General features: G+C 41.1%; 1 protein-coding gene and 1 pseudogene across 1 annotated transcript; both read left to right on the forward strand.

Moving 5' to 3' along the window:
* The first annotated feature begins 28012 nt into the window (after positions 1-28012).
* LOC139625737 (serine/threonine-protein kinase H1-like) lies at positions 28013-39202 on the forward strand. Its single transcript, XM_071485915.1, has 3 exons — positions 28013-28278; positions 29728-30442; positions 38365-39202. Exons 1-3 carry the CDS (start codon positions 28013-28015, stop codon positions 38680-38682), a joined length of 1299 nt encoding a protein of 432 aa, XP_071342016.1. The 3' UTR covers positions 38683-39202.
* A 106-nt stretch (positions 39203-39308) lies between these two features.
* Positions 39309-48300, forward strand: LOC139625054 (integrin beta-1-like; annotated as a pseudogene).
* The last annotated feature ends 6838 nt before the right edge of the window (positions 48301-55138 follow it).

A 55138-nucleotide genomic window follows, 5' to 3' on the forward strand; every position in this document is an offset into this window, starting at 1 on the left:
TGAATATAATATGGGAGGAGAAAAAAACGACCCTCTTTTGGATTCTTTCAGAGAAATTTTTATAAGATTACTTGTAGCAACTCACACATTCACACTTCATGAAGAATTTCCTGGAGCTGCATTTTGGACCAACTCTGCAGGTCCAGGTACTTTCAGAAAGTTGTAGCATTGCTATCGATCCCTAAGCACATTCGTTCACAACAGGGAGGAGGAGGTTTCCTACTGAGCAGTGTTGGCAATCAGGAGACTTTAAAAGCCATTTAGCTACGTTTTTTCATAAAAGCTGATAGCGACATATCTGGAGACTTTCTGAACCGACTTTATCTCCTTTCCTTCTCAGTGAAGAAGCTCTGATGTGACTCTGGACTATGGCGGTGTTCAGTGGGTGGGACAGAGCAAGAGCACATTCAGTCGACCAATCAACAGCCAGACAAAGATGTGAAGGAGCTGTGAATGGGTGTACCTAATGACCAATCACAGATTCCTACTGAAATGTCATAGCAGATCATCTATTGGTTGTTTAAGCAGTAGGGAGGCGCATTTTCAGACATTGCTGTGGAATTATTTTTATCAGCCCTCGGGGGCCCCCTAATAGCCTGGGACCCCAAGCAGCTGTCTGTCTGTCTGTCTGCCTCTGGGAACACTGGACATCAGTGAACCTTGTACCAAAGCCTCACAAGGCCTTAAAAAGTTGTTGTGCCTTATTAAGCTCCCGTAATGGAAAAGCTTCATTTAAAATCTGTTGTCACAAAAGACCAATTTAGTTCTCCTCCCAGATGTCCAAAGAGCGATCTTCCACCCAAAGAGAAAGACTGTTTCCTACACTGCATGCTAATTTATTTTGACAGAGTAATATTGAAAAAGAATTGTCCAAACTGGTTACTAATGCATCACAGCTGCAGGGTAGGAAGCCTCTTCTCAAGTTGTTCACCGCTGCCATTAAGCTCTGTGTAAATTACCATCTTAGCATGTAATTGTTTAACCAAGATTGATGTCTAAATTTACCTGGCAGTGGAACAGAACACTCCAAATGGAGCCTTTCTCACTCGTCCATGTCAGGTGTGTTTTTTTTTTCACCTAAAAAAAACATGAAAAACAAAGCTTAAACCTAGCATCTGGCTACAGAGACGGTTTGGCAGTTTCTCTGCGAGGTGGTAAGTGGTGACTTTAATGAAGATGCATCACGCCTGTTGCAGATTTATCTCCTATCGTATGGCCCAGCAGATGCTAATGTAGTGTACAACCTCCACGGCAGAAGCCCCTCATTTCTACACACTGCTGCATCCTCATCAAGGCTAATACACTCTAGATCCAAGCAGCAGGTCTAGCAGCCCTCCAAGCCCTCACGGGGAGCTCACTGTAGACACAGGGCTTAGCCAAGGAAAAATTTGCGTGTGTCTTATTTTCTTATTTTCCAGGGATTCAAGGGCATATGATTATTTTTCTTATAAGGATTAAAGCACTTAAATCATCTTGTTATTTTCAACAGTAAAGTCAGATGGTAGAAGCAGGCAGAAGAGTTCCCCAGGAACATATACTGTACGTAGATGTTAGGTAGATATGCCTTCTACGAGGGCAGGCATAGATGAAGACACTGATCAAATCTGATCTTCTTCTAACCTTCCAATATGTTTTCTCTGCATTTATGCAGTACATCATTGACAAATGCATGTTGGTTTGAGCAACATGCACGCAAGTGATGTGAGATGTCAGATATATTCTTTGCAAGAGCTGATATATTTGTCTCCCTTTTCATGTTAAGGCCGACAAGAAAAAAATCAGTTCTGATCTGATTCCTTATTTGTGTAAACATAAAAAAAAAAAAAAAAAAAAAATCAGACAGTTATGTCACAGAAATAATGAAGTGCACAGGTGGTGTAAGAAAACTGGAGGGGCTTATTATAAAAACTGCTTCCATGCTCTGGCGTATGTGACAATGACACATTCTAAACAAGTGCACATGAGCTCAGAAGAGCAGAACTGACAAAAAAATGCCAATCAGTGACGAATAATTCCTATATGAAGCCTTACATGAAGCAGTAAATGACAGTTGAAAGTGATTACAGAGAAAATGGATTGCCAGCAGTCTGACCACATGGGATGCACCGTAATGGATTTCTTGGCTGTCTTGCATCCTGATTCGTTGATGGTAATAAGAGGTGGAAAATATTGTCTCCCTTCCTTGCATATATTGCTGTATTGTTTTTGCAAAATGCACATGCAAAATATGGCTGTAATGTTATCCACTGTGCAAAGTAACTACCCACATCCTCAAGTACAGTTCTGAGGTATGTGGACTTTACTGGAGTATTTCAATTTGATGTTACTTTGTACATATATTCTATTATGTTATATTAAATATGGGCCTGTATCCCTGTTTTTATGTTCATTCTACATGTATTTTCATGTGAAGAACCTCCTGCATGTAATTTCATTATTGTAAAGCATTTTAACTTTAAATGTATAGCACTTTTAAAAAAGTGTTATACATGTCAAAATTATTATTATTATTATTATTATTATTATTATTATTATTATTATTATTATTATTATTAAAAAGTAAAAATTGTAGGTTTTAGGGGTTTTTTTCATTTGTTTTCTAAACAAAGAAACTAGTTTATAAAACATCATACATTGTTACTGATTAAATGTATAAAGCAGTGAAAATTAGCTCTACCTCTACCAGTTACTCTACCGGTTCCACTGTGTCCCGAGGGAATATCTGGCTCTCTAGTTGCTAGATGCTCATTAGCTAGGCGCTTGATGCTGTGCAGGTAATGAGAGTTCAGGGGGTTCATTAGGGCATTTTCAATAAAAACTTGAATGAGGTTGATGAGCGCGGTGAGAGTGATTAAAATCAAAACAATGAGCTGAAAGACAGTAACATGTTCCGTAGTGCTGAGGGGAGCTGCAGTTTCACAGCAAAATATTGATTAATGGAGCTTTAAGTACAGTCTGAATACTTTTTCCTCACTGGCAGCTACATCTTTTCATGACTTGTTGTAGTACATGTTTAGCCAGTTTTGCGGTGATGAAAACGCATCAGTTATAGTTGTCTGCTTCACAGCATTTAAGCCTTCTGAGCTTGAATTTTCCCTTTGGTAAACTCCCACAGCCCCACAGTACAACATGCTTGAGCTGTATCAGAGAGGAACGAGTGGCATCCCTCCTTGTAGGATAAAATGCATTAAGCACATGGCCTGTGTTCAACTCATTTCTGAGTCAGTCAGCAATGAATGCACAGATATTCCAACAAGTCCACAAGAGCCTGATTGTATCCCACGCTTGATTTCAGTGCTAATTCAAGCCTCACACCCAGTATCATTTGGCAGGAATGCAAAGGTAAAGCAGTGGCAGTCTCAAAGGGATCCTTCACTCCTCACTTCCATATGCTCTGCTTTGAGCCAATTTATATTTAGTGTTCTCTTTAACCTCTGTGTTATCTGGAATTCACAGGCATGAAGGACAGAGGATGAAACGAAATGTTTATTGAGTTGTAAATATTGTAAATGGAATCATGATGTTGCGCCCCCTCCTTGTGAGGCGTTTCCAATTATGGAAGGGTAATAAGGCTCCTTTGTCAGGTCAAATCCGGCACGTCTGGCTGTATGATTGCTCCAGTGCTCGGTTAAAGACTGGTGTAAGGGCTGTGCTCAGGAGATGCGGTGCGGTTGCAGGGAGGACTAGTCAGGATAGCTGCTCTCCTGAGCATGCAGATGAAGCCATTCCTGTTGAGAAAATATGCTCATTACAGTCAAAACAGGTCGTTGAGTCTTTATTAGAAGTATCCTTGTGATGTCCTCATTTGTCTCACTGGTCATTATAGTTTAATTCAGCCCCAGTGCAACAGCTTTCCATCCTGTTAAATATGCTTAATATTAATGGAGACTGTGTTTTGCACACACTCGAGCAGCTTTACAGCAGCGGCAGAATGCAAGTGTGAATACCGGAGATCACATAGTGACACGCATTTAATTATTGATGAAAAGACATGCATATAAGCCTGTGCATGTGTGGAGACGCTCACATGTTGCCTGGCTGCTCAGCAGGTGCGTTTGAGTCTGTGTGCTGATGCACAGAGAGTGGGCGTGTTTGTGCAAGAGAACACACAAACAGACATTTATGAGCTTTGAGTAAGAATGAGTGTTTAGGTGAGTGACGCACATTTGTTGGAACAAAACACTTTTCAATTAAAGTCCATAAACAGACCACTTTTAATCTCAAAGTAACTAATGAATGGGTCTCTTAAAATTTGAAACCATTAGATTTTTACCTCAATGTAACTGATTTACTTTAAAACAATTATTTGGCAAATTAAATCCATCTTGACTAAAAGCAGCAGCACTCTGTGTGTGTTCAGACACCTAACAAAGGGCCTTCACACAATTTGACCTTGAAAAAAAAAAAGTTCAGCAGCAAACAAAGTGATTCACATTTAGAATCAGTTCTCATCCCCCATAATACTAAATCATAGGCGATACAAAAGTCTAATCTTGTATATTTTTCTGGTGGAAAAGCACAGCTGTACAATTTGTTGTAACTCAACAAAAATACATTGATTACATTGGTTAGCCAGTGCAATTATTATGCTAAAATTTTTTCATACAAAAAATAAAAACACATATGATCTGATGATATGAAGTACAGAATTAAATTGTGACCACAAAAATAAAACATTTAAATATTTAAAAAGGAAAACCATTGATAAAATGCACAAGATTAAAAGTGTAACGCCATGCTAATGGCTCTGGAAGGCTGTATTTATGCACAGTGCTTTGAGTTAAATGCGAATGTCAGCATGCTAACAAGCTCAGGCTAACAGTGGTAACATGCTGGTGTTAAGTAGATATGATGTTTACCATGGACATCATCTTAGTTTACCGTGTCAGCATGCTAACGTTTGTTAATCAGCACCGTGGTGCAGTCCACATATAGCACCCACTTCAAGTTCTGGTTTTGTCTCTCCATAATAAACCACACAGTTCAAGTTCTGTCTGCTGAAACTCTCCGTTAAAGTCCAACTCACAAACCTGCCACAGGTGAGTGACTGAAGCCTGCTGACAAAAAGACAACACATGTTTGCGTGTGCATTTGTGAAACTTTTTGTGAAGTGCGTGTTATGGACGGACTGGGAACTCAACACTTGCTGGCTGAGCGTGGAGAAAATGAATGGGTGGTCAACATATCATGTCCCTTCTGAGGCTTGAGAAAGACATTGGATATGAGTGCCAGACTGTGACTGGATTCTTCAGTCAACACAATGTCAACACCAATGCTCTAAGCAGGAGTCCGAATGTGGCTGGATGTGTGTTGGGGAAACTGCAGCGGTTGTTGATAGGTGGTAATGATATGATACATGACATCTGCATGCAGTAAAATGCAGTTGTTGGTTATTAGATGCTATATAGAACATTTTTTCTGCTCTGAAAACAACAAGTGCAACCATCTAACAACTCCGATGCAAATTTCAATTTTTATTGTAGGCATTTAGCTGCATGGGCGACTTGCAGTGATTGAGCACACGCTGTACTGAGTTCACTGTTTTTCTCTGAGACACTTTGACAGGAAACATGGTTGTTTATGCATGTTGTGGCTGTTTGGAGGGAACAAACTCGTGGCTCTCTGCTTATGAAACAACCTCTTGATCTGCTCAGCCACCCTACCACCAAACACCACCAGCTAATATCAAACTATATCTAACCCTAACCCCTGCTTTCATCTGAGAAACATTTTAGCGTCAAAGTAAATCAGTCCAACGAGGGTAATGTTATTCACTGGGTTGCTGATAATGAAATATGATTTGAATGAGATTCATAAGATAAAGGCTGAGAGTCTGGTTAATACATGGATGTGGCTTCACTGTCCTAGTTGCAACTGATTTGCAGCTGATTTTAAGTCCCAGAGCAGCACTGTCCCAAACAGCTAAAAACACTGTACACTGCCCCGACAGTAACAGCAGAGATGGCTGGATATGAGGAGCTAACAGTGTGGTGAGGGACATGAATCATTATTATTATTATTATTATTATTATTATTATTATTGTCTCTTTTTTTTTCTTTTATTCCAAAAAGCACAGTCTTCTGTTGCGTGAAAATGCAGCTTTCCTCATTTTTCACTAGGCATTGTTTCCCAAAATAAGCAGACAGTGTGTTTATTTTTTTAGTTAATTAGTTAAGCTACCCGACAGGTCATACAAAAGTCTGTTTGAGTTGTGTTGTTATTTTTGTCCACTTCATTTGTTCATTAAGTTCCTGAGAAAAGAGGTGTTGATAAGCAGTGAGCGATTACAGGTACTGAAACTGTTCTGCTCTTATTAAATGACATTCGACTGAAGTTGATGTACTCACCGGTGTTCAGGCGCAGCCATAGGTACATTTTGAAATCATCATCAAGATCATTTCTAGATGAGGCTGAGAGAAAAAAAAACAAAAACATTGACATGTAACATTTAGATGCAATCTGTATCTGGATTTTCTATCTGGAGAATGTTGTTAATAGTGTAACCATGACAACAAAGATCAGCTAATGTTGAGGAAGTGCTAATTTACCATGTGTTGACTATAACAATCCTGGCAACGAAGGTAAGTGCGCCGCTCTCAGTACAGTCCGCGTCCGTGTTTATTATTTCAGGAGACACTCCTGTGGGTCATATGAGAGGGTTGGAAAAAAAGGACTTAAATGGCTGTTCAGGTTTATTTAAAAAAGGTCCCAGACTAACCCTGTTGATCCAGATACAGATCACAGGTGTAAATGAGGCCTGAAGGCTCAGTCCCTGGTGTGTCTCCTAATCCTATGGGCAGATCCATAAGTTTAATTCTTGTTTTTTTAATTCATTATTCATGCTAATTCAGCCAAGAGAGCTCTCATGTCCAAAGTTCGTCTGCCACCTACATGTTGGATGAATTAGCTCTTAATGTGAAATGGTGTAAACAAATCCAACTTTAAACACTTCTTCATCTTTGTGCAAATGTGGTCGTTGTTACGTCATATTTTAGGATTTCATTTTGCAGAAGCAGACACTGGATGTGCGTGAACTGTTGTGCCCCATGGTTTACTCACTACAGTTAGATGTTTTGTTCTCTCGCCGACTGTAAATATGCTTTTTTCATCTGAAGAAGAAGACCCGGCAGGCATTCACAACACTAAACTCGTCCACGGCAAAAAAGGTCCCAGACTGAATGAGATCACCAGCAGAGGAGACACTTACTTCTATTTTTGTCAGGGAAAAAGCAGACATTTTAACTCGCCCTGCCTCATAGTATATAATATGGGTGGGGAGGGGGTCAGAAGACACTGAGTTGTACTTAGTGAGAGATGTATGAGCATGTCTCGACAGACAAGAGCCCCAGGGAGAGAAATGTAAAGTGGGAGGAAAATCATTAGCTTTGTTTGCATGTTCTCTCTCAATTACGTGTCTCTCAAGTCTGGCAGAGCAGTGAAAAAAGAAAAGATCTGCCGCTTGGATAACAATTTATCACTCGCTTTTGTATCTCACACGCATGCGACTTCAAAAAGCATCCTCAGCTATTGCTGCCTGAATTACAGCTCTCTGCTCAGCCCCTGCCCAGGCCCAATCACAAAGCCACATTTCATGGCGAGGGGGGATGTGGGCACCTCCGCATTGTGACAAAACTATTGCTCATTTCACCTCTCAGTATTTATCATAGTACAATTTCCCCCCACCGCTTCGCTCTCGAGGGCATGATTTATGACACGCTCGCCCTCAGCCTCATCACAACAGCGACGCGTTCATCACAGGGACTTTTCACAGGCATCGGTTTTGTTTAATCCATGGGCGGGAGAGGAGAGGAAGAAGAGAAAGGGGTGGCAGACAGAGAGGTGGAGATGGATGGAAATGGGGGGAACTGACTGGAGAGAGAGTGAAGCGGACTAACAGAAAGAGAGAAAGAAGCTGGCATCCACTTATCTATACATCAAAGAGGTGACACTGCCTTGCAAATTTGCTAAAGCTCATTTGTAATGTTTTCCGCTTGTCACTGGCCTTAATGCGCACAGCTCATGGGAGTCGCAGCCTGCCACATGATCAATGGGAAGAGAGGGAAGTTACATCTCACCATTAAACGCTTTTGACTCGCAATATGCAAAGCGCGGCTGCTGTGAGTGATGCTTTTTTTTTTTTTTTTTTTGCAGCGGCTGGAGGGAAGTTGTCAGATAGATTATAAATTGCACTTTTGGTGCACAAGCGAAGGCGCGCTCCCCTGCATGTAAAGGCTACGGCTTTTGTTGAGCGCTCTTTCAAAGTCACCCTCGGCCTCCAAAGCCTGTGAAGCAGCCCGCGCTGTGGGGGCTGCTGCTGGGACTCAGGCCAGCTATAATGGGAGAGGAATCAGAGCTTGTTATTTGTCCGCTTTGCTTCACACATACTTTAACGATTTCGCAGTGATTATTACGTTTCTTGGGGTCAAGAGGTCTCGGCTTTAAATCATGGTCTAATTGGCCAAGCCGGTCATTTATGGATTAAGAATACAGAAATTGCTTTGTACTTACAGGAGCTGTGAAGTACTTTCTCCATCAACTTTTATTTTTGCTTTCAGTCCTTTGTCACTGTGTTCAGTTTGCTTCCTCCTGAGACCAGCCAAATTGAGTCAAACACAGTTAACATGCCATTCATCATCATTATTAAACTTTCATTGACTCTTTCTGGGAATTCCCATTCCATAATGGTGCATTATTAAAAACAGCTCAATCCACAAGGTAATTAAAGTCTATCAAAGCATAATCATCAATTATAGATATGTCATGATCTATTTTTGGCTTCCACTAATCACCTTGAGTGTTTAAAAAATTCCTAGCTAACCAAGGAATGGTATTTGACACCCAACAGACTATAGCAGACTCTGGCGAAAAGAAAAGGTCTTTTATTTGTAGATTTGCAGCGATCAGTTGGAAATAACCTGATTAGTGGGGGGGGCTGTCAAGTCAGGAGAGGAGACCACGTCTCATTAAAGCTGCATTTCCAAATGGATGGGGGCTTCCAACACGTGTCCTTCTTCTCTCCCATAAGTTTATTTATAAGTATATCAGAAAAGAAATTCTATTTGGAAAACCTGAGGACACTCAGGTGGGAAGAGGAATCCAGTCATCAGTCTGAGGGAGAAAACTGCAAACTGGCACTCTGCTTCACCATTAGCGGAGCATTAAGAGCACCTGTCAGCTCTCGGGGCTAATTCGCTCATCCAAATTATAACCTGCTCCTAAAAAAAAAAACAAACCTTTCTGCTGATCTGTGTGCTTCAGCTCTGACTCCTGCTGCTGGATTAGCAGAAGTAGATGTCACATAAACATAACCACACGCGATACTTTTATGGTTGACTCCATTACAGGTAGAATATATTCACAGTTTGTCATAAAACTTTCCACTTGAATCAACCAATCCAAACACAGCGTAGACCCCAGAGGTAATTTTAGCTTGATTTGGCCTGATATTTCCTCCTGTCACAAACATTTCACTGAATATATCCATTCAATTTCCTCAAGCCTGTGAAATCCATTTACTTAGGACCGACTTGCCTCACCCTTCCCTAGCAGCAGAATGGCTATAATGATTTAAATGACCCCCACAAATAAATGGAGATCTCTCTGCTGTATATCAATTCTGCTACTTAAGAGGAAGTGGGGTTATTTTAAAGCAGACCTGGTTGGTGCGGTGGCGGTTTTCCGAATGCTTGCAGTAGCCTGGACGAGGCTCCCCCAGGAGCACACTGTGAAATACTTGGTTAAGCTGTTTATTGATCTTGGAGGAAAGGTATTCCCAGTCTTGTGCTCCTTCCTGTCCAGGCACGCCTTTTAGAGGAAGACCTCTCTGCACAGATAGTCACTACTGATACACATCAAATATCCATCCACCCACACAGTCAACAGCAGATACAAGGCGGAAAGCACCCACACGTACACACTTTCACAGCCGACGAAGGACATGTAGACATAGGCTACGCTGCAGCCCATAGAGTCACACACTTTCACCGTTACAGAACATAGAGACACATCTCTGGCTGTTTCAACGCCTGATAACCTATTTCATGTCCGGTGCAGTCAAGCAGTCCTGTGCAGTGACTTTTCAGCTTTACTCAGTGTCAGATCAGCAGAAAAAAATGTCAGCAAGATAAATGCATAAATCCATACCGGGACATTTCTAAAAGAATTAAGTCGCACTTTATAGCTGCAGGTAAAGTAGCCAATTGTATGAGGTATCTTCTTTGTTATGCTGTCTGGTTATTAAATTCCTCCTGTGGTGTCAGATCTGGAGGAGCGACAGGTTAAAAAACAGCATCAAACCTCCTACATACGTAAAATGCAAGTAATTATTCAGACATGTACAGATGATGCGCTCTGAACAGCTGGCTGCTTATATATTTTTATCAATCCAGCAAATAATCAGTATCAGGCTTTCCAAATTAATATTATATTGAGAGTCTAATCTTTAAAATATTATACAATAATCCTACTTAAACTTTTTTTTGAAAAATGACACTTGATGCTTAATGATAGACACATATTACTTTTGTGTCTTTATTACGATGAGTTTTGTCTGTCAATGCCTTATCGTTGATTGAGGTTTAATAATATTTAGTTTTTTTTTTTATTTTACAGAAATGCTGACCATACTGACTGTACCTTGTTGCCTCCAGGTCTATCATTCAGTCTGTAAGTGCAACCTCCACCAAGAGCAGTAGGCTCTTTGTAGCCTGAAAGGTGAAACCCAGGGTAAGCATGTCTGTGTAACACTCCCTGCGGCTTGCAGTCTAATTAATGTGAATGCACTCTAATACAGGAACAGCTACGTTTTTATCAACATCGTTCTTCCCTGGATTTTGGCAGGTATCCCTGGCCCGGTTGGACTGTCTTGTCACTTTCCGATGCCGAGTCACTGTAGCGTCCAGGCTGCCCTGAAGAAGCAGCACTTCTCAGAGGACTTATTATAAGCTCTTGTCTTGTAAATGCAACAATGGCCAAAACTCTTGTCAAGTGGTAAGGTAAGTAAACAGCTGTTAATGCTAATGGTGGCTGCATAGCCATAGCAAAACTTACAAATAGCTCCTTCGACCAACTTTAATTTAATTTAACATGGCACGCTGTATATTTTTACACTGTTAATACCTCCCGTTCTATTTCCACTACTTATTTCTATCACACTCACACAGCTTTTATTTAATTAATTAAGGTACATGATTGAAATATGAGCACATTTGTCACAGAAAATGATATTTCATACTCGTAGTTGCTTGGCATTACACCTCTTCTACATATTTTCACAATTTTGCTTGTTGACCGTGAGGTACTTGAGTTATAATTTAAGAAACAGACAACAAGTTTAGCTGAACTTGATGAATTGTGTGTTCAAACTAAACTTGCTCAGGAAGTGTTACACACACAACAGACCTCCACACACACACATTACTGCTCATGCACTCGCACACACCATGCTGCAGTCCAGACAGATTGGACAGTTTTATGCAGCTCCCAGGAGTAGAAACATTATTTTCAGCTGCAGGCCTTAGCTGAATAATTGTCTGGTTATTACTCCATACAGAGGCTACTGTTGTCTTATCTCACCATGTAACCATTAATTAATTGATGATAATCGGGAAAGAGAATTAGACTTGCTGTCCTTGTGACCTAATTAATTACCTAAGCCTGGGCACTGGGGAAACACCCAAGAAAGACTCAGAGCTTTACCAAAATAAATGTTTGTCCACAGCTGGAGTGCTACTGTCAAAACTGTGGCAGGGTTGAAATTCTTTGTTTGGTTGAGGACACAGAGAGGAAGTTGAGACATCGAAGATGAGAAGTAATGAGCAGGTAGATGGAAGCAATAACCATCATTTCCCATTAGGAGGTTCTTTAATGCATGTAAAGCCATGCAGAGAACATGTATGTGAGCCGGAAGTAACCCAAGAGCCGTGGTAAGTGATTGTTGTAATTATGGAGCAGATGGGATACATTGGTGCTGATCTACAGATTACGGACAAAATGACTCCATCCTCCCATGAAGAGCATAATATTAGCTGGTAATTTATCTTTAGCTAAAAGACGTTTTAGAGGTTTTAAATTATTGATTGATCATACAGGATGTTATTAGCACACAGAAGGCCCTATTTGTCAAGGACAAAGCTTATCAATGAACAGGAACTATTCATTACTATGTAGTTCCTGGCCAATATTAAAAAAGCAACATAGAAGTAGACTAAAAAAATTCATATTGACATATAAAGGAGCGTATTAGAGATACACAGAGTCCACATTACACACATCCAAAAGAAAAAAGAAAAATATTATTATTTTATTCTTTTGTAGCTTTCAGCCACATCTCATGGTCTTCATCATCAGATTAACAGCTGCAGGGAGATGTTTAGATGCCATCATAAGATTGGAATTTCAGGTCATACAAGGTGTTTGTAAAAGGGAAGACAATATTTTATATCTTCAAAAGACAAACTATCCTAAATGTATGTCTTCTATGAATCTTAAATGGGATTTAATGTAACGTTCAGCATTTCAATTACATTAATATTAATTTTCATCATTGTCTCTTCCGTTCTGTCTTTTACTTTCAAGACTGCAGATTTACACTGGAGATAAGTTAAACCCTCTCAGCCGACTGATTTTTAAGGCCAGTCGTCAGTCGAGGCCATCGCTTCTTTGTTGAGTAGTAAGTAGGAGGACAATTTTGAGAGTCTTGCAAAACTGAACCAAGACACATTTACGCAAAAACCAAGGATCAAGTGTTGATCTTTCAACCATTTATCAAACAAATGGAAACAATATTCCTGGTTTCTGACAAAATAATCTCACCACAATTGCTCGAGGTCCACTTATTTAGTGTTTCCGAAGCTGTCAACCACAATCACAATGACAAGCTGAGTCGATCAGAAGAGGAGGTTGCTCAGTTGCCATGCAGATGGTTTCGTTGTTCTGATGTGACCTCAGTATGGGATGACAGCTGAGGTCCTCCCTTCGCTGATGAGTAAGTCAGCCCAACTTCCCCCGTGTGAAATTTGTAAGCTTGATGTCGCAGACAAAGCAGATGCAAGCTTCGACCAAACTCTGTTTTTATTTTCAGTTTTTACAGACTGTTTTGCCATCTGCTGCAACCCCCCCCCCCCACCCACCCTCCAAATCCTCCCCAGCCCATCACCAAAAGCTTCCTATCTCTCCTTCTATCTGTCTCAGCTCTGTTGCTTTCCTCAGCCTTCTATTAGTGTCATCACGCTCTATTGAGCTGCACTTGTCATACTGATACCAAACTAATCAAGACTAATGAATTCATTTAACTGATGATAATAATGTTATTAAAATGCAAATTGTTAATTTCTTTTAATTGCTCTACATCACATGTAATCAATCACAACAACTTCTATCGTCACCACAAATCTTTTTGCTTCCTCCCCCCTTCGCCCTCACCGTTTCTAAAAAGATTTCCATTTCCCCGTTTTTATGAAGAGTCGGGCTGTGTTGGTTAGTTCTGTCATGGTCTGGTTAGAGATGTGATTGTGTGTCATATCATTTATTCTTAATCTCCTTGTTTGTCTCTGCTCTGGTGATTGTGAATCGGCTGGTGACTGTAGACTTGTAATTGGAAAATGCATGACTGATTTGCTAAGATGGAGAAAACGTGGAGGATCGCATTTTTTTTTTATCAGCGTTCAGTGTTCTTACCAGCTCCAGACTCTCAATGCAACACGGAAGATAAGTGAGCAGTAACATACCAACTCCGTCCTGGTTACCGGAGTTCATGTAGAAATTAATAAAGCACTTCATGGGAATTATCACTGTGGCTTATTGAGCCCGACTTCATTAATCATGTTAATCAGTTCTTTCTGTGCTGCTCTAAAGGTAAAAAATAATCTTAGTTAAAGCAGGAGTGTGGGACTTTTACAAATGAAGAAACATCTGTTACATTCAAGCCGTTGCCAGACAAGTTCACACAATGCTGCTTCAGTTTTAAATTTTGTGTCCACACCGTAGCACCTTAAGCGATGCGTTTTACACCAATCAGCAATGACTGATTTACCAAGGCTGCACAGGGAAGCAAAGCTAGAGCAGCTGGTGGAGCCTATGTTGGAAAAACCTTGGAAGTGTCCAAGAAAAGTTTCTGATGCTCCAGTTAAACTAGAGTTGTATGTCTCCGCAAACCAGCCAAGTTGCAGGAAATATGGTCACAATCTCCACCTTCCTGAGTTACAGCATGTTTTGTGAGGTCACATTGACCTTGACCGTTGACCCCCAAAAATCAGTTCATCCTTGAATCCAAGTGGACGTTTGAGAAAGAAAGTACCTTAATGTGTTACTGAGATATCGCGTTCATGAGAATGGGACAGACAACCTCCCACTCTGGGTGTTGTCGGTATGGCGAAATGTAAAAAAACTCAGAGGAAGGACCACAGTCTAAAAAAGAAAGCAACTGACAGCCAGGACGAGCACAGATTACCACTGGTGTGCCTTTTCCCCGAGAGCGCTGAAAGAAGAGAACGGACTGAGAGCAGACACGAATCGACAGTGTCTGTGTAATTACTGTCACTGCCAGAAGAGGGTGACAAAAGTGCATAAAGTGAAGTCAGGTTTCAAACCTGTTTAACTTCTACAGCCTAAAATCACAAGTTTGTGTCACCCTCACCCCTGTATCTGTATAAACCTTCATGGCCAAATAATTACAGAAAGCAATACCCTGGGAAATGTTTAAAACTTAAAACACGATAGACCTGTTGTTTCAATTGTATTTCAGTGGCTGCAAGTCACTGTGTGGTGAGCACCTGTTTGACTGTATAATATAGGCCTAGTCTACAAATGCCGTTGAATCCACGGCCTTGACAACTGTGAGAACTTTTCAAGCAAGTTTTACCCAGTAAATCAGCAAATCCGTGCTTACCTTACAGCTAACTTCAGTGGAAAACAAGCAGCTATAAATATATATGTATATAGCTAATATTAGCTAACATTAGCCACCATAAGCCACTGGCCACATAAAAAATCGCAGAGTCTACTGAATTGATCAAGAATGTAATTTATTGCTCATTAACTGAGCTTTCAAATGTATTTACATAAATGTACAGTATCATCAGCAAAATGTACAGTAAGAATTACTAAATGTAAATGATGTAGATGAGACCCTTTCAGATTGTTAAATTATCATATCTATTATATTACTATGTCATTATCATTGATGCATTAACATATGGGCTGAATTAATATTGCAGTATTAGTTAAAGTAGAGCTAATTGTAAATACGTCCCATAATTTCATCCAAAACAAGCACAATATTTATTATCATATGTTTTGTGTAAAATCTTTCCACTCAAATCTTCAAAGTAGTCACGAAAATACTTGCAAGTTAAAGATATTACATTAAAGTACAAGTATTCCCCTGTGAAATATAGTGGAAAGCAGTACACTAAATGTACCTAGCAGTGTTGCAACTGTAAATTAAGTCACTCAAAATTACACATTTGCACCATGACTGCGATGCAGTTTTTCTACTCATTTTGCATGTAATCACTACAAATGTTTGTGCAAATTTCCAGAGCAACTACAGGATTATGGGTAATAAAATTACAGATTTTAAGTCTAAAGTACAAAGTTACTACAGACTTCATATATTGATAAGATGTGGCACACAACCTGGAAAAATTTGCACAACTGCAAGATGCACGTCCTCATCACATTCAGCATTTTCTTTGTGATGCATACAAGTGCCCTCAGGTATGAGCCTCACTCTTCAGAATACAACTGCATCTGAAAACGATTTTCTTCCCTCATCACTGTTCAATCTCCCATTTCCTTTAGCTCTGTGTGTTGTAAATGCACAGTATGTCAGTGCCCGCCCAAAGAAAAATAGCCACAACCAAAAATCAATCAACAAACACACTGTGGTGTGCATTTAATCCCAAGGGTTTATGACCTTCACAGCGCAGAATATCAATTTATCTCGAAATTATTTTCAGCACTCCATCTTCCAGTGTTTTATTACTCCACATTGTCACTCCCAGAAAAATCCTTTGATTCCACCTCAAGCAGAGATCAATCTGGGTCTTATACAGTTAGACCCAAATTAATCTCAAATCCTATATTGTGAATTGACACTATTTCATGACAAAGGTGACAAGTGGGCAAGTTAGATTCTTTTTTTACGTTAAAATAACCGCTGTGTCGAACGCATTTGAATCTCTGTGTTTTGATGTGAGGCAGGTTCTCACTGTCCTGGTCCCTGACCTCCGCGTCGTTGCTCAACATCTCGGTTTTTCTTCACATAGGTCTGGAGCTTTGATAACTAACAGCGATCCGGAGAAACAACCAATCAATCACAGCTGTATAGGAGGGATTAAGAATCGGGGTAATCTTCAAGTGCCAGAGCCAGAACAATAGCAGCATTACATGAGGAGATAGCGGCAGGAAAACTGCCTCCAGAAGTGTGGACGTGAGCAGTGCAGGTATACAGGTTGATTTGAGTAAACTTCCAGAAATAACAGCTCATGAATCTGAATATTTCTTTGACTGGTTACCAAAGAGAATTAGCTTTGAGCTCTGTCTTTTATTTTATGAAAAGAATGCTTATCCTGTAATTACTGACATATTGTATGCTGTGCTAAAGTGCATTCAGAGTTTCTTTCCAGGGACACTGAGATAATTTGTTTGCTATAACATTATCAGTTCTTCCGTGATGAAAGCCGAATTTCTTAAAGTTGATGTATCTGTTTAAGGGAGGAAATTACACAGTGAGAAAACAATACTGTTTGTAAATTGTCCTCTGATTAGCCGTGAAACTTTCCATTTCCATCTTCCACTTGATGCCTTTTGACAGGAACTATTACGGCTAAGTACCCAGAGGATTAAAGTGCTTTCTTATTTTAATTCAAATGGGAAACACTGCCCTTGGGTCGGGATCATTTTACTTGCTTTCAATTATTTTCCACATGCTTCAACATTTTCTGAATGAGCACATCTTTGAAAAAGGTTGAATACTCCGACTATTATGGAGAAAAAGCTTCTAGAATGCAGTAAAAATAAAAAATAAAAAAACATGTCAGCTAACTCTATAATCCGCAGATATTTTCACTCTCCTAGGAGACTAATAAGACTCCAGCAATGGTGAGACTGAGACAGAGTGAGGATTGCTCTTCTATTGTTTTGTGTCTTTAACCTGAAGCTGTGGCGGGAGATGATCCTCTGTCTATGTCATGATTCTTGCCATGGTCCTGTCATTGTGAAAGGTTAGTGTTCGGCCTTTGACTCACACAACCATGGATCAAATGAATTGTGCAGTGGCTTTGGAAAGGTTGCGGCCTAGGTGGCTGAGTAGTTGGAGCTTTGCTCTGTGAGTTTAGATTTATATGTGTGTGTGTTTGTGTTGGTGTGTGTGTGTGTGTGTGTGTGTGTGTGTTAGTGCATGTCTGTGAGGGTTCAGCACAAAGCTGAATGCAGAGACAATGAATGACCATTTGTCCTTGTGTGAAGAGTAAAAAGTATATTTACTCATGTGCTACACCGAGTTATTGTAAGTAGTAGTAGATGTAGTTGTAATTAAATGATTTAGGGATTGTTGTCTTTACTCAATATAAAAATATATATATATTTTACTCTGAATTTAAAACCTAAAAATAAAAAAAATATTCAGTGATACAAAATTCCAAGCGAAAATCAGACATTTTTAAAATTACTTTGAGGGCCTAGGATCCTCATACATATGGCTGATTTTAGATTTGTAACTTTTTATCTCTCAATCTGTTAAGTGAAGCATGTTTTCAGTCTGCTACACTCATCATAAATTCTCATCTATGGTGATTAGTGTCTCCATGTGGCAACATTGCGCCGATTTCAACAAGTACAGCACTGGTTTCGACTCAGCTCTGTTCACCTTTTTTTGGTTTTTCATTTGGCAAAAGTTGTGGTCAGTGCCTGGTACATGGTATTTCTTTTGGTATCATCTCTGCCGAGGTTCCAAGCAAGCGGAGGCGATACCAACAGGTGATGTGAGAACACTGCAGACGACTAATTAGTCAGTCATTTGTCATGACTGCGTCATTGTTGTGCAAGTACGTTCTGAACAAACCCTCCATTTTTAAACGGCCAAGTGAATGTACACCGCTCCCAAAAAGCTAAAAAAAAAAACCTCTCAGTTGAAACTAATCTGTAGCCAAATGTGTAAGTGGTTCGTTTGTTCAAATTTAGCTGAGTTATTATGTGTTTGCTGGGCAGAGATTTGTGCACCAAATTCAAACAGGTTGTGCCACACAAACTAGTTCTTATGATTCCTGAGATTATTAAAAATATTTCAGCTAAGTTGCAGGTGTAATGTAACATTAAGTCATGTTCGCTTAACATTAGCTTGAATATAGGGGAGATTTGTGACCTGACACTTAATCAAAATGTCATTCAATGATAATGATTTTGAAAATGATAGACTGTGCCTCAAATTACAAAATGCTGTAGCAATAACATTAGCCTAAATGACTAAATACACTATTTATTGTCAGTTAGCTTAGCTTAGATATTGTGACACTCACTTGATGAAAAGACGCATCTTAAGTATTGAAACTAGTAATTAAATTAGGAAGGTCTTTAAACCCAAACTTAGATTTACAGGCTGGTACAACTTCATCCAGGTATTTTATTGTGAAAATCAGAGATGGAAAAAGAAAATAAGGACATTCATTTAAATTAATGATAAAAGAAGAACAGTACGACTTTTTTCACCGCTGATGTTTGAGAGACCATGCATGTGTGCACATGTCCCACATGTCCCACATGTGCACACATCGCACTCGCACATCTGTCACACACCCAACTCAAATTGGCAGACTCTATTCATCTGTCCATCAATCAACCTGCTGTATATCATAATGATCATTGAAGGAACAGTGGGACAAAGACAACCGCTAATTCCTCTAACTCCAGAAGCTCCCAATTAGTGTCACTGCATGTCAGTCAAAACAATTATCAATCAATGAGCCACAATTATGGCTAAACCAGATTAAATTGTTGTTATTTCAGACAATTGAATCTGTCTTGCACAGGAAAAATACTGAAGGATGTGACAACTCCCTTTTGAAAGCATTTGAAGCTGCATAGTCACACATAGCTTTATTTTAAAGGGTCGCAAATCAGAAAAGGTTAGAAATTATTGCTATAGGTGACACTGTATCACCATCAGTCCTGTGTACTGTAATATTCAGCCCTCGGTCCACTCTCGTACTGTCTAACCTAAAAAACCATGCCTTGATTACAGAATCCCCACTAGGGCTTCTGTAAGGATCTCAATCTGTTCTGGAGCAGCACAGCGGCTGTGGCTGTTATAGTCACTGCTTTACATAAAATGATGAATTCTACCATTACCTGGAATTGTACTTACACTCCCATTACTTTACCTTACATCTCAGACACACATAACCTCTGAAACCCAGCGACTTGCATGCAGTGTTACTCCATCAAGATAGATGTTTCCTCTAGACTCCAGATTGACACCTTGTGCTCTCCGAGTGGTTGGCAATGATTTCGGTTGATAATAAGTTGCCTGACTGCATGAGTCCATTTTGTCCCCCCTCCGGAGGCATATATTCCACGCTCGAGCTGCTGGGAGATGATAAGACCATGGAGAGATAGTGGCTTTGGGTATGGCGTGTTATAGCACCTGAGAGGGCATTCGTTACCGTGATTATGGGTTTGACAGCAATGCTGAGAGGTGCGAGGGACAGCCAGGTATTGTCAGCAGCACCAAAGTCCCGCTATCGCAGTTTGCAATTTTTTGCATGCTTCAGCTAAATGATGGCGCATCATCTGTACACATCACACAGCAAAGTTGTTCAAATACTGTCGAAACTTGAAAAGAAAGAGAAGGAAAAGAGAGACTCATACAAGCTCCTGCAAAACATATGAATTATTGTTCTTTCCCAGTTCCCTCCTTCAGTGTTTTTAATGGATGAAGTAACAAATTAAGTCTGGTAAATGTCTAAATTTAGATATAGACCAACTTTGTTCTCAAGTGACGAGTTAGTCCTTGGAGGCAAAACTACTGCAGCTGCTTTGTTTGAATCCCAATGGTGTTTGTGTCCCATTTCTTTCTGGTGTATAACCTTGTGAATGTGATGCACCAGATTCATATTATACACTAAAAAGCCATAAAGCAATGAAGCAGCTGAAAATATATTTTGACTTACAACCATATGCGTTCCAACAAAATTACATTTTTTTACTTTGGCTGTCACTTTAGGTTTAGCAATTATTCCTGAGAGTTATGAATTGCATGGTAAGAATTGTTGATAAACAATTAGCAGAGGCTGAGAGGAATTTTTTCTGTAAGTATTTCTACATAAACCAACATGGATAAATTCAAATTTTAACCAAATGGTGGCACTAGATGAAAAGTTAAGGGATCAGAAAAAAGATATTAATCGTGAGTGGATCGTGAACATCGGCGCCAAATTTAATGTTAATCAATCTGTTAGTTGTTGAGACATTTCTTACCAAAACCCCTTGGTGGCACTTGAATAAAAGTCAGGGGATCACTAGGATTTATCCTCTGGGAACCATGAATAACAGAAGTACAAAATGTGGTGCCAATCCGGATGCAGTAGCAGATGCTGAGGTATTTCACAGGATAAGTGGAAACTTTGATCTACTGGTGGCACAAGGGGATCACCAAAGTCATCTGTATTCATGGTTCCCAGCATGAGTATCTGTTCTTAATGGTATGGTACTCATTCTTTATAATGCATAACACCAGATCAAACTAGAGCATTATCTTACCCTAACCTTAACCAGGGACTGTGAGTGCCCAAACACAACATGAAAATTTAATAATGCAAATAAGTGAAGATTGTATTGCAAGATTGGATATTTTGGCTGAGTAAAATGCACAACCAGTAGGAAAGGCAAAATATGAAATCACAAAGTTTATGAAAAATTAAATGTTCCTTTTAAAGGTTGCCCTGAGGGGTTTCATGACTTTTATACAAAACCTTGAAATGCATAAGTACTGACTGAGAAGTTTTCCTCTAAGTAATAAACTGGAAAAAAACAAGTGAGCACAAGAACAATTACTGAATAGCTCCCAGTTGGGGTTGGCATGGCAACAACAAAGCACAGCTCTCTGTGCTCTTTATAGGAATTATCAACACAGCTGGGATCCTTCCTTCAAGTATCAATCTGATACTTAAATGAAACTGTGGATTGAAGGAAAGACTGTTGTGTGTTTATGGGAATTGTTACGGGCATCAAACTAAATAAAAAAAAACACAAGAAACTCAGATCCTTGGTTTCCTGGGTAATGATGCAGTTACAGATAAATAAATGATAAATGCAATTATGATGTTGCTCTTGCTTTTCAAGATTTGTCATAAGAAGAGATAATCACACCAATAATCAACCTGCATTAAGAATCCTGTTTGTGTTATTCTGAGGTGTTAATATGAAAATGAATCCCTTGTTGATTAAATTCCTATGCAGCGTACAGTAAGACCACCTAAAAACCACCACCAGTACATTAGTGGATGGAGGGGAAAAACCTTTCTGTGCTTGCAATATAATTACAGCCACTTGCATATTTCTGTCTGCCATTTAAAAATGAGTGTCTGGGAGCAGGATAATGGGAATAATCCTGCTGCCCATTTTCAAATTAAATTTTGGTGTTCATGGTGAGAGGAGTGTGTGTGCTCATCTCTTGGAAGCAAATCCTCTGTTTGAATAACTTCCCTCAAGGCTTGATGGATGTGATACAGATATTAGATTTCCATCACTTCAAACTCTGAAGTTTCTGCTACTGGGTGACTAAATAATTGAAGACATCTTCCATAAAAACGCAATATATCTGCTTGAGAAAAATGTTACTTCCTCAAATTTATCCGTCAATATTTCAAAAGTGGGGATAAGTCTTTCCCCAGCAGCATAACCATTCTGTAAGCAGAGGCTGTAAAATGACTCACTTTCCCACCAGCAATTATTTGCTTAAAGTATATCTTTTTTTTAATGTTTTTTACATTTGTTAATGTTATGAAAACTTTATCATTGTAGTTTCATGTTTTTTAATGTTATAAATTATCTGATTTCTTTTCACTTGAATGTAATTGAATTGTTAAATTCAAAACAAATAAAAAAAAAACAAATTAAAAAAACACATTATTACAACAAAAAATAAGCAAAATAAAATTTGTTCATAATTATCAATATTTATGGTGAAAAAAAATCATTTTCAATTTATACATTTTTCAGTATTCCTAACCCTACAAAGAAGGGTGTGAATTAATAACATGTTAAACATATTTCACATGTGATAAAGCAGCCTCACCAAAAGGTTCATTTAGTAGCTGCTCTGGAGTTTTCTATCATACCACATGATCATCATCAGAAGATAGACTTGACAAGTTGTCAGAGATGTCATGGTGGTGAGATTATTTTCTCAAGAAATAAGGTTTGGGGGGTTTTTTGCCAAGAGACCAACATAAAATTTCATGATAACTGGGTAAACTTTATCTGCTGATGAAGATCATGTAATTTGATCAAAAGCTCAGAAGCAGCATAATATCTGTGCTTTTGCGTGCTTTGTTAGGGACTGTATATTGATAACTTTAGAAATGTGGAGATATTTTATGGTGCAGTCTTTATTTGAGGAAGGGTTTTAACATTTATCCTTGCAGCCAGGTGACTTTAAAGGCCAGGCCTAATGATTAGAAATGATCGTCTCTGAGTCATAAGAGAGAAACGCCGACTGTTCACCTTTGGAGGTAAACCTTTCTCTGAGGTCAGGGTGGACATCTCAAAAGATGTATCTAAAATGTCAAATAGTTGTGTCCGCACAGAAAAGTTTACTCTTGTTGAATATTTTTTTTTTGTCTCAAATTTTCTAATTTTAGCAGAAGATTATCCAAGAATGATTGTTTAAGAAACAATGAATCACATAATTATTAATTTCAACTGTTATATTTTTAATTTAAGGAGGTTAATGAAGCAAATCTCTGCAGAGGTTAGGTCAGGCTATAACAGGCTGTACAAGGCACAGCTCAGTGGCTCTTGTGAGAGCACCTGACCTTCCCTCAGTTGTTTTCTTTATCCCATTGTCTGCTGAAGAGTAATTAGCAGAACTGTTCATTAGTTACACATGTCAGTCCATGGCCACACATCATACTGCTGCCTGGGCAGGTGACTGTATCTGTCAGCTGAATCCAATTTTGCCAACTTGCACAACGTCTGTGATTTGTTCAATCAAGACGTCACAGACAATTTGTCTCGACCCTTGGCCACCTCCAAGCTCTTCACAGAAAAGAAAATTAGAGTATCCGTCAGCCATACCTAAGGGTCCTGCCTTTGGGAGATGTAGCATCCTCCCCTTTTGTTGACAGACCTGGCGCCTGCCTCACTTGTCACTGTAATTAGTTTTGTTTCACTACCATTGTGTTCAGCAGCCCTGCTTTATGGCTGCATAGCTGTGGGCAGCCGGTGCTCATTCCTCAGTGTTGTATTAAAGTAGGCTGGGTTTACATGCCCTGACATGAAAAAAACACATATTCTCCTCAAGCATTGATTTCTCCTGTTCTCAACAGCTTGTAATAAGCAAACATACGTCTTGTGTCCGGCTCCATGCTTATTTGTGTCTTTCTCTGCAAAACAGCAATTACAGGCCAGCGTTCCACTGATGAATCGTGGATGGCTTTAATTAATCAGCTGGATAATACTGCATGTGGGCTCAGTGCAAATGAAAGAGGTCACGAGGGGGCTTGGCCCATCACGGATGGGAGAGCAAATCTCCAAGATTGATCAACAGCAGGAGAGTTAGTTTATCAGCAAGATGTGGTGAAAACCCTACCTACACAGGAGTGTCAGAGGGATATCACAATATCATCTGCATACTGACATACTTAAGTAACATTACATCAAGGCTTACTGACTAACCTGTTAGATTTGTTACATACCTGTGCTCATTCAGATCTCACATAGAAAGCATGCTGCTGCAAAACTTTACATTACATTGTCGACAAACTCAAGTCAAGTTCATTACAAACCATGACTCACCTCTCTTTAGAGCAACAGATGATTTATTGGTGTATGAAAGTGTGTTTGGACTAAAAGCCAATTTTAGAAAATAACTGTATATGATGGAGTGCGTGACTTGAAGCAAATGAATTTAGGGGGGAACATTTTTGTTGAACATGTTCGCATAAGCTGAAAATGTTACAGCTTGAGCAAAGAATTAGCACTCATCTCAAAGCTTTATGGTTCAACTTCATTAATGTTGATGAACAAGAAGAGAAGGAGAGAAAAGAATGGAAAGAAGTGGAGTTTGTGATAAGTCTTCATTTCAGCTTTAGGTGTCGTTGCTCATGGTGATACTCTGCAAACACATGGTTGGTGCATAGGTTGCTAGCTAGCTATACCTAAAGTCTGTACAGTGTGTACATCAGCTGTTTGTGGTAAAAAGAAAAAGAAAAAAACTGACTATAAAAGCACTGCTGTGTTCAAATTCACACAAAAAATGCAGTTTCAACATTGATTGATTGCACCTGTCTCCTGAGGAGTACCACAAGGCTCTATTTCAGGTCCTATTTTATTTTCATTATTCTCTATATAATCTCTATAAATACACCGACTTGACTTTATCTCAGTTGAGTAACTATTCAGCACTTTTAAATTAATAAAAAAAAGCCTCAGGTCCACTTTATCCCACGGGTGATGGATGGGGTTGCGGTCAGCATTCCTTTGGACCTGGCTATGTGCACAAGGGCCTAGTCGTGTTGAAACAGGAAATGGTCAAACATAAAAAAAGACTGCCTTTAATCTGAACTAAGGGGCCCAGTGCAGACAGCATACTTTTGGGTGTGCAGTTAATATACTGGATATTAGTCCAGGTTTTGTAGAAAAGGAAGATTTTCATGAATTATACAATCTCTAAGAGATACAGCCTTTTATAATAGGCTGTTTCCAAGCATCCCTGCTAGTTATGATGTTAAGTGCACACCAGAAATAGGCTCCGTGCTGTCTCACCCACCTGAAGCTAACATTTTCAAAGTTCAAGTGTTCATTGAATCATTCTCGTTTTTGAAACTCAACTTTTTTTTTATTTTCAACCTAGAAACAACAGCTCTTTCACAACCTTTCACTCGCCTGTGCTTGTGAGCCACTTCAATCCACAGCTTTTAGTTTGCTCCGGCTCCGGTCCACTCCTCTCACACAAAGGTATCACATCCTCAGACTACAATAACAACAGTAATGAACTGACTGGTAAGTGGCAGCTGCGCTCTGACCGCTCCTCTGGCCTAAACTGATTCACAGCAACCCATAATGGCTTTTACTCCCAAGGCCCCTGCGTTACCAATACCACACACATGTTGTGGGTTCATTTATAACCGAGGACAGCCTTTTAGTAATCAGATAGTGGTTCGATAAACGCTGAACTGCTGACTCCCTTGAGGAAGGCTTCTGAAGGGCGATTTACCACCTCAGTGCTGATGTGATGTCTATCCTCTGTTGGCTCTGTGTGTCTGTGTATGGAGGGTCGTGGGGGTGCTGTCTGTGTGTATATCTGTGTGTGTGTGTGTTTGTGTGTGTGTGCAACCTTTCGAGAGGGGATAGGCAGTGTGTGACAGCAGAATAAACTGATAGGCCCAGCATCCCCTTTGGCTCCTCTGGATAAAGAAAAAAAAAAAAAAACTGCAGTAGACAAGCAACTGATGATGCAGCCTGCTTCTCTGTCCTATGACAACACAATTTACACCTTTGAAGAGACACAGCAATGCACAATAGCATCTATGACATTTTTATATAAATAAACATTCCCTGCTCTTAACTGCCAAGGGATATAACACAATAGCGATTAAACCTCCACTCTTTTCATGAAAGCTTTTCCATTTGCTGCATCTAAACACTCCACATCTGGTAGGCCTTTGGTGGGAATAATCCCCCTGACACACAGGAAATTCTGTATTTTTCTCACACAGCAACATTAATGCATTTTTTTTTTTTAATAAATCCAAGAAAAGTGAATGGAAGAAAAGAAGCTAGCATGAGAAGCAAGGCAATAACCACCCAGAAAATTAAGAAAAAAATCAAGAGTTTCAATAGATAAGTGGTGGTGCATGATTGCAACAGCAACAACAAAAATGAACCGTAAGTCTATAGATAGCACTTTTTTGTGTCTTGTTTTGGAAACAGGCCATGCAAACCTTCCTAACTACACAAACAGGCTGCACAATTTATTCATAAACATGAACTCATTATACAAACATCATATAACCACATTATTTCAGCACTGCTTAAGTGAAAAGGAATAATTCAAACCCGGTGTGCAGCACACTACTTGTGGTAAAAAGGTGCTTCTTCCCTCTTTTTGATCCCTTGCTTCCTCTCTGCAGGCTTGTATGAATAAATATGTGCATGTTTTCAGTTTCTGCAAGGTTTAGCTCTTTCAAACAATGTACAGGGCAGAGCCAGGAAGGGAGAGGTGTTATTATTTTTATTTTTTCCCTCCCTGTTCCATTCTGGAGATCATGAACACATGATGACAGCAGCACAACATAATGCAGAAAATAGAAAAAGTAGTTTAGCACCAGTCACAGGCTTGACAGGGACACTGTATGAAATGTACTGTGCTCAACCATACAAACAATACAGTGAACATGTATACTTTCTGCATTAGCCCGTGGCACAATGACACACACTCTGGACTCCGTGAGAAATGCAGTGGGCATAGATGTGAATTACAAAACATAGTATGCTTTTTTACAAATGTACAGTTGGGTGCTTTGCCTTTGGGTCAAAAGCAAAAACAAGACTTGTGGGCCGTTCCAAGGTCCTATGGTTTTGCTAGAAAGAGCACATCTCCAAAACTTCATTTCATCAACTATATTTTTAATTTTAGTGTTACATGCTGTGCTGGCATGTTGAGTGTGTAACTGTAAGAATTAAGGGCAGTATTTTAACACATGAAGTCAGTTCACTCTTCGTCAGGAGTACTGAGAACAGTGGATGATCTCCACTGTGGCTCTGGATGGAACTTTCCATGTAGGATTCAGTGTTTTGGGAGCTTGACCCATATACTAAGAGCAAATAATCAGGATATATCAGCCTCTGTATCTTGTGAGGCAAATTACTTTATGAGAATGCAACACTAAATTCCTGGAGTACCCTCTGCAAACAAACCATAAACTAAAGATGTTGATCAACATAAAAATAATAGTTCTCAAATAAACTATAAACACTTTAAAAACAGAGTCAAGCACATGTCTGTCCACCACTGGATGTTGGGGCCAGTGAATGTGTTATGTTTGTTTGTTAGTCAGTGCTCAACTGATTTCCACCAAACTTGGTGGAGGGGTGGGTCATGGGCCAGAGAGGTGTCTGTTAAATTTTGGCCCAAATTTGAATCATTTACCATAAATTTGTTTTGTTTTTTCTCTGAAGTCTGGCATATGTTGGTTGACATGATTGCACTCTCGATGCATAATTGAAGGAATGTTTCACCCAAAAATTCTTAAATGTTCTGTTGCACTGTCTAAATGCAACTCCCAATGGACATAAATATTTTTTGCTTTATAGAGAACACAGTAACTTGTAGACATTTTACTGCCAAGGAAGTCAATTACACAGCATTATAAATCATTTAAGGAATATATGATATAGCTTTTCTGTTATGTTACCATGTGACTGGTTTGTGACTGGAAACTTTGTTGGGGGTCCTTTCCACACTAATACTTCTGTTGCCTGCTATCACTGTGGTAATCGGCTCTACAAGGAGTGACAATAGCTTCAAAACAACTTCTGTTTACGTGACACTTTTACCACAAATGAGTGAGAGTGTGGGTTCACACACCTGCCAGCTTCCAACCTGCTTGTGGGTGGGATCTGGTGCCGCTGTTTACACACTCAGAGTAGCACCTGACATTCACGCTTATCTGCATACACATAAGAAAGCCACTGCCATGCTGGCTTGTTGTTCTCAGTTTCACGCTGCATTTCAGGTTACAGCAGAACCAGGGATTTTTTTTTGTGGTGATGGTTGGTTCCATCTGAGTGATGGGCTGTGGGAACGGTAAGGTGTTGCCTGAGGCATCCAAGAAGAGTTATGTAAGTGTGGTGCAATCACTTGTGGCCTTCAGCAAAGCACATGATGACGATGAGCCAAGGAAGTGTCTGGAGAAGCAAAAGGATGCATGGTTTTCCACGAGGGTCAAGAATCGACAGCCGCCATCAAACAGTCAACAGCTGATACTTAGAGATGGACGGCAACAGGACAAAGTTGCCAAGTATAAGGACAAGTTTGATCCACGTGTGACAGCAAGGTAAATGTTTACAGTGAGGATTCAAGTAATATCAATACACTAAGAATATACTAATATATACTGGTAAAACAAGTTTAAAAAGCTGAGATCATTTGAAATGAAAATGTAATATTTTTATTTAATGTGTAATATGTCCTTGAATTCTATAATGTCTTGAATAATATAGTATAACATAGCTTATTTGTGCAGTTAAAGTGTCTGTTAAAGGTCCCATATTTTACATTTTTCCTATATTTTATTTGAAGTGTTGACATCATCAGAAAATACATCTGTGATTTTAAGAACCAAAAACCATCTCAGTGTAGTTTTACATCTCCTCTCTCAGGCTTCTCTCTGGAGCTCTGGTAACAACAGGTTGGTGAGCCAATCAGAATTGGCTGACTGTTTTCTGACCGAATAAAAATACAGAAGATTTCAGGTAAACATGAAGAGAAACCAAATCAAGGTTGGATGGTGGGTCCAGGTGGGCTGGGTTTGGGGCATGTCTGAGAGTTCTTTGCTGTGACATCACAAAGTTACAGCAGTCCTGACCACTCATTTTAAGGTTCAGTTTCTGAATACAGGCTGTGTGCATTTCTCTGTGGACAGAGCGCTTTGATACTTTCACAGTATTAATACAGAACCTAGACCTGCTTTATAATCAAAAGACATGGGAGTCTGACTTCATAAAATATGGGACCTTTAATAATATTTTTGCCAGTGTCACTTATGTTAAAATTAGCCTTTATCCCAGAAAAGACAAATAAATAATTAAAATCATGAAGACTTTATTTTTTTTGTCAACAAAAACATGCTGCTTTAATCATACTTGATGTTGGTGGAGCGACCTGATTTTGTCAAGTAACTTGCTGTATTAAAAAAAAAGAAAGTGGGGAAAAAAGAAAAGAAAGAAATGATGAACTGTTAACAAGTTATATCATCTCAGCTCTGTGAGCAGCCAGTTTTTAACAGACATTCAAAAATAGATCTTTCGCAACACAATGCGAGGTGATGTGACTTATTAAGTGCCTTCCAATTACTCATGGGAGGCTTCTTAATGTCACCAGCTTTCTCATTCTTGTCAGCCAACCACCAACCTTTGTGCAATCGACTTTATTAGCAGTAACAGCAGACATATCTTTGAGAGGCCCTGTAATACCTACAGACTGCCTTCCTGTACTTGTCAGATGAAAACATAGCAACAATTAAAGCAAGGGAACTGATGTCACTTAAGAGAATTGCATGTCCCCCTCCACATCTGATTAGTCACAGTTTATATAAAGTATTGCCATATTCATCTGTAAATCAGACTTGCATGGATTTGACTCTGCCGCAGTGGCCTAAACAGCATACAGATACCCTCCCATACATCAGGGCTGTAGCTGCAGTGAGAGACGTGAGTGCTTTACAACAGTGTATCATGAGATAGTTATGCTGTAATGAGTCATCTTTCCTCCTCTGCCCTGTCAGATACGACATCAAGGCTCTGATCGGTCGTGGCAGCTTCAGCCGTGTTGTGCGTGTGGAGCACAGGGCGACTCGCCAGCCCTTCGCCATAAAAATGATGGAGGTAGAGGCCCCAGAGGGCCGTGAGGTGTGCGCGTCAGAGCTGGCAGTGCTACAGAGGGTGAGCCATGCTAATGTGATTCAGCTGATCGAGGTGTTTCAGTTTCCACAGCGGGTCTACATGGTGCTGGAACTGGCAACAGGTGGGGAGCTGTTGGACCGTGTTGTCAGCAAGGGCCACTTCACAGAGCGGGACGCCACCCAGGCCCTCCGGATGGTGCTCACTGGGGTGGGATACCTGCACAATCTGGGCATCACCCACAGAGATTTGAAGCCTGAGAATCTGCTGTACTACCACCCCGGGGCTGACTCCAGGCTGCTGGTGACCGATTTTGGATTGGCCACCTTTGGCGGCACAGGCACAGGGGCTGAGGTTTCTGACACTGACATGGGCGACTGCAGAGATCAGACATCATGGTCCCTCAGAACCACTTGTGGAACACCGGAGTACATGGCCCCTGAAGTGTTACTTAGGAAACCCTACACCTGTGCGGTGGACATGTGGGCCCTGGGGGTGATCACCTACATCGTGCTGAGTGGATCTATGCCCTTTGAGGACGACAGTCGCACACGGCTCTACAGATCCATAGTGAGAGGAAAATACAGCTTCCATGGAGATGTAAGTTTACTGGGCTTCATATGCACAGTGAGTATTTCTTGCTATCAAATTGAAGCTGTAGGGGCAAAGATAATTTTAATATTGTGCTCAGAATCACTTGGAAATACATGCATATTGGATGATTCTGCACCCAACAATTTATATCCAATGCCAACATTAGTGGACTCCATATAGTAGCAAGGCAGAAATTAAGTGTGTAGTGGTCATGGTGATGTATGGGCATGTTGCACATCCAGCTAGTTCAACAACTCAATGGCAGGGCAAAGCAAATTTCTTTATAAAGCCCCTCTCATACACAAAGGCAAGACAAAGTGCTTTACAATGAGAATGAGAACAATATGTTTACAATGAGGACACAATAGAAGCACACACAGAGGAAGTGTTAATTAAAAGCTGTGGTAAACAGGTGGGTTTTGAGCTTGGACTTGAAAGTAGTAGCAGCAAAGAAAGTAAAGGAAGCTTCACAATGTTTAGTTTGAACTGTAGGCACAACCAGTGAGCCTGAACCGGCCGACCTGAGAGGTCTGAAGGATTCGCACCGGGTCAGGAGATCTGAGAAGGATCTCTGGGCTAAACCATTCACTGTGATTTGTTGGCAAGTCATACAATTTTGAAGTTGATCCTTTGAGAAACTTGAAGCCAGTGTAGTGATCTGCGGACAATAGACAGAACCAGGGAGCCGTAGCTTTTTATGGTGCCGCTTTTAAAAACAGGTTCAGTTCTGGAGATTCTGCTCCTCTGCTCTCACTGAATCACATGCAGAGTTGATCTTTTTAATAACCCAAGCATTGCTTCTTTTGCAACATCGAGTTTAAAAGGACCATCGCCTTGTGAGGACGGGCTTCTGTCCTGCCTCTGTGTCTATGCTTACAAAGAGTCAAAACTCTGGCTCGTGCAGCAGACACATGCTGATCAAGCTTGGGTTTTTTTCAGGAATATTCTCTCATAGAAAGGTGGACATTGTCATTCTCTTAATGCTCACTGACCCCTGCTTCTAGTGGTGCAACTTTGACAGACTTCACTCCACAGAATTCCCACCATCTGTCATGTGGTCAGAATGAAAACTTTCTGTCAGAAACTTGGTGTTGTGGGTGCTAACCAGAAGCTAGGGAGCACAGCTCAGCCAGAGAAGTTGGTTGTAGTTATTTGGCTGACTGACAGTTAAGTAAAACTCCCATCTGCCGTTTCCATCCTGACACGCCGCCTCTCCCCGATGATACAGTCTGACTTGGTTGTGTTGTGTATCATGTGCATGCTTTTGAATTATCACATCTGTTCACATATGGCTGCTGCATCTACCCGCTGCACAAGACTGAGTCACACCATAATCATTATTATGACTGCTGTACCAGAAATAGCTCCATTATTCTATCCTTGCTGAGTATAAATAGAATTCAACAAGGTAACAAGGTGTATTTTTTTTCTCATCCCTTCCTCTCTCCAACATTGTAAAGCACATGAAGGGATATACGAAAGTTTGTTGTGGTGTATCGAGTTTCTGCTTGGTTTGGCTCTTTGAGAATACTTCGAAATGGGGGAGAGAGGACCCTCCGTGTTTTGTTTTTTTTTGTTTTTTTTTCTTCCTGTTTCCTCTGTCACACGACTGAAGTGGGTATTTTTAACAGCCTATTCTGTCGAGCTCAGTGGCGAGTTTGGGCTTGTTCTTTCACGCTGATTACACCCAAGGCTGGATTATTCACTGGGCTTTAAGCCTGGCCCATTTCTCAGGGATGCAGTTTGACATTTTAGTCTGGCATACAAGAGGCTCCCTTACATAGGCCCTGGACTATTATCCCTGTGTTTACCGCTGCACTGACCACCAACTGAACAATAGCGCAAAAATCCTTCTAGAGTTTATGCAAGGGCTTATTTCACGTTTTCATGGTGGCTTTCGACACAGCTCATATGTAGGCCACACTGGTGGAGAGAAATCCAGGGGAATCAACACACTTAAATATACAGTCTTACATCCTAGTGAGATACAGTAAAGTCATCAATCTGTAAATTCATGTGATGACAAAATGAAGACATCATACATGGCTGAGTAGCGGTCCAGGGGCTTGATGGATCAGCCATCAATCACATTTGTGTGTTTACAAGACGCTTATTCTCTGTCATGTGCAAGTCTCCACCCTCTCCAGTAGACTGACACAGTCATACACACACCCACACACAGACACACACACATACTGTGATAATAATGTTGTAATGTGTGACAAAGGTTCACAAGTATCCACAAAGTATCCTCTATCATCTCAAGGGTTCTTCACTGCATTCAGAAGGGTGCTTCTCTATTGGACCAGAACAGTTTCAACAGCCTGAGCAATTCCCTCCACATATTAAACTCGACTTGAAGAGTCTGATTTGAAATGAGCTGTCCAACAATTGAGCAAAATGACACAGCGATCCACAAAATGACACACAATGACTGGTATACTATGAAGAGTAATGGCAACACAGGCTGGATCCTCCATCTTAAACTATAATATAGCAGTAAACAATTATTTTCTGTGTAAAGATATAGTGGAGTAATGGTGTCCTGAGCACAGAAGGAAGTCACACCCCCTTTGTATGTGTTGTAAGTTTCTCTGTGAGTTTCTCTGTTCTCTGTTTTGGTAACCGATTTGGGAACGTGTGCATGTTAGTGCATATTGCACGCATTTGAGTCCCTCCTGTTAAAAAGTGAAAAGTGAAAACACAGGCACCGCCCACATGCGAGCTGACACAATGCAGTGTGCAGTATTCAGGTGAAAGCAACAGCGTTAAGATGAAAGCGACCTTCCAGAATCTCCTCCACTAAAAAAGCTGCTATAAAGAAAGAGATGAGACCACAGCACAGGTGGACTGGCCATGGTGGCCGAGCAGAGGCCAGAGGTGTGGCTGACGAAGTGTTTGTTTTGGTCTGAGACACTGGTGGTCGAGTGCGAGATCTAGTGACAGTGATGATCATTTACAGAACCTTTAAATGGGAGGCTAATGTGCCTGCACCTTTAACCTGCTGCTGGATTCAAACCCACAGTGCTAACCACTGAGCCACCATGCCCCCATATATAAACATAGGCTATTCTCCGGATTTGGTGGCAATACACATTCTGCGGCTTTGCAATGACCAAAAAAAAAAAAAAAGAAATGGCTTATTACTGTGGAGTTCCATAACAAGGACATATAGATGATGATAGCATTGGTAAACAGAGAGGGAAATGGGGAAATGGGAATATAAAATTGATATAGTTTATTTGTTTTCACTGTACAGTTAAATATGAGTTAATAAATTGCTTTCTAATAATAAATAAGGCTCCGCAAGTCCTTTTATACCTTTGAACAGTTATGTAATATATCATTAACAGCAGACTGTAGAATATTGCCGTTGGAAGAAATAAGAAATAAGCGTTCAACAAAGCAGTGTGTGTTTCAGGTACTATCATTTTTCCAGATGGACGTATAAAGATTTTTCTCTTCTTCTCATAGTCTATGCAAATGAATTCACAGGGGCTGCAATTACAAACATTCCTCCAAAAGTATCGGTAACCTTTTGTGTTTATTGAAACTGAATAAGGACATGGAGAAAATGTGTGCGTGTGTTTATGTGCGGGGATGTGTGTGTGTGTGTGTGTGTGTGTGTGTGTGTGTGTGTGTGTGTGTGTGTGTGTGTGTGTGTGTGTGTGTGTGTGTTTTGTGTGTGGGTGGGCTGATGGGGGTTTCAGCAGTAAAACGGAGGTGAGACTCACTCAGAAATGCAAACAGCCGCTGGCACCTGCCCACTAGCTGGGTCCCTCTGTTTCCCCTGGTATCCTCTGCCCCTTCCTTACACACACACACACACACACACACACACACACACACACACACACACACACACAGCCATATAAAAAAACACACCGTGCATACATTCCCCCCACAGGTGCAACAGCCCTTGGCCCGAAGACCTGTAGTGCAGACTCACACTCATGCATTTACTCACCAGTGGGAGGGAGGAAGGGGAGCAGAGGAAGGTAGGGGTGGGGCGGTGGGAGTCGGGGATGGATGGCAGGGTGGAGGAGGTTGGTAAGAAGCAAAAGAAGGGAGGAGAGGAACGGGTGTAGCCTTGAGGGATTTTTGCACCTTATCACTCAATCCGTTTGCTGCATGTAGGACGGAGCGTGTCCCTCGCACAGAATCAGGGCATCTCATCTGATGTGTGTGAGTGGATTTCAGTCTAAGTGTGTGTCTCTGTGTGTGTGTGTGTCTGTGTGTGTGCCCCTGTCATGGCAGCCTTTTGTATGTAAAGCACAAATCCTTGCATTAGTTCAGGCTAGACGGCAGCCCAGTAACCTCCTCTGCATTCTGCTGCTGTGTTATTGAAGCCGCACTTTCCTGACCCAGCCCAAAACATCTGCATCTTTCAGCAGCAGCAGGGAAACCTGGGTAAGAGTTAGTCCAGTCTGCCCCCTAGTGAGCACTGTGCGAACACAAACCCACCCTCCACTTGGCCACAGTGTATTGTACATGACAGCCCAATCTCTCCTGCATCCGGGTATCGATATTGTGATTACTGTGGCTTAGCTGTGACTTTCACCTGAATTAGCGACAGGCACCTTTCCCCCCCGTTTGGACCCATTATGATGAGGCATATTTAAACTTGGCCTTCTTGCTCAAGAAATGCTGCCAGGTGAATCAGATTTGAGTAAATTGTGAGGCGGCGGGGGTGGGGGCTCTCGTGTGGAGTAGTTCATTACTCAAACGTGCATTATCCTCATGATCACATTAATCCAACCTTCGAGCGTTTTCTTCATTTGTTGCAATTAGGGCTTTGTCAGGTAAAGATGTAGCGCGCCGCAAACAGAGTCGGCGGAGCTTCTCATTCACTCTAACAAGATGTTGCTCAATAAGCCAAGCCCTGTAGGTTTCTCCACTGCTCATGCCACACCACTTGTCTCCCCCTCCCTCCTCTACCTCCCTCCTCTATGGCTACCTCTCTGCTCAACAGTGATGTATAACACCACCTTCTTCCAAACCCAATAAAGCCTTTGTGTATTTTGACGTGAAAAATGTTGGAAATAAGGGAGGGAGATAAACTTCCTGCAGGTGGCTCGCTTCCAGGACAACACAGTCACATCACATCTCAGCTCTGGCTTCAAAAGATGTTTTCGGCATCATTCCCACCTAGACATAGCTTTACCATACCCTGCATGTAGCCAGTATGCACAAAAACAGTGGTTTACAATCTGTGGGGGCAGGGTACGGTGGCCCTGAGAGATCAATACACTGCAGCTTAAGAAAATACATGCAAATAGACAAAACATGGGCACATCCACATGCTGAAAAAGCTCACAACACAATGGAAGTGTTTCCAGGGGACACTAAAAAGTAATGAACCTAGCTGGGATTTGTTGTTCAATGATTTGTGACTTTTGAAGGTAAAAGCGTTGAACAACAAGTGTTCAAGGATGTATTATGATATTTGTGTTATAATACAGCCATGCAAGTGCATCCTAGGCAGTTCATCACTTTTTTTTTTAAAGTTACTTGTTCCAGTAGCAACAGGAAAGTCAGGGAGAGAGTGAGGATGACATGCAGCAAGGAGCTAGAACCTATGGTCTTTGTGATTAAGACTACACCTTCATGGGACACCAGGTCAGCCACAGGGACAACCTCCTCAGCCCTTTATTCTTGTCCACTGTAAACACTTCTGTTGTGCTGTGAATTTTTGCAGCACACGTGTTGTCAAATTGATGAAGATGTTTTCTGAATTTTCTTATATTTTGTCTACACGCATGTGTTTTCTTAATTTGCAGTGCATTAAGCTCTCAGGGCCACCGTACCATAGCCCACTGGTGGGGCGCAAGAGTATTGCAAGTGGGCCAACAAATTATTTGCAAAACAGTTCAATTTTAGTAAAAAGATGTAATTATATTTTTAAAAGACAAGCAAACATTACATTGAAATGTTAAAAAAAAAAATTTTTTAATCATTAAAGAAAAATTGTCAGCCAATGATAGGAACTTTCATGTAGTCGCTACCAGATCATCATCAGCCTGACTGTGCACGAAAAGATTACATCCATGACAGAAAGTGAAGAATCAAAATGGATAACTGGTTATCAACAGGAAGAACTGGCAATAAAGAGAGTCAAGAGACAGATGACGAATCAACACGTGATCTCTCGCCCATCAAACAAAAAAGAAAAGTTGAGTTTCCACTGCTTTCAGTTCAGTCCTGTTCAGTCTTTATCATTTAAATAAAAAGTGTTCTGTTGCATTATTTGACCTCGGTATTACGGGTCAGATGTGGGCTGTCAATATTTTTGAGATTTTCAAGTGGGCAATGAGCTGGAAAAAGTTGGGGACCACTGCTCTAAAACCTGTGTGTTCCCACCATTGCAGATGGAGGACAAAAGGAAATGCTAGCCACAGCTGCTATCAAATGTGTATGGTAATGGGAAGCCTCGCCAAATCACCGCCAGTGCTCAGATGAAGAGGAAAGCCAGACTTGTTAGTCGTGGAAGCTCAATCAAACCCTTTTTTTCCTCTTTCCCAGGGAAACCAAGTGTCACTCTGCCTGCCTCTCAGGTGTGAAATAACAACACAATGAGAAGAAAGTTTGAGTGAGAAGCATTTTTTATGGCTCGTTCGGCAGGCGGCAGGCCCCCCCCTCCCATTCCTCCCCTCCTGGGCCGTGCCCGCACACCACACACTTCTCTCCATTCGGTGCACTGTGAGAATAAGCAAGTCCCTGCCTCTTTTGAATTCCTCTCACCGGCAAGAGTCTCGCGATTGTCAATTTCATGCTTGATTAATTGTCATTACTCGTCGAAAGACAAAAAAAAAAAAAAAAAGGGGAGAGAGAAAAGCATTTCAGGATTAAAATGGAGAGCGAGACCTCCCTAAAGAGTGAGATGTAGTCTGTGCGAGGTTGAGCGGAGAATGAGAGAATGTTGCACACTCAGATTTGACTGTATTTAGCTTTTGTTCCCGCCAGCCTGACACGGTAGAGAAAGATCGGAGCTAACTGTTGAGTGACTGCGGAACCCTTTTTGCATCTTAAGACAACAGACTGAGATAGAAGTGATTAAGGAGGCAGTCTCTGAATTATGCGCATCATTACCTGACTTCATTCAAACAATCCCAACTAATCATCATGGAGAGAAAGAAGAACACGTTTGCTTTTTGATACTGATAAAGGTTCTCACGTGTCCATAACCAGTTGTCTTGACCATCTTTTTAACCTAGTGTTTAATCCCATGTCTGTATCAGTAATATTTTATATGAAAATAAGATGGAAGCACAAAGGTCGATCATTTCCTGAGGCAGGCTTGTGCAGTGTTGTCTCCATGACAAAGAACCAAAGCCACGATGAATAATTTAATGATTCTGAATTATGATAAGGATTGAAGATGTCATCTCTCTCGCTGCAAAGATGGCAGATTTCAAAGCGTTCTTGAATGTCATCTTGGGTCATGACTTGGGGAATAATTTGCTCTTTGAATTAACAAAGAGCAAAACATCCCAATGAGGCTCATCTGGTGGGGCTTTTATTGTGAAGCTAATGCCAGCTAAGAGTAAACATGCGCCCAAATCCCACACATACAGCCGAGCTGTCCTACCTCCCAGGCTTCGCATTCATTCAGCCAAGACTGCTGCTTCCGTTGCCTTTGCCCAGTGACATTTAGCTTTCCTTTGTGTTTAGTTCTGCTTGTTAGGCCTGCAGAGCACAGGGATCATAGTTTTATTGCTGTGTTAGAATGAAATCTTGCTTCCTGCTTTGAAGAGGCTTTGAGTCTGTGCGGGCGCCTGCTCTAGATAGTGTTCCTTTGCTGGAACTTTTAAAGGATTGCGAGTTTGCAGAGAGTGTGTGTGTAGGTTGAATTGAAATCTCTTCTGGGGTGAGTGCTTTTATATTCACACTGATGGCAATCTCTCTGCTCTGTTTCTTCTATTCCACAGCCTTGGCCCTCAGTGTCCAACCTGGCAAAGGACTTCATCCAGCGCCTGCTGGTGTTGGACTCCGCCACCCGCCTGACTGCTGACCAAGCCATCCATCACTCCTGGGTGGTCACCATGGCAGCCAGCTCCTCCGTGAGGAACCTCCATCGATCTATTTCCCAGAACCTCCGGCAGCGGGCGTCACGCAGCTCCTCCCGGTGCGCAAGCAGCACCGCAAGCTCCAGCGATGCCAACAGCGGGGACCTGGGAAAGCTAATGTCATTAGAAAAAGAAAAAAAACAAAACAGGAGCAGCATCAGGGCAGAGCATCTGGACTGATTCAGCCTCAGAGAGCCATATAACATCCAGCCAAAGGGCTCCAGGAGTGTCGGTGCCATCCAGCTGAAGCTTCAGATTCATGGGAAGTGTAATGAAGGGATGAGACCAGCTGCCCCGGCTCAGAGTGTATGGCCATCACAAACCTCATAGCTCCAAACAAGGAGCCAAAGTGCCTGGGACAGGTGTTGTGACAAAAAGTTTCCTCTCTCCTCTGGACTTCAGTCAGGCTTCCCTAATAACCCAGGCTCCCCTGAAGGCTTCGTTCCATCTTCCATTAGTTTCTTGTGGTCGAGTTAAGCTGTTAGTGAATATCCTTCAGTTTTGAGATCGAGGCTTATACTGAGACAGTGCTGTCCACCTCCACAAGGTCTTTAGCCTCTGGTTATTCACACAGCTCAGACTAATGGGCTCAGGGTCTCATCTAGATCATTATGAGTCACCACATTACCTGCCTGTGAGGACGTTCATTCCAAAAATGAGAAATTCATCATTTGAGGAATGGGAGCTAATCTTAGCGAGGATGATGTGAAAGTAGAAGAAAACCTGCTTCTTCCGCTCTGATCCCCCCCCCCCCACCTTCTTTTTAAAATAGAATTTGCAACCCCCACCATCAAACAGTGGGAAGATTAAGTTTCTTACATTCTGAGGCAAAAAGAGGCAAATACATCCCAGTCTTTCCTTTTGTTGTCACTCCTCCCACATAGCAGCACCCACAGTCCTGTGTAACCACTGAAAGCACAATCCAGATATTTGGTGACAGGCCTCTATCAAGTTAAAATGAAGCTCTGGATTTAAACAGCTCTCCACTCTCCTCCAACATTATGTAAGCTGTAAACAACAGCTTTTTCAAAATAACTCTTTTTTTACGGTGAGAAGTTTTAAATTAAAATGGTAATACAAGTGTGCAACACAAGGGGAAGAAAGTTCTGAGGGGGCATTAAAATGCAAGTGGGATGCAAAACATCATTACCAGTGAAGTTCAATCTTGTTTAATGATATCACACGTTATATAGTGTGGATTTTTTCCTATTTTTGTTTTAGTCATTAATGAGTAATGCCTTTGGTTTCAGATGACGAGTCATGTACTGCAGCTGGATTCACACACAGGGTTATACAATACCAGGATGCAGGGTGGATGTGAACCTATACAGAAATGTAATATAGCACATATATGTCCCAATATCAAAAGTGATGTCACCATATATGTCACCTCTATTATTATCACCTAGGCATATATGAAGATATATGTTTATAACATATTTGAAATACCCATAGTAAACTTTGTATATGTACATATATCAAAAATATGTCTACGAATAACAAGTTGCAACCATATATCTCAACAATTATTATACAGTGTATATACACAAGTTTATTAAAACAACATACATATAAAAATGTGATATGCTTATATATGTTTTTCTAAATTAATTGTCAATCTTCCCACTCTGAGAAAGATGTCTATAAGAGAGATATGAGTGAGATGAAACACACCAACATCCATTCACAGCCAAGTCTGGGCAATTTTTGATGTTTTTAAGTCTCTGCATGTATGTTTGTTTTGGTTTTTTTTGGTTTTTTTTATCATGATACAATCAATCAATCAATTAACTGTGTTGTTGGGGCAGCTACTGTTACTAATATTAGTTAATAGAAAGTTCATGTTTGACCCTGGAAATAATAGTTTGACCAAAATATTAGTCTGATCGAAAGTATTGTAACTCAAAGTCCACTTACTTGCTTTTTCACTCCTCATGGGCTTCACCTGGATGGGGAAATTTGTTATATTTGTTTCAGCTTTCCACCATATCTGATGGAGTATGCTCATCCACTAATAATGCGTGGTTCAGAGCAAGTAAATCTCGTTACTTATTGTTAATTAGCTGGTAAAATCCAGCTGCTGCAGAGTTCTCTTCATCCTCACAGATCCCCTAAGGCTGTGTTTAGTGCATCACTAAAGTGTGATACTAAATGTAGATAATGTCAATGGGAGGAGGCTCATGCATTGTTCCTCCAGCAGGGAGCATTGGAGAGTTGTAAATGGCGCTCAATTGCCGCCCAAATTCAGTGACCTGAGATCAATGTCCCTTTGGGAAGAGGACGAGAACTTCTGGTGTATGTTGGACGTAATGTGTCAGGAAGGAGAAAAACACAGTAAAAGTGGAATGCTAGTGGGCAACGAGGAAATCTGCTTAAATTGCTGCAGCAAGCAGTGCCTGGTTTTTCTTTATGCTTTGGTGAGTGTTCTACTTTTGCTTTAGAGTGAGCCACAGGCCTCATGTGCCTGTGAGAGAACTTTGTTTTTTTTCCTAAATTGTTTGCACGTTGTTATGCCATTGACTCCATATCTGCTGTTATCAAATGATGTTTGACTGCAGGCTCAAGGAAAAGCAGAAAGTGATTTGCTCTGCATTTTTATTTGAAACTCCATCTGCAAACAAAATTCCACTCATAGACTGAAAAAAGGAAATTTGAATTGAATTAAATCAAAATGAAGCAATAATGGAAAGAGGTCTTTTTTTCCCTCCCCCTAACTATTACAGTTCCGCTCTCAGAGCCATTATCTTTCAATAGGGAATAACAAACCAGCTGTCGCCTCTGTGTATTGTCCATCTCGCTTCCGCACACTGACTAATTCCATTGTCTTGTGCAGTTACAGTGGGTTTAGAGTGGGCAGTGAAAGCTGCTTGATCTCAAGGAAATTCACTGCATATTTACTTCCAGTCTTTAACAGAGTGCTGCAGATAATCCTCTTATTTTAGTCTATGATGCTATGTGATCATTCAGCAGTTTATTTTCCGCACAGCCCTGGGAACCAGCTCCTCTGTGGGATGAACTGCAATCCCACCAGCTGGATGCAAATAAATCTGCCATTACCTGTGGATCATCTTGCATATTATTTGTTTGACTCCTCTCCCTTGTGCAGCAGGAAGTTGGATCTGCTTGTGCTCGAAGGAAACTCCCAAGCCCCTTCAAATCTCATTTAGCTTGTGTGCACTGGGGTCAATATCTTTCCGTCAGTGGCTTTAGTCTCATACAGTGGTCAGCACGGCCAAACAATTGAGAAAGCAGAGCATGACAAAGATTGTCTGGGATAGCGTTTGATCTCTAACACCAGCCCTGTGCCATATGAGGACGGGTATAACAGAACGTGTCTTTTTCTTTTTCTCCAGCTTTTCTCAGCAGAAAACCAAGGACTTATTCTCTTTATCTTTGGCCTTACTTGAGGAGATCATTTGCTGCTCGGGACCCTGAGACATAAGCCGGCAGATCCACTTGTGGCCGCTATAAGAAAGAGGATAACAGAAGGAGAGAGCGGTGGTAGTGGTGGTGGTAGTGGAGTACCCCCATCTCATGTCCTGCACAGGATGTATATATGAACCCACTGATCCCTCCCCTAGGGGGAAGACGCCCCCTTTCCAGCTCATGTTTGTTTCCATGAGGTTGAATCATTCAGTCTAAGTGCCACTTATTCCTATTGTATAAACCAAACACCCAGTAGATCAAACATCGGGATCTTTTGTGAGCTGCCTGGTGTAGAGGTGATTTTCCTTAAACAGCAATTACAACTCTAATTCCACCTTAATGATTTGAGAGGAAAGAATACTCCACATTTTCAGTCGGTAAATTGCTTTCCCTCTTTTTTTTGCCAGATGAACCTGCTAGTTGCTGCTGTCCTGTTATTGTGCTGCAGATACAACGCCACAGGAACACAAGGTGGGTCAATACTTTTCTCATTGAGGATGCAATGAAAGTAAACTGTCTCATTATTCTTCCTACTCAGAAATTCTCATTTAGATTGTAGCCTGGATCCCACCAGTTGTTTGCCACTCAAAATTCGCTCTTGTCATCTCCTCGGGGCCCTGCTTGAAATGCAATGTAGATTCAGACGTGATGGGACAGCTGCTGGATGTTTCAGTCTCACAGTGTCAGGTTGACAAACGGAGTCAGGTTGGAATCAAATTATAATTTAAAGAAACAGTTGGCATTGTGGAACACTACAACCTACACAAAAAAAGGCTATTGGTATTTTAATGTAACTGCTTTTCTGTGGGTCCAGCAGAGGTTTGCTTTCTTACCGGCAGTTAGATGAGAAGACCAATATCACTGGGATGTCTGTGTATAAGAATGAAAGCTTCAGCTAGCAGTTGATTAGAAACAGCCTGCCTCTTGTCCAAAGTTTAAAAAATCCTTAAATGTGTACAAACTTTCATTTCTGATGCAGGTTTATAAAGGTTGATTTACAACAAACTTTGTTTATGCATATTGCTTTGTGAGCTTTAGATGTGTTAGTAGGTGAATTTTGTCACCACATCCAATCTTTGTGCTAAGTTAAGCTAAGCTAAGCTAATGAGCTGCTGGCTGCAGCTGCGTATTTAACGTACCAACATGAGAAAGGTATCGGTTTTCTCATCTAACTCTTGGTACGAAAGTGAACAAGTGTATTCTAATTAACATTCCTTTAAGACAGTGGTCGGCAGCTGTCTGCCCTTAAAATATCAGACTGAGAGTCCCACATAATGTCCAAATAAAGAATCTACCCCCACCTGAACAATGCAACAGTTGCCCACAGAATCACTTCCTCTTCAGCAAATTTGCCTACAAAATAAAAGGTTGAGATAATATTTCTTTTTTTTTTTTTTTTTTTGCGTTCTGATGAAGAAGTCCCAGAGGTTCTATTGTTTGCTTGACATACCTCTGAAATAGAGACATACAGTGTGTGATATGAAAAAAATAACACTGGCCTTTTTGTGTATGTAAATAACATAAACTTGATGAGTTTGCCTCAAGCAGTGCTGGTGTATTTAAGTGTTTCTTCAACGTGGCTGTGTGGTGTAGTGACTGAAGATTCACAGGTTTAATCCTGATAACAGCCAGTTTGTGAGCCAGACTGGAGCTGATATATTCCCCCCACCTTCCTGCTCGCCACAAGTCAGAGGTAAAATATGCATATGGCAAGAATTTCCATGTGATTCTGAAGATACTAAATGACTTTGAGGTATCACGTGGCCAGAAAATAGAACTGGAAGAAACTTGTCTACTGCCTGTGAAGGAGGTGGTCCAGCTATGTACATATGTCAAGTGTGGCTGGTGGACCTCCAGTGTGACCACATGCAGTACGGTTCAGATTGCATGCTGCCTTCAAATGGAATTTGTGATCAAGTACAATATGTATGTGGTTTTTAAGTGGCAGCTGTGAGAGCACTGTTGCTAAGTGACTGACAACGGACAGTGATGATTGATGATTTTGTGAGTTTTACATTTCATTTACATGTGTAAGGAACAAAAAAATGAGTGGAGAAGAAAAGCTGATCTGAACTGATGGAACTCCCTGTGGCTTCCCAAGTGAACACTTCAATACCAAAACAGAGGGTGTAAAGAAAATTCACCTACGTAGATATGAAATGGTGCATTCATGCAGCTCGAAAGTATAGCTTTTTGCCAGTTTCCGTTCCACCCACAGGCCATTCAGATCACGAATGCCAAAGTCAGGGGGTCGGGAACTGTGGAGAGTGTCTGGCAATGAGGCTACCCTGTGCTTGGTGTATTGAGCAGGTGAGTGGCCTCAGAAATACTCTCAACCTACTTTTTCAAAGGGATCACTGTTAATGCAACCCTGTGTATTGTTTGGGAGCACAAAGAAGTTTCTCAGTTCTTCAATTCAGTCCCTTTATCATAGTGATGCTTATTGAGAAAGGCTATGAATCCTTGAGCTAATTTATTTTTATTAAAGGTCCCATATTGTAAAAAGGGAGTTAACCATATATTTTGATAATAAAGCAGGTCTTGGTTCTATGTTAATAATATGAAAGTATCGAAGCCTCAGTCCACAGAGAAATGCACACTGCCTGTATTCTGAAACTGAGCCTTAAAACGAGCCATCACGACTTCTGTAACTTTGTGATGTCACAACCAAGTAGTCACCGCTCTCAGCCATGCCCCAAGCCCCACCCACCAGGACCCACCCTCCAGCCTTGCAGAATTTGGTTGCTTTGAGTGTAATTGACTACATGCAGTTTCTACTATGCAATAATAAAACTGTTGGGGGAAATGGAGAATTTAATCAAGGTTTAATCATACTATGCAAAGATAATTACCAGTATATATTACAACTAATGACAGGGAGTTGTGATGTTACAAAATTGAGAGAATCTAGTTCTGAACATTATCTAAAACCTAGAAAAACACGTTCCTGCTGTGCTACATATGTTAAAGACCAGTGTGCCGAACAGTCGCATAAGTACGATGTGTTGTCCCAATACAAACACCATAAAAGCAAGTGCTAAAATGGGCCATCATATATGAGAGTGGTGAATGTGTGTGTCATTTTTAATTACTTTTATTTGCATATTGAAAGATGCAGCCATTAGAAAAGAGAAAACAAACACACACAACCTGCTTTTCATTATCGCATTCACACTCTCTCTATATCACTGTCATACGCTGCATCACTGTTATTTCTTTATGCAAATGACCACTTTGCACTACAGCTGCATTGTGTGTAATGTCATTTAGAATTAGCTGTTGAACTATATCTAATTTTTAATCGCTTTTTTTAAGGGAGGCTGTTTATATAAGGCGTTGAACTCAACCCTAAACCTGTGTCAAGAGTTTTCGAGAAGTGGGCCAGCACATATGGGAGCGCTGTGACACAGCCGGGGCACTGCTGAGGAGGGGCTGTCCTTCTGATTGCCTAGAGAACCCCAGAGGGACCACTGTCCTTCTAAAGATCACCTTCCGTCCCAAAGAACAAAGACACCAATGGCGGCACAGACAGATCACCCAACTCCAGCTTCAGACTGTTCTTCCACACCTCAGGCCAGGTGGTTGTCACACCAACAGTGTCGGTAAGAAAATATGTATCAGCCAACCTCAACCAGATGACAAGAGAATTTTACTACTGCTGACTGGGTTTTTTTATTTCACCATGAAGTTATCTTCGGTACTCAGATTGAGTAAACGACACCCAACTCGTAAAAGTACAGCGAGTGAAGAACAGCTCATTTCCCAGCCTACAGGATATGCAGCCTCAGGAATGCGTATGTTTTGGTATTGCGATGGTGATGTGATTTCCTGTGACACTGTTCTTCCACAGAAAGGCATCAATTGAGTTCAAGGTTTTGGCAGTGGCACAGGAAACAAACAAAGGCAGCGGGCTTTCTGGGAAATGTCATAATACTAGTAGTCAATAGATAGATGGTATATGCATAAACAGACATTGAGTCATTTGTTTGCTGTGACTGATTTTTTACAGATGCATTTCAATTTGAATCTGTATCTGGGTATATATCACCTCATTACATATCAGTCTATTTAGTTACTCTTATCTCAGTATGCAGTGGTCTAAATACTATTTTAAAGCCCTCTAAAATTAGGAATTTAACTCTGCTCAAGAAATATCAAATCAATAAATCAAATGTTATTTGTATAGCACTTTTCATACAAACAATGTAACACAAAGTGCTTTACAGAATAAAAGCGATAAAACAACACCCCGCCCCTTCACACCCACACATACACACACAGAGAAACCCCCATTTACACACAGATCAATAAATAACTAATGAATAAATAAAAACAAACAATCAAAAAAAATAAGACAACAATAACAGGGAATGAGGAAATAACAAAGATAGACAAATTAGCAGAGATAAAATAATAAAACACTAAAAGAGAGGAGATGTTTTAAAGTGGATAAAACCAGAAATAAAAGTAGAAATTAACAGAAATAAAAGTAGAGTATTAAAAGATTGAAAACATTCCAGAAAGTAATAATAGAAAAAGGACATTAAAAAAAGGGCTTAAAATTTAGAAATAAATAGAAAGATAAACAAATAAAATTGAGTTAAAAGCCAGGATAGAAAGGCAGGTCTTCAGTTTGTTTTATCAATTCAGTTTTTGGCCTGAAATGATCAAATTTAAAAATAGCCCTCCTCAAGACAGTAACACCCCACAAATACCTACAACATGTCCTCAGTGTTGTGGCTGTGGTTTTATATTTCCCCCCAAAAATGACTACATCTACAATTGTTGGCAAATCTCAGAGCTTTGAGGTGAAGGGAGCTTTGAGGTGGGGGACTATCCCATAGACCTGCACTACCTGGTGGATCTGACATTATAGAGCAGACGGAGAATATTACCAGTGACTTCAGAATGCCTAAGTTTTCTTTTCCTTCTCATGAGTAATGTCGGCTAGTAATTCTTTTCTTAACTTTTTATACCTCCATACTCCTTTTTATGGAATACCCTTGTGTCACATTCACACAGTTACACTCCTGGGAGCTGCCCGGTACACTCATAATCTGCCACTGAGCAGCACCACTGGAGCGATTGGGGATTAAGTGCTTTGCTCAAGGACAACCGGTAGCTGCTGAAAGAAGAGAAAGCATTAGTTATTCACTTTCCACCCTTCAGTCACAAAATCACTTCTCAAAACTTTACAATACTTCTTCCTCCCCCCCAATTCATCCCGGCCCCTAAAGGTTTTGGTGCATTTGTGGACAAGACGGTGATGAAGAACATCAGCACTGCAGAGGACATGCTCAGGAATGCATGTAAGAGGGCAGAGCCCTGCCCTTGTGCCCCTCCCTTTACCTACCACTACGTCCTGAGCCTCACCGCCAACGGGAGCCTCTTCACAGAGCTTGTGGGGAAGCAGCGGATCTCTGGTAACCTCGATTTACCAGAGGGAGGGCTGGAACCCCTGTACGTGAGGTAATGTGAGGAAGCCCAGCAGGGAGCAGGACTGCAACACAGAGATTGTTGTTTTTGTTTGAGTGGGCGATGTATGGAGGAAGTGGAAAGACTGCAGACAATAGATGAGAGGGGCATTTTAGAATTCAAAGCTTCCTTTGGAAAACAGCACCAGTCAGTTTTGGGTGTATTTTAAACTCATTATGAGTGAAAATCTTACTTTAATAATTTCATGATGACAAATTTTAGATTTAAACCCTAAAGAGCATGACGGCAAAGTATTAGGCTACTCCTCCAGTTATTTGATTACACACAAAAGCAGAAAGGTAATTCTTTGCAAAGGCCTGTCAGAAACACTTATGTCTGTCACGGTGCTCTATTTACTGCAAATTGGCAGCTCATTGATTGTTTGATGTTCTTCACTTGCAGGAGGAGATCAGTTGGAGGAATGTGACTTGTCTGCTGGTGTTTTCTATTGATGCTGGCTTCCACTTTGCTGGAGATGGGCGGCATTGTGTTTCCCAACAATAGAAATTGTCACCCATATAAAAATGTGTACACCCAAAGAAATTTCCATGTTTGGTATTCAGCTTAGATAGTTTCATTTAGCAGTGTGTTTTTATCAAAATAATAAAATGCTTAATCAACACACACTTAATCAAATGGCTGGGGTATGTGTTTAGTGAAAGAGGTCATTTGTGGTGATAAACCCTCAAAATATATCATCAGGCCAGTCGGTCTACAGTACTTAGATCTAGGGCTGGGTATTGGTGAAACTTTTTTTTATTCTAGTACCAGTACCTGGATTTCAGTTGCAATACCTAAACAATACTTTGAGGAATAAGAAAACCAGACAACCACCAATACAGTCTAAATTTTTGGAAAACTATTATTGAAATCAGCAAAAATCTGATGAAAGAATATGTGAACAAGAAAACAAATCTACTTGTGCAAGCAAAAATAACATTTTAGTTTTCAGAACTTTCTCTCATTGCTCTCATTAAAAGAGCGATTTGTAAATTTGCTTTTAGTTTTGCTATTTAGCCAACATTAGCATTACCAGCTGTTTAGTCACCAGTGTTCCCACGAGCTTCAGCCATTGTTGCGTTTACAAGAAAAGAGGTGATACACCCTCTGAGCGGCGCCTCTTCTGCGGGGCAGGCAGGATGCTACAGTGACTCGGTATTGGAAAGTGATGAGACGGTCCAAACAGGCCAGGGCTAGCTGGTTAGCATGCTAACTTCATTAGAAGAAAAGTGTTAGAAATAGAAGTAAAACAAGAGGGTTGCTTTCCACAGCTGGAGACAGATGTGGGTGAGTAAAGGAATGAAATTTGATGCTGAACTCTCAACATTTCTTCTAGACTGGTAAGTAAACACACGTTGATACTAACATTGGCTATGTAGCAATAACAAACATAGAAATGGTCAAAAATCCTTTGATCATAAAAATAAGTCGAACATCCAACAGGTAAAGATCAAGATATTTTTCTCATGAGTCACCAGAAACCAAACCAGGGCTAAAAGCAGAGTAAATACCAGACTTCCACCCATTAGGTGAACAGAAACAGGTGATTTTAATGGGAGAATAATGTTGCTCCTCATCTGCGGTGTAGTGCTCCTTTGGTAACACTTAAGCAGCACATTCAGAAGTGGTCAAGTCCATCTCCCTTGTGGAAAAAAAGAAATTAACGCAGCTATGTGATATCTCATGCTTATATTCAGAAACCAAAGCTTTAGCTCAGGAAAATAAGCCATCACAGCTAAGTGTGCGTTCCCTCTGTTTATAGCATGATTTGGCTAGCTGTGGTCCCAAGGAGCACACAGTTTTCATCCTATGGACCAGTTATTGCAGGGCGTGCCAAATTGATTCCCGTGTGCAATCCTACCAGCGAAATAGAGGTGCATACCGCTGCAGACAGAAGTCAAAGACAGTGATTTAAAGGTCAGAATCAACAGCACAGTACCCTGGGTAAAGAAGATGCTGACAGGCACACCCTGATGGGAAACAGCTGGAGTGAGTGTGGAGTAATCCGAACCCAAGCTTTCATCTCTTAATCTCACTGCGTTTTTGTGTTGAGATGGCTATAGGTGGTTGTGTGTGAGGGAGCTTGAATGCGTATGTGTGCCTGTTCATGTGCTTGTGCGAGTATGTCTTTGTCCCTGTGTGTGAGACACCCATATAGGTCCTTTATTAGGCTCATGAGAGTGTTATGTGTTTGACCTCATTGCACTCTAGGCAGTTGACAGGTGGAGTGAATATAGATAAATTATTAATCTATTTCAGTCTGAAACTAAATGGCCACCCAAGGCTGAAAATGTGAAAATGAATGTGCAAGATGCGGGTGTCGCTCCTCTCTGAATGGTACTTATTTATCTATTTGGAGGAAATGGAAAGTGTGTCAGGGAAAGTGAATGAAATGAGCGATAGAAAGAGTTGTTAGATGGGAGGGAAAGGGGGAGGACAGCAATAGAGGGAAGAGGGAGAGCGTGCTTAACTAGTGATTACACGTATATATTCTGGCCTGAGTGTTATGCATTGCATTTTGTATCTGCCCTGTCAGGACTATCCTTTGGGGATGCACGTCACCAAAAATGTCACACACTGGTACAAGGCTATCTCTATTTACTTATTATTCATCAGTTTTTTTTTCTTTCTATTTCTTAAATGCATACTTTAGTGCAATGTTATTTTTTATATACTAGTAAGGGAAATAAACTAAAGTTACTGTGGTGACACCTCAGTTGTACAGCCATTAAATTACAATATAGCGTATGGAAAGGGTTTCCCTTTTGAACCCTTTTTGTGGAGCTTTTCCCAAGAAATATGCAAGATACAAAAACTTCTTTGCCACAAAATCGTCATGGGTTTGACTTCATCTCATGTTCTATCCAGGGTTATACCTGGTAATATTCTGTATTTTTATTACTGTCAAAAAATACCATGAAAATACTATGAAAAGACCAGAACCAACAACATAATACTTAACTAATATATTGCTGAGCATTCTAGTTTTTGGCAAACATTACTCAAGCTGGAGTAAATAGTGCATTTGCTGGGGACTATTTTCAGTGGCGTATTAATCCACATTTGGTGTTAGTGAGTATTTATGGCAGCAAAATAGTGGATTTTGGATGGACAACTCAAAAGAAACTACAAGACCCAAGGGCATTGTAATGAAGGAATGTGTCACCAGTGCAACAGTGTGCACTGATGTGTTTTTAATAGTTTTTGAACGGGCTTTGACCACACAGATAATACTTGTTTGGATCCATTCCCTGTTGGTTTTAGGCTTGCATGAGATTTCTTGACAGTATAGAATATAATTCCAATTTATCATGTGGAGGTCAATCAAAAGCGGTAGCATTTGAGTTGTGTTTACTTTTTTCTCTCAAAGCCGACATCAGATTCAACCACTTTCACAAAGACTACCTTCATCCAGCAGAGGTAGTGATTTCTGAGTGTGACCAACTCCAGCATCCATGCTTCGACAGTCTATTCAGCATACACAACAGCAGAAGAGTAGATGACATATTGTCAATAAGCACACACTGTATTCATTCATGTCAAGGATATTGTTTCCCTGCTGCAGAGCTTTAAAAGCATCTTCCGAAATGTGCAGTCGGAACTATTTTCCAACAACTCCCACAACATCCTGCAGATAATAGTTGATGGGTATAATGTAAGCAGTGTATAAACAAAGGTCATTAGCCTACAAAGGTCATTAGCCTTAGGTGTGTCGCCTGCTGACACATTGTAACCTTTAAGAGGTTAACTGTTCTATTGACCTCTGAGGTTGTTATGGATAAACACAAGCTGCCCCAGCGCTATCACATCTCCTATACTTCCCACTGTAAAGACCACAGGCTGAGGCACGGTGAACAAGGTAGGAAGTGCTCCGACATCTCCACAGGTGATGAGGTGTGTAGCCGAGTGGCTGGCTCTGTGTGTGGTGAATTGTGTAAGTGCTGCTGTTAGCATGTGGCCATTGGCAGTTGAGGCAGTGGTAATGCTAATTATGATTACCTCATTAGTGGAGCATTATAATTGTGCTCAAGGAATTCTCACCTCCCCTCTAGGTGAGCTTCTGTGTAAGCATTGCAGCACCTCGGTGCGTGACTGCTTCACAAAGACCATCCTGTGTTATTATTAAGCCCCAAGGCTATAGTGAAGAGGTTGAGGTCCTGCTGAGCCCCATATGTGAGTGCTCGTGTCAAAAGGACATGGTCCCACGCAGTCCTTCATGTAGCCATGGCAACGGCACTCTGGAGTGTGGCGCATGCGGGTAGGTGAAGTAGCTTAATGGCATCAATTTTGATAACAGGCCTAATTTCAAGTCATTCAGGGTGGAATCAAGCAGCAGATATTTGTTTCTCTGTTACAGGTGTGAAGAGGGGAGATTTGAAACATTTTTGCGAAACGCGATCAAGCAGAGTCGGGCGAGGTGGTTGACTCATACCTTTGTCGCCATGATAATGTGTCAGAAGTGTGCAGTGGACGCGGAGAGTGTGTTTGCGGGAAGTGTGTGTGTGTCACAAGAGGAGCAAAAAAGCCCAACTGTACTTACCTTGGGCAGCTCTGTGAATGCAGTGATTTCAGCTGTGATCATTATTGAGGACTGGGGTGTGGCGGTGTGGACAATACATAGACAACCACTGTGAAATAATATGGCTCACATCATCCAACAGGTGATTATCTCTTTTCTTTGATCGTGTTTTACCATACTAGGGCACGGCGGGTGTGCCTGCGGGGTGCCTGTATGTCCTCCAGCTTTCAGCGGTCAGGCATGTGAGTGCCCTCTCAGCTTAGAGTCTTGTCTTTCTCAGGATGGACAGATTTGAGCTGGCAGAGGGGACTGTCACTGTGGCACTTGCACTTGCTACAACGACTGCTTCTGAGACTTGTAAGCTTTGCCCCTCCTGCCCCAGCGTCTGCACCTTGCCCAGGTACAATGATTTTTTCTAGTTCATGCAAATGAGGTGAACATTCAAATGGAGTTCTAGCACAAATGTCTTCAGAAAGAGAAAGAGCTCTGTCCTCGCTGTCCTCATATACTTTCATTGCCTTGCCTACCAAATCCTGTTTTAGTCTGTTTAGTTATGATTCTTTTCCACAGAGCATGCATCTTGTGCAGGGCCTTCTCACTGAGGTTGACTCCAGAGGGGGTGCAAAATGAGGTGGTCCCACCTGAACCTCACTCCGGTTCAGGCTTGTGTCTTAGCAACAGTATCCCCCTCTTCAGGCCTTCACAAGTGCGTGGAAGTACACACAGAGGGCTGCAGGGTGCACTTCCTGCTGAGCACTGGACAAAAGGAAGACTCCATCCATGCTCATGTGGCTCTTGAACGAGCTAGGCAGACCAGAGTTTCTGCTTTTTTTTGTTTTTTTTTTTCATGACTGCACCAATACATCATCAACAGCAGAACAATTCAGTAACTTCTGCCAGTTACAGCTGCTCAGGGAATTTTTCTTTTATGTAAAAATTGATCATCTGTATATCCTAATAATGAATCACAAAGCAGGGCTTCTGCAGAGAAGCTTGTCTCTTGCATCAGTACCCTTTTTGCATATGGTCCCCTCTGCACCCACACAAGCTGACAAACCAGTTTATCATGTGCAACCTTCTAATAATACTGAAGTCATCCGTGCACTGTAATTCTTTTTTTTTCTCCAAAGAGTTACTTGGTGCTGCTTGGACTGAAATAAATATTTGGAATCAGTCTCTACAGTCTGTTTTGCGATAAAGAGCTACGGCTTCCTCTGTGTCTTAAGATTGCCAATCGGGTCCAAACGTGATCCTGATTACCGCAGTGCTATCTGCCTCTGTTCTGATGCTGGGTGTGGCTCTGTTGCTGCTATGGAAACTACTCACCAGCATCCATGACCGCAGGGAGTTTGCCCGCTTCCAGAAAGAGCTGGAGCAGAGACACTGGAGCATGCTGAGCCCTGCCCAAACAAATCCTTCTGTCAGTGCCTGTCAGTCAGAGGCTGTGCAGGAAAACGCAGGAATTTGTCTTGGTGACACTGGTGCAGGGACATTTTGACATCTAACATGATGGAACAAGAGCGTACTGAAGAGGTTGTACAGAGAAAGCAGAGGAAAAGGCTATGAAAGGCATCATAGATATAAAAAAAATCTGCATGTAGCATTGTATTCATATGTCATAAAAACAATTTTATGCCGAGATTACAATAGAAAATGAAAAGCCTATGCTTGGTCACTAATGCCTTCCATTTACCAGCAGTAATACGACACAAAATGAGTATTATCCCTGTATAATGAAACGTTTCCACTCTGTTGCAGATGGACAACTCCATCTACAAGAGTGCCATCACAACAGTTGTCAACCCGAAAATATATAGAACAGTGATAGCAGCCAGGGAAAGAGATCTACTTTTCAATCGGGATCCCTGTTGTGCAACACAATGAAACAACATTCTTCATCTGAACTGTTGTCAGCAGTTGGTCCAGCTTGTTTGGCACAGAGGGTGAGGAGGAGGAAGAGGAGGAGGAGGGGTGTGAAACGGATGTTGATGTCTGACTTGCTTCCTTTGATCTCAATATGCAACCCCGGACTGCCAGTCTCCAAGCCTTTCGCTGCATGCAGTGCACACACACACAAATCCAAACAGCACACAGCAACATAAACTGCTTCTCATAGTTGTCGTTTAATACTCTCACGTTCTTAAAATCCACAGAAGCTAATTAAATATTCTGTAAGGCATATGCAAGGAAAACCTCCCATATATGCTGACGGATGGCTCAGCGGTGTCACTCCGGTCTCAGAAGGCAAGAGGCAGTGAGGTGAGCACTCTGCATTATGCCTTGTAATGCCAGTGGAGACACAAGGTTTTTACATGGTTCTCCACTGCCCTCTAGATGAGAGGAGAAGAAGGTGACACCCTGCTGGAAATGGTGAGGCAGCTCATTCATGTGCGATCCACCATAGTCATAGAAGATTCTATTTTTTGACACCAACATGAAAACTAGACCTCTTGGTGCTTGTGTATTCCCACAGACAGCAGTGATTTCATCAAACAGAGCACTGCAGGCTTGATACGGTGCAAAGTGCTGTGCGAATTTAATGAAAGAAAAAAAAAACAAGCAGCTGGTGAGCTGGCAGTGTACGTGCCAGCCACTTTGCCAGTACACTTGGCTGAATTGTGTAAGCACAGAGAAACAATAAAATGTTCAAATCTAAATGGATATTAGGCTTTTCCAGTGCCTACAGATGGCTGCTGATGACCTTGCTGGGAGAGTAGCAAAGCGATATTAATCATAGCGATGCCTCCTCCACACCCAGAGTCACTGGGCAGGCATGCATGCAACTTTGACCAGTGGGTGGAGGTGGTGGTGGTGGTGGTGGTGGTGGGGGAGCATCAGCGAAAATGACTCCATATGCTTCCACTGTGCAGCATACTCTTTCATCTGCGTGTGATCATCAAAAAAAGAAAAATGAGTGTCAGAGGAGGCAGCGGAGGCAGCAGCCCTGCCCTAGGACAAGACTCATGTGAAGGGTGTGTGTGTATGTGTGTGTGTGTGTGTGTGTGTGTGTGTGTGTGTGTGTGCCTGTGTGTGTGGTGGTGTTCTCCAGCCCTGGAGACAGTTACATAACAAATACTGCAATCATTTTGGAAAAAAAACACTGAAGCTGTTGCATCTCCTCACTTGTTGTCAGTGGCTTATTATTACTGTTACTGTTTTATTTAGTAGAATTAAATAAAACAGTAACATTATCTCTATGGCTGTTTGTGCCTGTGT

The sequence above is a fragment of the Trachinotus anak genome, unplaced genomic scaffold (genome assembly GCF_046630095.1).
Source record: "Trachinotus anak isolate AG129_WGS33_773 ecotype Australia unplaced genomic scaffold, CSIRO_AGI_Tana_v1 ptg000009l, whole genome shotgun sequence".
NCBI lineage: Eukaryota > Metazoa > Chordata > Actinopteri > Carangiformes > Carangidae > Trachinotus > Trachinotus anak.

Excerpts from the sequence above, each read along its gene's own strand:
- LOC139625737 (XM_071485915.1), top strand. The coding sequence starts at position 28,013 with ATGGGCTGTGGGAACGGTAAGGTGTTGCCTGAGGCATCCAAGAAGAGT. Across the intron at positions 28,279-29,727 it reads GATCCACGTGTGACAGCAAG|ATACGACATCAAGGCTCTGA; the intron begins GTAAATGTTTAC and ends CTGCCCTGTCAG. Across the intron at positions 30,443-38,364 it reads AATACAGCTTCCATGGAGAT|CCTTGGCCCTCAGTGTCCAA; the intron begins GTAAGTTTACTG and ends TCTATTCCACAG.